Raw genomic sequence first — 69,996 nt, 5'->3', positions numbered from 1 at the left:
TGTTCCTAACGATACGATGCTATAAAAGAAAGGGTGTTTCTCTACAGCTACTAGTACATATCTACTACTCCTAAGTCCTTACCTTACCGTACGAAACCTCAAAACATGCCGACCGACATTGTATATATACTAGGCGCTATACTAGGAAGGGTAACAACGAGACGACAGTCGAAACAGTCTAGTATACGAGCGAGATTACGATAACGTCGAGAGGAGGTCGCATACTTACCTTCGAGCCTATCGAGTCCTAGACTACGATTAGGGCTAGATTCATCCTCTCCGAATCCTAGTAGTAGGAATTCATTATAGGGTACTACTACCTAGTCCTTACCTTTACGGAGTCTAAGTAGAAGGTTGTTCGGAGATATAAGAACATCGAGTATTAACCCGGAAATCTTCGAAAAGGCTAGCTAGGCGTATCTTTAGAAACCCGAGTATATAGAGCAGTTCAATCAATAGGTCTATAAGATATAGTTCCCTTTATACTTACGTTCGAAGGAGTGTAAACTCCGGAAGTACTCGATACGATAGGGGAGTAAGGAGCGAACGGACACATTCTAGAAGTTCTTTATAGAGGGGGCATTGTACCGTTATACGACTTCTCGACTTAAAGGTTAACTAGTAATTGTCTGCAACTTCTACGGTTTAATCTTAAAATACCCGAAACTAGGGGATAGGAACTTATCGCTTACGAACTATCTCTATTCTAAACGGTGTCGGGAATCTTAAGGAGAGAGGAGAGTTAATATAGATACAGCGTTCTAGAAAGAGGTATGTCTTCTAAAATGCCGGCTATAGCTGCCGGCTATAGCTACCGGCTATAGATTCCGGCTACCTAAATCAACCGTAGAGATCTAGCTAATTATTATAGGCTACGCTTAAGGAAGCTCTAGGATTAAAGGCTACCGATTTCTCCCCCGAAGACTTTAAGCAACTAGCAAACGAAATGCTAGCTATAAACGGTCTTCCGGAAGACTTCTACGAAAGGGAGTCTATATAGAAGATATACCTATATCTTATAAACTACCCTCCCCTATTTCTCGGCGCGACAACCTAGCGTATTATATTCGAAAAGAACAAAGAGGCTGCATTAGACGATATTCGGGAGATCCTCCGTAATACTCGCCGAGTAGCTATTGCTATCGATAGCTAGTTAAGCCGGACTATAAGAGCCTCCTTCCTCTCGATTATGCTATACTTTATCAATTCGGATTAGAAACTCTAGGAACTAATAATCGGATTCCCTAAAATTCTAGGTTCCTATACTAGTAAGGATATAGCGAAGCTTGTCTATACGGCAATAGACAGGGTTAGCGTAATAACGAAACTAATCTCGATTACTACGGACAACGCTAGTAATAATCGAACATTGTATAAGGCGTTGTATATATAATTCACTCGCATATGTCTTTAAAATTACTAATTGTATCGATAGGGTCGAGTACGTAGAGGAGATTACAAGGTCTACAATCTAGCTTAATCTTCCGAATGTTAAGCTCGCTACGATTCCGGATACGTACGATAATACGTATAATAATAACGATAAAGAGGAGCCTATTAATAGCCCTAGCCCTATTAAATCGGAGCCGACGTCGTTGCTAGTTACATCCCTATAGAAGTTTCCCTACCTCGCTTATATAGTTCAAATCGCGATCCGAGCCCTCTTTAAGACGCTTAAAATTGCACTATTAAACGACGACTAATAGAAGATCCTAGATGAGGATAAAGCAAAGTCGAAAGTCGAGAAACTTATTATAGTAATGAGACGGGATAAGGCAGAGAGCCTCGCTCTCGTTTTATATAAGGTATAACTTTTGTCCGTAGCCGGCACCTATAGCCGGCAACCTAGTATAGTTCTAACTCTTTTTCTCTAGCTTCGTCGTCTAGCAATATATACGAACTCGAGCTTATAGAGATATAACCGATTCGAGGCTATTTAAAAGAACCTAATCGAGCGCCCTAAAACCGATGCCTAGAATATCGCATAGAATAAGCGATAGCAAAAGCGGCCTCCTTAGCGCCTACTCCGTTTTACCTAAGACGTTAAGACCCGGTTCGATTCGACTTTCTATATAGTTACGAGGGGATATACTTTACGTACCGCTCTCGAGATCTATTAGAGTTCCGAGGGTATTAAGTAGCTCGGCCTTACCGCCGCCGAATAGCGCTAAGTAGAGTATCTCGTCGATATTAGTAAGCATTACGCGAAGGTTACTGCTACGATTAGAAGAACCCGAGGACCGACGATCTACCTTGTCTTTGCGTACTACAACTAGCTCTTTAACGAGCTCGAGGAAACCGTAGCTAAGCTAGCTAGGAAGAGCGTTCCCTAGAAAGTAGCTATAACGAAAGCTATAGACACCTCCTATACTAAGTTGCATAAATATTACAGTGCTACCTTTAACTCGTTCGGGGATATCTATAGCGTTGCGTACTTGCTTAACCCGGTAGAAAAGGATATATACTAGTAGAGGCCGGAATAGAAGGCGGACGAGGTATAGCCGAAGCATTACTAGACTATTCTAGAAAAGATGTTCTACGAGCGTCGGAAAGAAACTAGTCTAAATGTAGCTCCTATAAAGAAAAAGAAGGTTTAGAAGGCTCCGACATTATACCTATTTCGTAGGTAGGAAGTAGAGGCAGAAGAGGAAGCAACTACTAAAGTAAATAAAGAAGAGTTCGATCTCTATCGGCGCGCGAGTAAGTATAAACCCGTAGGCTCGGAAAGAGGGCTAATAATCTCTAGATCTTACCGGTCTTCTAGACGAATTCGGAGACGATATTCTCGCTATATAGCAGCGGTTAGAGCCTAAGTTTCTAACGATAGCGTCGGTCGCTCGGGACGTCCTCGCTATCCCGAGCGTAGGCATAGGCTATAAGAGGTCTTTCAGTATCGCTCGTTACTAGGGCCGCTTTAATCGAATATACTCGCCTACTACCTTCGAATCTATTATAGTATTCCGATACTATCTCCTCTACTAGAATCGCTAAGGTAGGTTACTAAAGATTATACTAAAGGAGTTAATCGAGGAATTAGAAAACCTTAAGATCGAAGAAACCTAAGAGCGCGAAGAGAATGCGAAATTTAGTCTAAGCGAAACCCTAATTAGCGATAACGAAGAGGAGGAGGGCGGAGGTAGAAGGCGATACCGGGTCGAGAAGCGGAAACGTATATAGGCTTAGAGCAGCTTTAAGGAGACGAAGCGTTTACGTATAAGGTAATATAGCCGGCGTATATAGCCGGCATATGTCCGAAATGTGTTTCGAATTCCTAGGACCCAAACAGACTAGTTGCTATAGTAACCGACCCCGCTTACCTGCGGACTATTTCTAATTCTCTATTCGCTCTTCCTCTCCTTCTTCCCTTTCCCTATATTCTTAAAGACAAACATGCCTTAAGGATTCGGCTCTTCGGGCCTTCCTAAGCCGGCTGCCTCCCCTTCCTTAAGCTACTATCCTTTATTCGAATCTAACGATAACCTAATAAGGCGGTTTAATAGAAGACTATTTGTTCTAGAAGGTAAGAAGCATTAATGTCTCCTTACGATTATATACTTATTAATTTTCTAGGTCCTACCGATATACCCTCGTCGCCTAAACGCGTAGATAAATATCTTTAGAGGCTAAAGGGCAAGGGTAAAGCAAGCTAAGCATAGGGAGACCGTAGCGAGAACGAGATATCGGAAGAGCAAGGCTCTCCGTAGTATATACGAAGGAAGGGGGTTCCTCGGAAAACAGTACCGAAAAACAAGAAGGCTATAGGTAGATAGGAGAAGGCTAAAAAGAGTAGGCGGACGAAGACTGTTGCGAAGAAAAGTTATCTTTCTATTAAAAGAAAGGGAACAAGGCAGGACTCGACGACAAAGAAGCGGCGCTTTAAACTAGGTACTATTGCCCTTCGCTAGATCCGGCTTTTCTAAAACAAAAGAGGGACCGAGCTTTTAATCCCTAAGACTCCCTTCTAGCGACTCGTCCGAGAAATTATATTAGATTTTCGGTCTAGTATACGATTTACGGCTAAGGCGATTAGTACTCTTTAGGAAGCTACGGAGGCATTTCTCGTAACCGAGCTTAAGCTTTTAAACCTCCTTGCTATCTATACGAAGCGGGTTACTCTTTAAAATAAAGATATATAGCTTCTAGCTAAAATTCGGCGTCGGTTTATAGCGGATTAGTTAGAAATTGTATTTAGTCGTTAGATTAACCTAGGAGGAGGCCCATTTTCGCATCCTTTTGCCGGCTATAGGTACCGGCTACATTTCTAATTTTATCTCCGCGCCGTCCCTAAATCTAAGGTACGAAGTAGAAATATAGCGCTCTATATTCACCCGGCTCTTATAGAGACGAGCTACATTTAGATTAGTTTCTTCGTATATCGCGACCTAGCGAGTAGTAAGCGAAAGGGCGATAGAACGTTTATAATACGTCTCTATTTAGACCCAAAACATAAAGGTCCTAAGGAGCCCTAGCATCCTAACTACAAGGAGATTCTTTAGCATTAGCACTTTGATCCTCTGTACTACGAGGCAGATAGCAAGCCTACGAGAGAGAAACTTCAACGAGAAATTCTCTATAATACGTAGCGCTATTGCATAGCTACAGATACGCACTAAGTCCGGCAACTCGAAGAAGAATTAAGACAGCGTATTAGCGACCGAGGAGGAGATCGATAGTATACTAGTAGAGTCGAGGTCTTATAAGCGAAGCACAAGATAATATAGGCTCTTAGTCGTATAGAGTAACGTACTATATAAATAACTAGGCGTGCTACTCTTATTCACTTACGACCTATATCCTAGGATGCTCTTATCGTACTTTTTATACTCTTTTCTAATACCTTACCTATAATCGCTCCGCGACAACCGAGTGAATATAAGCTATAGGATTTCCGCTCGGTACCTTAGCCTTCGAGATACGGCGGAGTTGATTCTCTATAATACGTAGCGCTATTGCATAGCTACAGATACGCACTAAGTCCGGCAACTCGAAGAAGATTTGAGACAGCGACCGAGCAGGAGAATAACAGTATATTAGTAGAGTCGAGGTCTTATAAGCGAAGCACGAGATAATATAGGCTCTTAGTCGTATAGAGTAACGTACTATATAAATAACTAGGCGTGCTACTCTTATTCACTTACGACCTATATCCTAGGATACTCTTCTCGTACTTTTTATACTCTTTTCTAATACCTTACCTATAAGCGCTCCGCGACAACCGAGTGAATATAAGCTGTAGGGTTTCCGCTCGGTACCTTAGCCTTTAAGATAGGGCGGAGTTGAATTTAGAGCGATAGCCGGCACTCGTAGCCGGCACTCGTAGCCGGCATATAGAGACGGTAGTAGGCCTTTTCCTACTAAATAACTAGCTTGTTTAGTATAGCCTACCTAATATTTCTTATATTTACTAGCAATAGGCCTAGGTTACTTATAAGATTACTATAGCTAGTAAAGGCATTACTAAAGAATATCTATACTATAGTAGGATACTATTATTACGCCGGCTATTTATTAAAAGGAGGCTTTCGCCTATTACTATGCCGGCTATATATGCCGGCTATATTTCAAAGTCTGCCGTACCTGCCTTTTTTAGCCGTGCCTGCCTTTTTTAGCCGTGCCTGCCTTCTTTCCTTGCTCTAACGTTACTATAATATAGGCTTACGCGAAGCTTACTCTGTTGCCTAGCGACACCGCGACACTACCGCTATATTCAACCTTCGTATCGATACCTACACCTCTACGCTCTACATCTACTACCTCCGCAATACCCTCGCTCCGCGCGCGCCTTCGTATACCTTCGTAACGCACTTTTTTCCTTAATTCGACGACTTTTACAATAGCGAGTCTACTTAACTAAGTTACAACGCCTCGCAAGAAGGGACCTAGTGCTTCTACGGGTCGCAACAAGATCGGAAATAATAGAACGAGCATAGTACATTAACGTAAGATAGCTGCTACTACTACCGCTAGCTCCGGTGCTAGAAAGGGCGTCGCGAGCAAGGCTCCGCGCAAGACAACGGCGGGCAAGGCTCCGCGTAAGACAACGGCGGGTAAGGCTCTACGCAAGACGACAACTAGCGCTTCTACTACTAGTAGCAATCGTGCGAAGCGTCGATAGCGCCTAGGAAGTAAGTCCTATTTATAGCCGGCAGCGTAGCCGGCAGCGTAGCCGGCATTCTTACTGTCTTTTTACTAATCCTTCTTTAGCCGTAGCCCTCCGTAAGATTCGGCAGTATTAGAAGAGTTCTAAGCTCCTAATCCGCAAAACTCCTTTCTAACGACTTATTCGCGAAATTGCCTAGGATTATAGAATAGACCTTCGCTTCTAAGCCTCCGCGATAGGCGCCCTTTAAGAGGCTATAGAAGCCTACCTAGTTCGTATCTTCAAATGTATGTTTCTCTTCTACCTCTTTTCGGACTATACTAATACTATTTTAGCGGTTAACCTTATAGCTATTTACGCGAAGCGTATAACGATTATAGACAAGGATTTCAAAGCACTCGATTAGATTCTAAAAGGCTAGAATGTCTACATTCGAGATAGTACTAGATAGGATAGATGTACTAGTAGGAAGGATATTCGTAGTATCGTCTACAAGCTTTTCTATATACGAAATGAGCCGCTGTTATACGGCGCTATATACCGCGCTCTGAATACTCTCTAAGTATATATATATAGTACAGTATGCTTTATTGGCCGTACGGAATAGAAGTCTCCCAAAATCCCGTTAGTACTAAGGAGTAAAAAGGCCGGCTACGCTGCCGGCTACGCTGCCGGCTACGCTACTAGCTACGCTACTAGGTTTTTCAAAGAACTAAAAGAAGATAGACATTCCGGTTAATTTGTATTAGTTTAGATTTTTATAAAAAGAAAACAGGGAAAAATAAGGAAGGTTGAAGAGCCTAATAGTTATAGTTATAGGCACTATCCCTGTTTTCTAGAGCATATTATATATCTGCCTTCGCAACTCTACCTAATACTCCCTCTAAATATCCTTATACTCTACCTACTAGAAATTCAACTGGGTACCTAGACCTGCAGCTACCTCTATATCTTTTACTATCTTCTATAGGTTGAAGGCCTCTTCTATAGCAGCCTCTACCTCCTTATACAATACGAAGTTACTACCTGCCCCACCCTTTATATCTCCTAAATAACTAAGAGTTCTAAGGAACGAACTAGCATTCGGCCTTAGTATAGCGAGTGACTAGTGGAACGTTCTATAGAGCTGCCTTATAGCTCTTTTATATACTATACCGATACCGAGGGAGGAGCTATCCTAGTACTTAATATTGTCGAATAGTTCGGTAGGAAAGTATATAAACTTCTCAAGGAGGAGGACTTCTAGGGAAATCGATAAGTTCTACCTAGATCTAGATAAAGACATTCTACTAAGCAGTTAGGGAATTGAACCGTAAACGAAAGGATGAAATTTATACCTAAGGAGTACAGTTTCCGAACTGAACTATAATGCCTTGTATGTGTGTATACTTTTGATTAGTTAGTGCCCTTAGCTGATTGTCTATGGATTTGAGGTTATATAAGTACCTTTATACAACTATGTAGCCTAAGTAGGATTCGAAAATTCTATAAGTACTAAGGACTAAAAATGCTAGCTACGCTGCCGGCTATACTACTAAGTCTTACAAAGGGCTTGCTTGAAGCTACGTATACATTCGTACACTTCTTAAAAACCGATAAATTATATAGTTCGAACTAGCTACTTATATAGTTGCTTAGCAAACCAACCTAAACTAAACTAGAGTTTCGGCTTAGTAAACCAAACCAAACCAACCCGAACTACTACGGGGTCTAGCGAAGGCGATAAAGCGCCTACTAAGTTAGAAGAAGTCTTAGCTAATAGCGAAGAACTATAGTCTATAGAACGTATCCTAAACTTTCGGACTAAGCAAGGCAAGAAGGAGTACCTCCTAAGATAGTAAGGCTATTTACCTAAATAGGACTCGTAGGAAGCTAAAGACTCTTTTAAAGATATAACTAAGTTGTTAGATAAGTATTAGACTAGTATAAAGAATAAGAAGAAGGCTAAGGGCTATAATGTCGCCTAAGAATAATGCTATCCCTAGGGTGCTATTAGCTAACTAATTAGAAGTAAGCAATTGTTAGCAACGAAGGATAATAAGACTATACTACTATAGTAAACGCGTACCGAGTACTAACAAGCGCGCTATAACGCGTCAACTAATCGCATACTCTTTTAAGGGCTCTACCTCTTTACTAATGCGCCCTATAGGGCCTTCCCCTAGTATTAGGTCTCCCTCTTATTCCTTTATCCTATCGAGGATAATAGTGTCGCGCTACGAGCTAGCAGTGTGCCGGCGGCCGGCGTAGCTATATTAGTAACGGTATTGCGGAGTGTATTGCTATTTAAGAAAGGAAGGATATAGCTATATTAGTAACGGTATTACCGAGTTATTATTAGTTAAAGAAGGAAATTAGAAGAAGGTAAAGTTAGCGCTAAGACGACTAGCGCTACTATTGTTAATATTACTTACTATTGTCGCTACGCCTATAGATATAACCTTACCTACACTACGAGCCTAAGGTACCTTTAATTAAAACTTTTATTAAAAGCTTTAAGCCTATTAAAGGTTTAATCAAAACTTTAAGGCCAAGTCAAAACTTTAACTAAGTTAAAAGATTGAGCGACTAATAGACTAACTAAGGGCAAAAACTATAGAGCTAAGCTAGCTAGGGTCGATCTTACGGACAATAGGTTACTCCTCGATCTTTCCGACCCTTTAAGCGAGGCAAACCTTAACTATTGCACTTATAATAGCCTTTACCTATAGAAACTAGAAGAACTAAGTTTTTAAAAAGATATAATTAGTTAACACTTAAAGGCTACTAAACCTAACTAATTTAGGCTAGTAAAACTACGATAGTAAATAATAGTCCTCGTAATAATAAGAACAACCCTCGGAAGCGGACAAACCCTCGGAGCGGACATTTCTAGGTCTTTTAAGAGTAGACGTAAAGAACTCGGACAACCTTACTTAGAACGGGGGCAGTGCTACAATACCCCGTATACCTACCTATTATAGCAGGGAAGATGCGCTCGTATTGTAATTAGTTACTAGCCTTTAATTTATATAGCTATATAATACCTTATTATTACTATAGTAGCAATAATAGCGCAGTTAGAAGTTGGACATTGTATTAGAAGGTAAGGTTTAACATAGTTACATAATCGGTAGTTATACGTTTAATTTAGCGCGGACTAAGCGGCTTATTAGACCTACTAAGTTAGTAGCAATAGAGGTTGAAACTAGAACAAAGACCGGCTACGAGGGCGCGGCCTTTAGAAGGGAAGCGTATATTAGGACTAAAGAGGTTATACGTAATTGGTATATAACCGGACTCGAGTAAAGCTAGGGTCTCGATGCCTTAGGTAGGGCTTAGCGCTTAGTAGTAGGCTAACTTGCCTACCTTCCTCCCTCTCCTCCTAGCTCCTTATCGAATACTACTCGTACCTACTACTACCCTATCTACCTACTAATATACCCTTCTCACACCTTATATACTATATCTAGAGACTCTAGTACTAGTATAGTAGTATTATTATCCGAGTACGCTACTATTTATACTACTATAGTTGTCGCTATTATAGCCGCTATAATCTAGTCTATTTCTACTACCTATTCTCCTTAAGAATCTATACTTTATCGACCTATATACGTATTTAGCTTATAGACTAACGACTGCTTCTATTTACTTATAATCGGCTTAGTAGTCGTCGTAATAGTTATAACCGGCGGCTAGTCTTACTAAGTAGTCTTTATAATATAATAGAAGAGATATCTAATAAAAAAATACCTTAAAATAAATATAAAGATCTAGTTAAAGGCAAGATAGTAGAGTAGATAGCAGATACTAAACTCCTTGTTCTTCGAGTCCTTATCTAGTACTCTTATAGCTTCTATTATAAGCCGCTTAGTAGTTTCGTTAATAGGTATAAGATAGAGATAGAATAGACCGCTAAGCGAGACTTATTATTAGTAATAAAGTATCTAAAGAACCTAAAGCGTACTATCTTTAGTAAAGGTAAGGTAAAGGGCTAGATTAGTAAGAGGTTAGCTAACCTATTAAGGACTATATCCGAGGATAAGAATCCGAGTACTATAGATATTAAGTTAGATAAGTTAATAGCTATAATAGAAGCTAAGAAGAAGGATAAGGAAGCTAGTAAGTAGACTATAGCTAAAGAAGAATAGGTAGATAGGAAGAAGGAGGCCTTATTCGAAATAGTAATAGGGCGCTTAGCGAGTACTAGACCTTCGATAACGAGTCGCTTTTAGAGCGAGTTTATTACTAAAAAGTAAATAGGGCTAATAGGCGGAGATAGAAGATAATCTAGAAGCCGCCGCTAAGGATAATAATAGCTATAATTAGAAGGTATAGGCTCGAGTTATAAGCGAAGGTCTCTTACCTAATCGTATAAGTAGTAAGTCGCTACGATAGTGTTACGGCAGGGACGGTACGCTAGCTAAGCCCGGTATATACTTTCCGTAGAACCGTAGATACTTACCCTAATACTATACTATTGCCTGACTACTAATCGTCCCTCGCGTGATAATTAGTAGCTTCGCTTTAGTTAGATCCAGATCCGTTTAAATAGTACCCGAGTACTAGACGAACGGGCACCTTAAAAAACTAAAAAAACGCGACCGCGAGGTCCCGTACTAGCGGCACCGACCTACCTACCCAACTACAACAACTACCTACGCTCGATATAGATACAATTACGACAGTCCTCTAAATTCCGCATATCATCTTCCGCATATACATAGCTATACACCGATAGCCCTCTAATCGATAGCGCCCTATAGCCCTCTAATCGCTAGACTAGGCAGCCCGCCTTCCTTATCTAGGTTTGTTTACTCTATACTAGCACCTACCGAAGCGGGCACCGGTCGAGGCAAGAGCCTATAAGCACCCTAACAGTTTCCCGACTTTAGTCTAGTTCCTTAACTCTATACTTATCCTACATTTTTACAAGATTACCGAGCCTACGCTTATTCTATAAATACGCTAGCTTCTATACGCCCCGATTTAGACGCCTACTCGTTGAACATCGCTTTTTGCTTTAAGGAGTTCTTAGCTAACGCCGGTTACGCTAAGTTAGTACACTAGAAGCAAAGAGACCCGCTTACCGCAATCGTTACGAAAATTACTACGTATTATTAGCCCCTAGAAGAATATATACTACGAAAGCTCTCGGATACTAGAGGCGGTACTATCCTCGGTTTCCCTTAGGATTAGGCAGTTAACCGCTCTTTAGTTACGGCAGTAGCGAAGACGCTGCTTGCTCTCCGTAACGAACTTGCAGTTTTAGACACGATAGGACCTAACGACTTAGCGGCTCCTACTCCGGAACTAGCACTACCCTTACTAGACACAGTAGTGCCTACAAGTCCAAGTCCGGACACTAGCCTATAGCTACGTCGCCGTCGGACCATTTTAGCAGCTAGTACACGACGAGTTACGTATATACGTTATAGGTCCTTACCGATTGTATTCCCCCTAGGCCTGCGAGAACTTAGTGCCTTAGAGCTATCGGTCCCGAGCAGTCCTAATCTGTCCTCGCCGGTTTTAGTCGGCCCTAAGCAGCAGAGTCCTAAACAGCAGGGTCCTAAGTAACACGGTCCTAAGCCCGAGCACTAGGATATAGAGCAGCAGAGTCCTAATTAGTAAGCTCCGGAGCAATAGAGCCCTAAGCCCGAGTAGTAGGAGCTTCCGGCTACGAGCAGTCTAGAGTCCCTTTTATTAGGTACTAAGCCTTACTAAGAGTCCTCTCTATTAGGTCCTAAGCTTCAGCATCGAGGTCCCGAGATATAGCAGCAAGGACCCCGACAATAAGAGCCGTTAATCCTACCCGCTTCTACTAAAGATACAGCCGACATGTCCTAAAATATAGACCTAGAATTCTAGCGTACGGACTTAGTACACGTAGAACCTAGTGTCGAGCGAGACCTACCTTCTCGACAGTAGACATAGCGCCGTAATAGGTTAGTCGACGCTTTCCTAGGTACGGAGGCTAGGCGTCTAGTCGCGGACCGCTAGCGTATACGCAATGCTAGCGCGGGACTATCCTCCTAAAACTAGCGAAACGGCAAGCAGCTAGCTTACGACAATCCCTAGCCTTAACGCCTACGAGAAGGCGCGCTACGTAAAGTTCTAGCACGCGAGAACTAGAACGCCGCTAGCGCTAACGCGGCCGCTAAAGACGCTAACGGCGAAATCCTAAACGCCGCTAACCTAGCCGTTCTACGCAATAAGATACGCTAGCTGTTTAGACAACTATTAAATTAACAAGTTATATAGACCTAATAGCTTAGGGACGAGATCCGGGATAAGATCGACCAATTACGCTAGAGCATCCCTTCGAGCTTAGTATAAGACAGGCTAGACACTAGGAGAGCTAAGCGCCTCGCGCGTGCAGGTTTGAATAAACAGGTTCCGTATAAACAAGTTCTATTAGCCCTACTACCTAACCTAGTCGAGGCCTAGCCTTATTAGTTACGCCGTAACGTAATACGCAACGCCGAGGCTAGACAACGCCGCTATAGCCAAGGCGGTGTAGCTAGCGGAGGGCCTCTAAGCCCGAGCCTAGGTAATTCTAGTACCTAAGGCGGGAACTATAGCCCCCGAGGTTACAACTTTAACCCGCACTATGTCGACAACTTTTAGTTTAGCCGCTTACCCTATTATAGCCCGTAGCGTTCTTAGCGCTTAGAGAGGTTTAACCTAATAGATATCGGATACTTCTACCCCGACGCCCTATACGCGGACTTAGATAGCTAGGATATCTATACGTACGGCAACAAGGTTATATTTACCTTAGTACACCTGTTCTTAGACGCAGCTTGTAATTACGCGGCGGTTAATTACGCCCGCATAGTGCGTACTTAGCTTATAAAGTGCCTCCGTAGGGCTGTATAATAATAGTTTATTTACGAGCTTACAAGCAATAATCGTAATACGATTCGCGGTAGAGAGGGCATCGAGCGCTAGTACAAGGCACTAAGGGACAAGTTTAGCAGATCTATCGTCGAGGCCTAGGATAAGCTATACGCCGAATCTTATATAGTATAGGATGTACGTAACCGTAGAGCACCCTAGCAGTTTATTATAAACTATATCCGCTACGTACGCGAGGCAGGTCTCGAGACAGACCCTAATAGGCCGTACGCTCTTCTCTACTAGGCGTAGTTGCGATTCGAGCCTCGCCTATAAGACAAGCTCGATAAGCCTTTGCTAAGTAATACAATTCATACTTTTACGCGAGCCGTAGAAGACAAGTATAAAGTATAGTGCCGTAGATATACACAGTCCGATAGCTACGGTATAGTACGAGGCCGCAATAGATACAACAGTAAGTTATAATACCGAAACGCTCGCAATAGCGACCGGTACGCTAATTCTTCGGGCGCGTATCGCGATACTTCTAGTCGCGGTTACGCCGGTAGATTCGACGATCGGTACGCCGTAGCAGTACGCGGATATCGCGACAATTTAGGTCGCGGTTACGCCGGCGGCTACGGCAATAAGCGCCCTAGAAATAGTAGCTATGCTAATTAAAACTAGTATTAGCGCCGGAATTAAGGAAACGATAGGCAAGCCCTAGCGGGGGAGGGACGCTAAAAAGAGTACGTTTCTAACTGTAACAATCGGGTAGAGCTACGCAATAATAATCGGGGCTACGAAGCACGCGGTAGCAAGAACGCTAATCGTAGACGACGACAAGATAGGGGTACGCGAAACGACGTACGCGATACCTAGGGTTAGCAAGAACGCGGCCGCTAAGGCAATAAGGCCCCGCGCAACTATTACGCTAATAAGTAGGCACCGGAGCCTCTAGTCGAAGAGCCTGCATCTACCCTATAGCCGCGCTTACACTTACGCCTACGATCTAGCTTACGCTACTCGGCGAGGCTAGTAAGCCCGTACTCCGTACCGGCGTACTTTAACGACTAGGTAGACATCTACTATAGATTAGACGACGTAGATAATAACGCCTCTTCTTAGGACTCCGTATTAGTATACTATAGCGAAGTTCCGCTACTATCGCCCTTTTCCCTATACGTCGGCAAGCACCTTCCTCTAGCTATAGAACCCTTCGCTACGATACGGCCTTTAAAGTTCTTATACTTAAATTACAGCGCGAAGTTCGATAGTAACAATCTCTTATAGGACTATAGGCGTACTAAGCACGCTACGGAGCTAACGCCTAAGAAGGACAGCGTAGAGGAGGACGCTAGGCTTATTAAGTCCGCTATATTGCTAAAGGTTAAAGGGGGATACGCGTTTCGAAGCTATTATTATCTGCGTATAGTCGTGCGCCTATAGAAGGACGGTACGGAATACGCGGTTTGCCTAGATACTAGCGCTACCGTATTACTTATCGACGAAGCCTTCCTACGCTAGACGCGCCTAGACATCGAGCGTAAGCGTCTAGTAGCCCTACTTAAGGTTAAAGGCGTAGGATTAACGGATATTACTAAGTACGTAGACCTCGATTTTTAGGTACCGGGAATCGTTAAGGGCTCTAAGGTTATCGCCTATATACGGCATAAGGTATACGTCGTTAAGGAGCTTGGCGCTAAGTTCCTTATAGCGATAGACATTATCGGCCCGGAGGGCATTAAAATTGATGTGCTATACCGTACCGCGACGATTAATTCTTGTAAAAAAGCGAAGATTCCCCTACTAGTAGGCCGCAAAGATTACGTTAAGTTCCGTACGGTTATATACTCCGGCGATAAGAACGTCGTTCTAGCACCGTAGACTATAACCTTAGTGCCTATCTAGTTTAGAATAGACCTTCTAGTAGATCGAGACGTAGCCTTCTACCCGCAAAACTAGGAGCTTAAGAACAAAGCCCTAACTATCTATACCGCCGTCGTAGACGCCGTAGTAAATTTCGTATAGGTCCGCAACGATATAGATTAGCTATAGACTCTACTGCGATATACAAAGATAGGGTATATACGCGAATGCGACTACTATAGCTGCTACTATATAGCGCCCGAAGAGTACGCCGTAGCCGGCCTTCCGCTACCGGACCTACCGAACCCTACGAAGGAGAGGCAGCTTTTTAATAGAGTAATAGCGTATAGTACTAAGGAGCAGGTATAACGTATCGAGGCCGTAGTAAAGAAGCACGAGGACCTATAGAGGGATAAGGGCACTACCGTAGACATCCCTAAGTCCGATTTCCTAGAGGTTACGCTAAAGCTAGGCTACGAAAATAACAAAGTCCCTACGGTAGCGTACCTACTCTACGGCCCCGACGAAGAGGTCGTAAATAAGACCTTCGACCCTCTATACGCATAAGGAAAGATGTCCTTTACTACTAAGCCTACTTAGTTCGGGTTCCTAGTTTTCGTAGTCTAGAAGACGACTATAGTAGATAGCAAGCTAGTCCGTAAGAGACGTGCGGTCGTAGACATTAGAGGCCTAAACAAAATCACAGTTAAGGATTCTTACCCGCTCCCTAGATAAGAGGACATTATTAAGGCACTACGCGGCTCGACTTATATTACAACGGTAGACGTAGTATCGTTTTTCTATTAATAGGCAGTAGCCGAGAAGGACTATAGCAAATTTGCGATTAACAGCTACCGCGGCTAGGAATAGATGCATATAGCTATTATAGGTTTCTCGAATAGCGTACAATATGTCTAGCGCTAGCTTAACAAGATACTTAAGCAATACAAATCCTACTGCCGCGCGTATATCGACGATATTGTTATCTACTCCCGTACCTTCGAAGAGTACCTATAGTATCTAAACGCGGTGTTCGAGTGCCTAGCAGGCAAGAACATTAGTATCGTACCGTATAAGTCGTTCCTCGCGTATCTATCTACGAAGCTTTTAGGCTAACGAGTATTAGGACTAGGATACACTACTTATAAGGAAAAGGTCTAGGCCGTCCTAGACTTGAAATTCCCTACGACCCTAAAGGATATCGAATTTTACTTAGGGCTTACTAGATAGCAACGACAGCATATTCTATACTACTCTACGATTACGATGCTATTCGAGAACCGCAAGAAAGAGCTCTTACGCTTCAGCCTAGCTAATAAGGGCAATAAGCGAAAGCGCTACGTAGCTAGGACCCTAGCCTTCGACGTAGACGAGGCACTAGAAACCGAGCACAAGGCCTTTAATATCCTAAGGCAGATATACCGCGATATCAAGTTCTCCTATTACGCGGACCCTAATCGCCCTATATATATCGACCTAGACGCCTATATAGGAGGATTCGCAGTAGTAGTCTACTATATTAAGGGAGATCTAGAGCCGACTATCGAGAATAGTAAGGCCGTACGCTTCCCGGCAGATTAGGTATAAGTTATTATATACCTTAGTAAAGCCCTTACAGACGTAGAAAAGCGGTACCTAGCTACCGAGCTTAAGGTTAGCGGACTAGTCTAGATAGTACGCAAGGCACGAATAATCCTATAGGCGGTACGTAAGCCGGTATATATGTTTTCCGACTATATTGCGGCCCTAGGCATTACTACGGCAGCGAGCCTAGCGACGACTACGTCTACGGATAAGCTCAACCTCCGTCTAGTACGTGCCGGTTAGTACCTCTCTTAGTACCCTAAGCTTAAGGTGCACTACCGCCTAGGACGCCTATATAGAATACCGGACGCCTTAAGCAGGCTCGTAGCGGATCTTAACCGAGTAGTAGATTAAGCATACGACATACTAGATCCCCTAGTATACGACGATCCGGCGCCCGCGAATAATATAATCGACGCGTACTATATATACCTATACGAAAGCGAGGGTGCGATTTGCTTTTACGCTACTATAATCGACGAGCACTCTAGCCGAACGTATACCTCTAACGAGCCTATAGTTTTCTACTCCGTACTCGTAGAACTCGCTACCGAATTTAAGGACGACTTAAAGGCGGGATATACTAAGGACCCCTATTAGTCCGCAATCCTAGCTTAGCTAAACGCTATAGAAGAACGCCGCCTACGAGCCGCCGCTAAGAGGACCTTAGACGCTAACGACAACCCTAATTATAAGGAAGCGGACGTTATAGGCGAGGCCGAGTCGAGCCTATTAGGACTTTGTTTTTTCTTACGCGATAACCTTATCTATTTTAAGGACGACACCGACGGCAGAGAGAGACTATACATCCCCCGCTCCCTATATAAGGAAGTCTTCTAAATAGCCTATAATTACTATTACTACGCAGGGTATTACCGCACTTACGCTCGCCTATACGCTAGTTTCTATATACGCCGGCTCGGACGCGAGGTCTCTAAGTATATCGCTTATTGCTCCGAATGCATCCTAAACTAGACGCTCCGCTATCCTCTATACGGTAAATTGCAGCCGATCAAATATTAGCCTATTCTATAGTACGCTGTTACCGCGGACTAGGTTTACGGCCTACTACCCGACAAGGATAGCTACGATAGTTTCCTTACTAAGACGTATAAGTACTCTAAGCGCGTTATGCTACGTAAGTGCAAATTAACGTAGACGGCGTAGCAGTACGGCAGCGATTAGATCTAAGGATATATCGAAATAGAGCGCAACCTTCTAGCTATTATAATCGGCGACCGGGACCCTATTTAGCTTAGTAACTTTATAAAAGCAGCCTTTAAGAAGTTAGGTACGAGGTTCTTCGCAACGACGGCGTACTACCCTTAGTCGGACGGCTAGTCGGAGCGAACTAATTAGACCGTAGAAATCGTACTACGATTCTTTACCTCTAATTATCCGGACGCTAATTAGACGGACGCACTTCCGTATATCTAGGCCGAGCTTAACAACGCTAGAAACGCCTCGACTAGAGAGGTACCTAATATCCTAATTCAAGGATTCAAGACTAACTTAGACGCGCTAAACCCCCTTACCGAGCTCCCTACTAAGGACTACTTAGTATTAAGATAGGAGGCACGCGATTAGGCTACGGACTCTCTTACGTAGACGGCAGCAATAATAAAGGACCGATACGACCGTAAGCATCGCCCTATTTCCTTTAAAACAGGCTAGAAGGTACTACTTAAGCTATATAAGGGATACCGCCTATTAGGGAACCCTAATCGCAAGCTCTCCGTATAGCGTACTAGTCTATTTAAGGTGCTACGCCTAGTTAGCAACCTCGCGTACGAGCTCGATCTCCCCCTAGTAATGCGCATCTACCCTATAATCTTAGTTTCGCAGCTAGAACTATACCCTAAGGGCCGTAACCTATACGACCGAGAGATACTAGAGCCGGGCCTAGTAGATAAAGCACCCTTCGATAACGACTATCTATACCTAAAAGCGCTATATTACGAGATTGAAAAGCTCCTCGGACGTAGAGTCTCTAGAGGCAAGACGCAGTATCTAGTTAAGTAGCGTAGCTACGGTTACGCGTATAACGTTTAGTACGATATCGATAACCTCCGCGACTTAGCGGAACTTGTCTAGGAATACGATCGCCTCTACCTACAACAAGCACGATAGCAAGCGTTACGTTAGCAAGCGCTATAATAGCAGGCACCGACAGCGCCGTCCCTAAGCGCGCCGCAGTTAATAGTAGGAGAACTGCAGGCTCGGCCTTCTCGGAGGCCTAGCTTACGCAACTCCTAAAGAACGGCTACATAGAAGGTTAACTAAGCAGCACTATACGCAACAATAGGCATCTCTATCGCAGTACGCTACGTTATAGCATTATTATCTATAATTGAATCGTACCCTACTTTACCTTATTTTAAATCGCACCTTACTTTACTTTATTTTTGAAACGCAAATAGTCTACTTTATTGTCTTTCCCCTATTATTACTCTAATCCGACGGGCCGTACTGTATATATAAACGGCGTAGCACAGGCGAGGTAAAGTTTGCGTTATAATAAAGCGGAACGCCCTAGTAACGCCCTAAAAATTTTCAGCTACTACGTATATATTAAACTTAATACGACACTAACCTCCCCCTACTCTAGCGAATCTACGACTGCGTACGCCCTCTAGTAATACAACGCTACCCCGTCGGCAACCCTATTATATCGAGCGACGCTAGTACGCCCGGCGACATTACCGCGATAGTACGCTACCGCCCTTAGAATAACAACTACAGCCCGCCGCCTACCGCCTTATATACATACCGCTAGGACGAATTATCCGACCCTAGCTAGACCTAGCTAAAGGAACGCCGCTATAAGTCCCTACTGTTCTTCGCCTCCTAAGAGCCTAAATTCGAGCTATACGACGACTACGCTACTACGCCGATAGAAGTAGCGTAGAGACTTAATTACGGTATTCTAGTAGAGTAGGTACTAGCACTAGTATACTACGAACTAGACTAGCCGCTACGCGACTACGTCGGCGAGTTTATAAGCGCTAAGATCTAAACGCGAATCTATAAGACGCCGATCCTACGAGCTCTCCTTCGCGGGCGCGCTACTAAGATCTACCTAATTACGATCGCGGATTTTTTCCTATATAAGCACGGCTCCTATCGCGCCTTTATTACGCGCATCCGCGCGTAGGACTATATAGAAGCTACGGACTTCGCCTTGCTACTACTCGACCCGGAGCCTAGCGTAACGGACCGTAACTTATTACGACGTATTAAGATTATACTCTAGGAAAATGCGAGCCTTCGTAGGTACGATAAGGACGACCGCTCCGAGTAGGCCCGTTTCTTTAGCGTACTAGAATTCTGCTAGTTCCTCGACTAGGCGCCCGACGTATCTAACGCTAGCGACGAAGGCGCGGTCGTTACGCTCCCTAACCCCTAGTATACGAAGCTTTTCTACGACCTAGACGACATCCCTATGCGCGTACGGAACTACGACATCTATTACGCTATCCGAACGCTATTACGACTTAATATCGGCATAACTAATTACTAGGAGATAGGAGCGCTATATAGCGGAAACTACGTCTAGGCGACGGCGCCGCTATTCTGCGTACTAGTAAAGTACGGTTTCTATTCTAACGCAATTAGCACTCTATACGAGGTACTTAAAGATATGCCTAGATAGGACGACACTAACGTTAACCTTGTCGCAGTCTACGACTAGATCGCTTAGGTCGCGGGCCGCGACGAGATAGAGTAGCACCTAAATCGCGACGACCTACTAGGTTAGTATCCCTTAGACTAGACACTTACGGCCGAGCGGATGCGTAACTAGCAAACGGTAGCGATATATATAAAGGCACAAGAAAAGATTCTAGCCGCGGAGCTAGTAGACCCTATTACCGGCGAAACAACCGCGCTACTATAATATCCTACGTAGATTACGTCGACGGTAGACTTCTAAACTAAATGCCGGTACTAGCCCGAGCGTACGCTTACGGTCGTCTACGACTAAGACACTATCGTATAGAAGCGCAAGACGATTAGAGAGTAGAAGGATTATTATAATACGCTACGTAGCTACTAGGGCGACGAAGGCTTAAATCTAAATAAGAAGGCCCTACGATACAAGCAGGGCGCCGAGCTAAGCGAGACTATAGCAAATAACAAGCAAGACGCGCTAGGCATAATCGCGGCGCAAGACAAGTAAGACGCTATCGAGCCGCAGCCTATAACGTCTAGTACGACGATCCTAATAAAGGACACTAAGAAGCAGGACGTTATAGCGAATACCGAAGCTAATCTACCGCTACCTAAGGGCCGTTACCTTAAGGACTCCCTACGGAAGTACTAGCCGACGTTAATCTAGGCGGTACTCGCGAATGTTTTCTTACGAAAGATAACGCTCGACGCTATCTATAAGGACGTCTAGATCCTCCTTAGACATACGATAATAGCGCGTTCCGTCGATAAGGAGCTCGGTAGGTAGGCAGAAGACGAGAATAGTATAGTAATTATAGTAGACGGCGAATAGGTGCTTACCTTATACGGCTAAGTAGTATATAAAAAGGCGGTAGGCGAGCTTCCCTAGGCGGATGCTAAGCTATTACGAGATCGCGTATACTAGCTAAAGACTATTAACGAGCGGCAACCGCAAAAGACTACCGAGTAGCTACGACTACTAAAGAACGTCGGCAACGCAGAGGACGCCGCTACTAACAAGTCGCTAAAGGATATACCTAAGGACGCCGACTATAAGGAGGAGACAGGTCTAGTCGCTATATTGTCGACCGTAGTAGTAGGCAAGGCTCTAGGACAGGACACTAAGATACAGGACCCTATAGAGGTATAAGAACGCAATAAAGAGCTCTAGGAGGTAGCAATAGAGGCAATTTTAGTCTACGTAATAGAGCCTATAACGGTAGTATAGCTAACCGAGGCTGTCTCTATCGCGTTCCTAAACATAAAGACTGTACTAGACGCTAAGTTCGCGTAGGAGTTACTAGAAGCCAACGTCGGTATAAGCCTTACCGAAGTAGGCGACGCGTTTATCCTAACCTCGAAAGGTAGGTTAGAGGCGAGGATTCGCGTAATAGAAACTACCTACTTTAATAACGAGTACAATCTAGGATAGTACGTCGTAGCGAACGACCCTAAGGCGGAAACGCTCGTATAAACGTACGACGAAGAGACCGAGTATAACGATGCCCTAGCCCCTATCGACTATAACTCCCTAGTACGCGAGAACCCTAATAGCGGCGACGACTCTCTAGTACGCGACGACGCTTACGACGACGGCGACTCTCTAGCACGCTAAAACGCTAACGATAGCGACGACTTATAGTACAGCGATTAGAATAACGGCGAGCGACCGTAATACCCGATCCTAGACGGCGTCGATATAAATAGAGATATTCGAGACGCTATAAAGGCATTAGGCGCCCGCTAGCGTACCGCCGCCCTCTCCTATATAACGACGGTAAACGCCGTTAAGGTCGCTATAAAGGAGGATAACAACATTATCGAGCGTGTTATAATAATAGACAAGTTAGCCCGTATAGGACAAATTACGCTCTAACTAGTATACGAATACTAATTCCTTAGCTCGGCATATAAGACTGCTTATATAAACGAGTACTTTAAAGAATTTATTAGCGACTTTTACCCTACTCCGGCACCTAGTACAGACCTGCGTAGTAGGCTCTAAGCTATATTCGACTGCGTCTAGGGATACTATAGAGGCCCGCTAGTCTTAGGACCGACCCTATTACTCTATACGCTACTATAGACGCGTACGGTAGCAGAGCACGACGCTAACCCCCTAGCCGCCGACTATAAAAACGAGATATTAGACGAGCCTACCGATTATACCGAGCCTACCGACGACGCCGATCCTACTGTCTATAATAAGCCTACTAACGATACCGAGGACAATTAGGACGCTATACAAGCCGATACTAAGGACGCTAACGTTTAGAACCTTATATAAGCCGAGGACTACGTCGATAACGCTAGCGACGGATCTGCTATCGACGACGAGATAAATATACCTAAAGGATAAGAGGAGGACGACGATAAGGAGGATGCCTTAAGGGACGTAGAGGAGAACAAGCAGCGCCGTAGAGCGGCTAGAGCAGCTAAGAAGGATAAGAGTAAGGCAGACAAGGACGACGATTAGGAAGACGGAGTAGTAGACAAGAAGAAGGTACGCCGTAGAGTAGTTAATATAGATAAGGACAAGAACTTCTAGCGCTCTAGCATATAGTATACCGGTATAGAAGACTAGTTAGAGTCGTAGTATTAAGCTAATATAGTAGTACTAATATATAACGCGCTAGGATTTGAGATAATAGACTATATACTACTAATAGGTACCCGCTTGTCCGACTTTAAACTCGGAATAATATACCGCAAGGTCGACGATACTACTATCGGCTTAAAGGATCTCGGAAAGTAGTATACGTGCTCCGTCGAGGTATAGGGATATCCGCGCTCTAAGCGTAAGCTAATTAGCCCGCCGTACCTATACTATAAGTAGCATCCTAACGGAACGCACAAGATTACCGCTATTACCTATCGTACTATACTTATAGGCAGCGGCACCTTCCGCTATAAGGCCCTAGATTAGGTTACCTAGACGCATATCGATAACGTAAGTAACTAGGCGATAATTACGACCGTAATGCCGCTAGATATCGAGGGCGAAACCGAGCTAGTTACCTCTTTACGCTAATAGCAGGCGCGCTAGCGGAAGTACTATAAGGACTTAAACTACGACCTATATAAGAAGTGGCTCTAAATTATTTCCCCGTCCTACCTTACCTTTAAGGCCGCTATAGTAAAGTAGCTAACAGAGATCGATGTTAAGGCAATCCTAGACTACGCCCTTATAAATATACAGGCCTATAATACGACTAACGAAGACGGTATACTAACGGATATCGCGCTCGACTATTTCCTACGTATAGTATATCTCTAGCTACAATTAGGCCGTATACCGAGCGTAGACCGCAATTGGGTTGCTATCCGCAATAAGAAGGGCCTACTACTAAAAGACATTAAGTACGATTACGCTACGGAGGACGCAGATCCGGTAAAGTTGTGCCGCAGACTAGGGCGTATAGGTATTATAGGACGATACTAGTCGCTTACCGACGAGTAACGCGCCGACCTATACCTCTACCTACCGGACGAGCTCGCTATAGCTATTAAGTCTAAGACGCTCGTTAGCACCGTAGCTACTAACGAAGAAGCGCTAGCTACGCCGCAACTATCGGAGAAGCGTAAGACTAAGTCGCGGTACGGCGCCGCCGACGCCGGTACCCTTACCCTAGCCTCTAAGGGCAAAGGTAAGGCCTTCCTCCTACTAAAAGGCAAGGATAAGAACTAGAAGCGCTAACCCTTCGATCGCGCCTTATCCCTACTAGCCTCGGCACCCGCCTCGATACCCGTACCCGAAACGCTAAAGCAAGTCTAGTACGTCGGCGTACGTAAGATATAAGATAAGAGCAGCGGAACAAAGCGCAAGCGAGCTAGTACTAGCACCGGCGAGACATCTAACTAAAAGAGACGACGCTAATACGCAAACTTTATAACTAGCTCCGACACTAAGGCTACGCTAAAGTCGGCTACTAAGAAGACGCGCGCTAAACTAGTAGACTTAGACTAAGGAGAGGAGAATATACTAAGAACGCATAATACGAACGTATAATACAAATACGAGCAGTAAGGAAAACGAGCAAAAGCGGAAGGAGTATATAAGAAGGGGTTTAGCTAATATAGTACGCTAGCCTTCGTTCTGTCGGACGGGGGTACTATTACGGCAGGGACGGTACGCTAGCCAAGCCCGGTATATACTTTCCGTAGAACCGTAGATACTTACCCTAATACTATACTATTGCCTAACTACTAATCGTCCCTCGCGATAGGCTAGTATTACTAAGAGGAATCTAATTAGCGAGTATACTATAGCCTCTAATAATATTACTAATCTTACTAAGAAGGATATAAAGCAATCTAAGCGATAGTTTAATAGTATAATAGACCTAGAGCGAGAGGCTAACTCTTTTAAAAAGCGGAAAATCGAGTTACTTAGTAGTACTATCTATCCGGATAGGCTATTCTTTAATAGACTATATATAGCGCTTACTACGGCTCTACTTTATAACTTAAAGAGCGGAAACGTAGTAGCTATTCTTTAATAGACTATATATAGCGCTTACTATAGCTCTACTTTATAGCTTAAAAGGCGGAAACGTAGCATTTCTATATCTAATAATAGCTTAAATAACTTAATAAGCTATACTTAGGCAAAGCGTATACTCTAGTAGAAGCCTTATCGTCTATCTAGTCTAAGTACTACTAGAAATACGTAGACCTAAAGAATATACGAGTTTCTCGCCTTTCTATATAATACTATATAATATAGTATAGGAAGTCGTATCTATAGCCTTTAAGATCTAAGACCCTATATAGAAGTCGTTTTCTATATTTCTAAAATATCCTTTAACAAATAGTAAGAAAGAGGCCTTTGCCTAATACTAAAGTAGTAATCTATACTTATATATTTGCCTATACTATACTAGCTTACGTGCTAGCTACAAGTCGCTAGATATTACTAAGACAGTCTAACTTCCGACTATACGATCTAGATATCCCTTGCTATATCTAATTTTAGATACTTCCGGCGATAACCGTATCTGGCCAGAAAGAGACGATAGGGAACGAAAATGGCGCACTCGCCTGGCAGGTGCCTGAGACTGTGCCTGCTCCATCCAACTCGTCCTTCCCTCATTTCCCAGCACCACTGGTCATGCCTGCATCTTCACACTTCACCCAGGCACGCATGCACGCACACGTCGGGCTTACTTCGATCAGCACCACGATTGTCTTCTTTCCATAATTCTATGCGTGTCACCGACCGCACCTCTTCGGTCGAGCGAAGCAAAATGCTCGGCGACGCGACATGTACCGGCAGTCAGTCGTGTAAGAAGCAAAGACAATCCCTGTGTCCTCCACTCAAGCACGGAGGCTCAAGCACGCTGCGTACCGTCCCGTACCATGAACGTGGGTCGGCACCTAGGGTCATCGTTGCTACACTAGAATAGCTGCTACTTGCGTTTAAATAAGTACCCCTCCCTCTTGACAATCTTAACATGGCCTCCTAGAAAGCTTCGACTACTTCGTCTTCCAATCTCTTCTTCTTCCCTTGCACCTCTTGTGGCTTGTCATTCTTCTTACTGACCGACAATGCACGTCCTGCTGTTGATCCTCCTGGCAGCCTTCGAGCTCGCAGCAGCAGCTCCTGGTCTTGACCCTCTGCAGTATGTTGACCAGCTCATTGGGTCAAGCGCTGGAGGTCAGCACGCGCCCCATTTGCCGGAGACATGACGGGGCTGACAATCGATAGGCAATGTCTTTCCCGGCGCATCTTTGCCATACGGCATGGCCAAGGCAGTCGCCGACACAGACAGCCAGTCGAATCAAGGAGGCTTCACCACCGATGGCGCCAATATCACTGGCTTCTCGGGAATGCACGATTCTGGCACCGGGTATGTGAATTCGATCGTTTTGCACTACTCACTGAATGCCTTGGACTAATCTTCTTTTAGAGGCGCCCCGTCCCTGGGACTATTTCCGCTGTTTGCATACTCCAGCTGCAAGGACGACACCGTGGATGGCTGCAACTTCCCAAAGCGAACGCGAACCACTCCATACAAGAAGGAGTCTCTGCGCGCCAGCCCGGGATACTTTGAGCTCGAATTGGTGAGCGGCGTCAAGGCTCAGATGACGACCGCATTTCACACGGCTCTGTTCAAGTTCTCCTTTCCCAGCGACGGCAGTGGCAGTCCTGTGGTATTCATTGATCTCACCGATCTATCAAATTCGCGCCAGGATAATGCAAGTATCTCGGTGGAAGACAATGGACGAGTAACTGGCAATGCTCGCTTCACGCCATCTTTCGGCCAAGATAAGTATGTGGCATATTTCTGTGCCGACTTCCAAGGATCGATTCGAGATAGCGGCATATACGCCGACAGTCGTGGCAGCACATCGGTCAAGGACTTGAAGATCTCCAGAAGTATCAACGGCTATCCTCTACCAGGCGGAGCATTCCTTCGCTTCAAGGACAAGAGTCCAGTGACTGTAAGGATGGCCTACAGCTTCGTCAGTAGCGAACAAGCTTGCAAACTTGCCGAGACTGAGATTGCAAACTTCGACTTCGCCGGCACACAGGAGAAAGCAACCGCAGCTTGGAAGGAGAAGATGAGCGCAATCCAGGTCGAGACAGGGGGTGTGAATTCGTCTGCCTTGACGAACTTCTACTCAGGTAACTTTCGTGCTTTCTTGGGGGCTTGCAAAGACTGACAGCGTTGAATAGGCGTCTATCGAACATTTCTCAATCCACAGAACTACACCGGAGTCCAATCTGTCGTCAGTCCGAGCACATTATACTTTGACAGCTTCTATTGGTGCGTCGTATCCAACAGCTTCCCAAACGGAATCGCGAGCTGATCTTCAACAGTATTTGGGATCACTTTCGATCTCAATTCCCTTTCCTCTTGGTTATCGACCCTACAGCGATGGAGCAAATGATTCAAGGACTCCTGACACTATACGATGTCCAAGGCTGGCTGCCGGACTGCCACATGTCTCTCAGCAAGGGCTACACACAGGGTGGGAGTAATGCAGATGTTGTGATAGCGGATGCCTACGTGAAGCTCAAATCAAAAACCATTGATTGGAAGAAGGCATACGAAGCCGTGGTGAAAGACGCAGAAGAGGAACCGTATGGTCAGTATGCGAAACATGTGAAACACCAGAATCCAGCTAATCAAACTACAGATTGGTGCTGTCAAGGTCGAGGAGGTCTCGACAGCTGGAAGGCTCTCAACTACATTCCTGTCTCGGACTTTGACTACAAGGGCTTCGGCATAGTGACCCGATCGATCTCACGAACACTGGAATATAGCTACAACGACTACTGCATCTCGCAGATTGCAGCCGGTGAGGGCAAGCAGGCTGACGCTGAGAAGTATCAGAAAGTTTCAGGAAACTGGATCAATCTCTTCAAGGCAGACCAGACTTCGAATCGCTTCAACTCATCCACAAGCACTGGCTTTACAGGCTTCTTCCAACCACGACATCTGAACCAGACTTGGGGTTTCCAAGACCCTCTGTATTGCTCAAATGTTGACACCAGCCCAACGAGGAGTTGCTCGCTCCAAAATAACGCCGGCGAGACGTACGAAAGCTCAATCTGGGAGTACTCCTTTTACGTACCGCACGATATGGCCAAGCTCATTACTGCACTGGGCGGGCCGCAGACGTTTGTAAAGCGTCTCGAGTACCTTCACGATCAGAACATCACTTATATCGGCAACGAACCTTCATTCCTTACAGTCTACCAATATCATTACGCCGGACGTCCGGCTCTGAGCGCAAAGCGAGCGCATTACTACGTCCCAGCCTTCTTCTCGCCAACCCACGACGGCCTCCCCGGTAACGACGACTCAGGCACCATGGGCGCATTCCTTGCCTTCACGATGATGGGCCTCTTCCCCAACCCCGGCCAAAACATGTACTTCATCATCCCTCCCTTCTTCGAAAGCGTCAAAATCACAAACCCCGTCACGAAAAAAACTGCCACGATCAGGAATCTCAATTTCGATGCGAGCTACAATGCGATTTATATCCAGAGTGCGACTTTGGATGGAAAGCCTTATACGAAGAATTGGATCGATCATTCGTTTTTTACGGAGGGGAAGGAGTTGGTGCTTACGCTTGGGAGGAATGAGAGTGATTGGGGGACTAAAATTGCGGATTTGCCGCCTAGTTTGAGTGAGTATAAGTTTTAGGGTGAATAATAGATGGATCTTCATGTATGTGACAGTAATGTATGGACCATGTGACGGCCTGCGTTGGGATGCTAACAAAAAGAGGCAAGGCAAGTCGCGAAATATGATCTGATCTATGAACGTGGTACGATGTCAACGCGTGCACGCATTTTAGAATAAGCTTCGCCTTGTGCCATCGATACCACGTTGCGTACGACCGTTCTCCAGCCACTTGCTCTGAATATCTGGTTGATGAACGAAACACGTTTGTCAGTCGCGACCAGACAATCCTTTGGGACGACGCGACGTGGACTTCTGAATGTAATCAATTTACTGATGAGATTATGATGCGCTGCGCACATCGGGACAGCAATTTGCGCAATCTTTGTTTGCTTGTTGTAGGAGAGTATGCGATGATCGGGGTTTGCTGAAAACCCGACTCTGCCAATTTTACTTTTACCTGGAAAAGCCACCGGCCGCTGACGTGCACACTTTCTTCTTCCGACCATCGACTACCGTTATTTGTTTATTCTCCATCTCAAGTTTGCTGGGTGCGATAGGAAGATATATGTACGACAGTTGGCATGACCCAAGGTCCGCTCATTAACTACGATACCAGCCGAACCGCTCCTACAGTAGAATAATGATGGCTGTCGTCATGTAGAATATGTTTCCATTTCGAGCAAATGAGGCTTGAAGCTTCCTGCATACCAAGATCCCAAGGCGCAGTAGGATTGGCTGATCTGCATGAGTGGTTCGTGAACGGGTCTCCTCAGTATTGGATCTTATATTATGTACAGGTGTGGCTGCCCTGCTGCTGTGAATACCTGAAACTTGACAGTCTCTCTACTATGCTGTGACGAGGTTGTTTGCTGTTGGCTTTGCTATGGGAATGAGTGCGACGGACGAATATTCGACATTTCACCCTCTCGCGCCTTGAGGCATACGATAGAATAAATTGCTTTTTCGGGAGTAGAGAAGGAGAAAAAAAAGACGGGATACGGTACTCCTATGGTGAAGACTGGACAGCAACCTTCTCTGAAAGAAACACCTTCTCCACGCGGTCAAGATATCCATCATGATCCCGGCACATGGACCTGGACCTTTTCCTCCCCAGCATCAGGGCTTGGGAGGCAGCCCTTCGATATATCCTGATGTCTGGATCAATCTGGTCTTCCTGCCACTTTTCACGATTTTGGGAATTTTACACTTCTCGCTGTTTCTGTATAACAAGAACAAGCGCCGAGTGTTGTTTCCTTTCAATGCGGCGACGATGGGTAAGTGGAACGAAAAGAGAAAAAAAAGTGATGAATATTGATATGAGCTTCTTCATCCAGGTTTCTGCGCCACCCGCACAATCGCAACCTCCCTCCGCATCGCCTGGGCCCATCAACCCCGGAACATCCACCTCGCAATGACAGCCCAAATCTTCGTCTACGCCGGCGTCATCATCCTCATCATCTCCAACCTCTGGTGGACCGTACGCATCGTGCGAGCCCAAAATCCTCGCCTCGGCTGGTCAAAACCCATCACAGCACTCATCCCCCTCCCCATCATCCTCAGCGTCGCCATGATCCTCTGCCTCATCGTCAGCGTCTGCATAATTTTCTACCTCCCGGACCCATTCCACCAACTCGTCGGTCGAACAATCCAGCAAACCGGTGCCGCACTCTTCGCCTTATGGTCCCTCCTCCCTTTCCCCATCCTCCTCATCTCCATCTGCCTCGCCAGACCGAACTCCCACACCGATAACTTCGGCGACGCGACAGCCGGTCTCGGCCTCAAAAACACAATCCCAACCAAAATTTTCGTCTGCATCACCTCCGCCCTCCTCCTCGCCTCCGGAGCCACTTTCCGCGCCATAACCAATTTCGCCCCTCAAATCCCCCTCGAAGCAGAACCTCCCTGGTACTTTTCCAAACCGTGTTTCTACGTTTTCAACTTCACCCTCGAAATTTCCGTCGTGGCTTTCTGGCTCGTGATCCGGGCGGACAAAATTTTCCATACGCCGAACGGCGCGAAAGGGCCGGGGTCGTATGGGACACAGCATCTAGGGGAAGTCGAGACGACGCCGAGGAGCTTTTCTCAGCATTCTCGTTCGGGGCTTTTTCAAGAAGAGGGGAGGAGGAGGAGGAGTGTGGGTCGAGATTCTATGACGAGTACGATTCCTGTCATGAGATCTCGGAGGAGTAGTCTCCATTCGTCATTCATCAGAGCTCCCGAAGATGTTTTCACTCCTCACGCTCGCAATCTCTCTTGCGATACCGGCACCACTGTCGTCGCACGAGACTCGCGCGATGGTGGAGGAGGTAGACAACGAGTGAATTTCCCCCGAACTTTGGGCGCGGAGAATTGTCTGCATACGCTTTCTTTGCTGCCTCTTCCTCCTCCTCCTCCTCCTAAAATTCGATCCGTGTCTGGACCGGCTTCGTGGAGTGGGATTGGAGACGAGAACGACAAGGTGCATGATATGCATTTTGCGCCGCGGATGGGGTTTGATGCTGCGAGTGGGAGGTGGGTGGTGATTAAAAAACATCAGTATCAGAGTACGCCGACGTTGAGGCGTGCTAGTGGTTATGAGGAAGGGATCCTGAGACCGTGGAGTTCTCAGACGTTTGTGACTGCTGATGAGGAGAAGAGGGTGAGTAGATAACGTTCTGGGATTTTTTTTTTACTTTGTGGAGGTTTGGATTTTTCGAACGAAGATATACCCTGGGTTAGCGATGGCGTTTGGGGGAGGGTTTGGTTTAAGAAGAAGTCTCCTTTGAGGTCAAGACAATTTCGTAGTGATCAAATTCACACCGAGTTCTAATGCTTTGATATTTTTTTTTTGGAGGGACGGATGAGGAGACAAGTGGCAGCTTGAGAGTGAGAAACAGTGGATATGGGCTTACAGTGAGTGAGTGGTAAGTTATTTCTTTTCGCGGCTTTCTACAAGTGCCATGCGCGGCTTTGGTGGACGCTCACTCCGTCCGTCAAAGACCACCCAATTATGCACTCGCGCGCATGCGTCTGTCGTTGCAGAATTTCATCACCTCGTGATCGTCATTGTGCTCATTCCGGTCATCTCTTTCTTAGATGAAGTCGCCATCGCCAAAACCTCCGAAGGGATTTGGCGGGCGACCACCCATGCCGGCGCCGCGAGGATGTCCTCCTTGGCCAGGGCCAAATGGTGGATCGAATCTAGCACCTGGCGGTGCTTGAGGATCAAATTCAGGACCTCTCCGACCTTGACCTGCAAAGAGAGGGTCGTCGAATGTCGGATGCATGCCACCACCACCGCCCATGCCGCCGAGACCTGGGCCAACTCCACCGCGGAGTGGATCGTTCGGTCCTAGACCCTGGGGATATAGATCGCGGTCGCCGTAGCGAGGAAAGCCGCCAGGTTGCATGCCGCGTGGTGGACGTGGTCGTTGAATTTCAAATTCGTCTTCAAAGCCCGGAATCGGTTCCGGAAGTGGTGCTCTTGGTCTGCCAGGCTGAGCGAGAGGGTCGTGAAGAGGGTATGGGCGCGCCGGTTCGGGGTCGCGATCCTCTCGCAGTGGATTACGCTGCGGTCTGTTGTCTTCGCGGCCAGGTGCTGGCTCTCGTGTTGTGTTCGTCGATTGTCCTTCTCGCGTCTCCTCATACCCCTCTTTCTGCAATGAAGGTGCCAGCTTCTGTATGAGTTTGACGCGCATCAAGCTGCCGAAATCACTGAGTCTGCCAACATTGATGAATGCATCTACCACCTTCCGCGCTTTCTCTTCCTCCCCTCCTTCCTCTTCTGATAGCTCGAGTGGTAGGTTGCCCGCGGACACATACTCATCTACCTTGAGCTCGAATTGATGTATACGATCATCGCCAAGTCCCATCCCCACGATGTTCGCTTTGTTGCCCATCCTCGTGACCTTGACCAGAAACTCCATACTGCTCTGTCCATGCTTGTATCTGAACGCGTAGCTTCCGCTCTGTGCGTTCCACTCTGACGGTATCGGTTCGGGTTCGTCTGGGCTTGACTGCGCTTCGATTCGATGCTCCTCGCCGAGCCCTACGAGTCGAAATCCTACTGCCAGCATGGAGGCGTGTGCGGCAAGAGCGATCGCGTCGTATGCATTTCGTAGCTGTGGAGTAGCATCCTTTGGAAACGAAGCGACCATGAAGCGACTGATTGACTGCCCGGAGAGGGCGTGCAGTGGTGGTGTGTCGGCCATTTTGGCTATGATAGGGTCGGGTTGTGGGTTTCGAGTTTGGAGATGTGGAAGGGTAGAGGTTATTCCTACATTTTGAATTGTTGTATGCGATAATAGCTCTTGTTTGGACATGACGCTTGCGAAGCTGCCTGCCTGCCTGAGACAGCTTGTGGGGCTGGAGCGGGACGTGGCGGGGCGGGGCGGGGCGGGGCGGCCAAGCGAAAGTCGAAGGTAGTCTAGAGAAAGGTTGTCTTGCATGTCAGGAAATTTAGCGTACCACTGTTGTAAACAGTGGTTTACTTCCGGAGGGCGTTATCTATTGACTCGGTATAGTTTGCCTAGTATTTAACGGTGCTTTTCCTCTTCTAGTACTATAATAACCTTCTCGGTTATACTTCTAGTTCTAACCTTATCTCTATAGCTCTTTCTTATATATAGATCTAGCTCTTTCTATAATAGCGCAAATAGCACCTTCTTATTGCTATTATTCTTATCGCTATACTACCTATCTTGTCTAAACTAGTGCCGCCGTTTAGGCCGGATCGTATACTATATAATATAATCGATATTCGAGAATAGCTGTTTAATATACTAGAGCATAGATTAACGTACGATCCGGACCGTTTCGAGGTGTTAAAGGCCTACGTAAGCAACGTATATAAGGAGTTAAGGTCGGCGAGAACGAAGGATAGCTTAGAGTAGCGGTCGTACTAGTATTGTCGTTATAGGCGCGATTAGTAGCGAAACAGGGTACTTCTAGATAGTATTCGCAAGGCTAAATATAATAAAGAGCCTTATAATGCCGTAGTAGTCGTTGTATCGCATTATCGGAAGGGGGCCTCTAAACTATACGAAATTAGTGTTCGCTGCTATCGAGTCGACCCTTCTACGGTTAGTAAGGACCTATATTACTATAACCTAAGATACATAGATATTAGGTCGTTAAGCAACGCTCTAAGGGTGTTTCTCGAGGAGCTAATAGAATAGCGCAAATTTAATATAGCCGAGGTGCTAGATTTCGTTAGAAATAGTCCTTCGAAGGACGAGTTTAGCAAGATAGGTAGGCAGTATATAAAGGCAGGCACTATTACGTAGTCGAAGGTTAGGCCTGATTTAAGGAAGGTACGTAGTAACGACCGTAGAAATGCGAGTATCTAGCTAGACGACCTTCCTATCGCCCTCTAAGGCCTCTATAACGACCTAGATAGCAGGCCGCTCTAGTATTAGATAATAGAGAAGAAAATAAAGGGCAAGGTAGAGCGTAGCATTGTCTTCTAGACTAAGTAGTAGCGACAGTTATTAAATACCGAGGTAGGGGATGTAAGTATAGGTATTATTGTTGTTATTACTATAGAAGGCGCATAACTAAGCTTCTAAGGCTTGCGTTCTACAGTTCCTATAACTAACTTTAAAAATTCAAAACATTACTAACTTATATACTATATAGTTATTCTTACTAGACGCAACTTATAAGACTACCGACCTTAGCTAGAACCTTTGTACGATCTATGTTCGTAACTAGTTAGGGTATTAGTTGCTAGTAGGACACTTATTGCTAGAATCTTAGAAAGCTAAGCTAGTAGAAGCCGGTCTTCGAGTTATTAAGAATTGGTTACTATACTAGAATGCTATAGCCGCTATAATCGACGACTCGGCCTCTAAGCAGGCGGCAATTAACCTATCCTAGAAGGAGAAACAGGTGCTTATTTACCTCTACTAGCGGCACGTTAAAGAGACCTTCCTTCGCTTATTTCTAGAGGCCTAATTTCTAGAGATTGTTAAGCGCTTTTACTACTCGATCTACTACGCTCGAAGCTCCGCCGACGTCGGTAACGATATAGTATAGATATAGGACTAGTTGAAAGAGAATAAGCCTACAGACTAGCAAAGCAAGGTAGAATATATACGGCACAATTAGGCTAGTTACACGTTACGGAAATAGGCTACTTAGGCAAGGCTTTATAGCCTATTATTAATGCAAATAAGGACCACTTCGCCTCTCGAGGGTTATTACTACGCTATCAAGTTTAAGCGTAAGCGTAGCCTCGTACGCTACAACCTCTATAGCACTATCCTCGAGGTTCTTAAGGTAGACGATAGGCAGGCTTACAAGGCACAACTAGCTAGCTATAGGATCGGCAAACGTACACAATATTAGTACAAAAAGGGACTTCTAGGCTTCGAGAGTCTGCAGCTACTAGCGGCTTAAGATCGCCTTCGAGAATAGATAGATATTGCTATTAAGATAGAGGCTAAGGCGGCACCTATATACAAGGGCATACTATACAGTTATAACGGTATAACACCTTCTCGTTGTAACTGCCTCGCCTAGTTTTAAACACGCCTTCCTTGCTACTACATTCTTCGTAACTACCTATTTAATAGACTGGAAATTAGTAATATATAATAGCGACAATATATCTAGCTATTTGCAGGCCTTAACGTTGTCTTAGCTTACGAATACTAGCGCGCTCTCGATACTTAATAACTCGTTATCGAAGGCTATTAAGAAGACGCTGTTACCTTAGTATAAACACTATAATTAAGAGACCTTCGAGGCCACTTTAAGGAAGCGGTAGAAACACTAAATTTAAAGTATTAGCGGATAGTAGATAATCCTTCTATTAACCCTTCTATTAAGGACTCATTCTATACCTTCTACGTACAGAAGGTTAAGGACTTCTCGGACAGTTGTTACGCACTAAATATTGACTATTTTATCGCTAATCTATAGGAGGTCTAATTTATAGGCGAGACTGAGCGCTAATAGACGACTTAACTACCTTCTAAACCTACTATACTAACTCGATTGCTACCGCTAGGCACGCCGGAAACTTATTACGTCTATGCTAATATAACCCTCCGACCGTTACTATTAAAACGGCGCGTTCAATCGTTACCTATTCGCTAACCTGTGTTCTTATTACCTCCGCCGCTAGGTAACCTTACTTCGAGGCCAATTCCGCGCCTTCTACGCCGCGAGATAGTACTAGAAATATAGTCCTTATAACCGCTTAATTTAGATAATATAGAAGAGGTAGATTTGATAGGAGATACAATACCGCTAGTACGAGGTCTACCTGCGCCGCTAGGTACTTACTATTTAACTAACTACTAGTATTAGGGTAAGCTATTATAGGTCTTTATATACGGTATTCGCGAGATTAACGGCATTGCTATAGACGACCGTTACTTTACCGATTCCGGCCTCTCGTCCTTTAAAGAGCTTCTTATCTTCTGTAACGTAGACTAGGACACTATAGATACGATAATAAGCTATATAAGAGACGAGGATTACGAACGAGCGGCTAGGCGACTAACTAGCTAGATAATAGACGACTTAGAAGACGACGCCGTTAATAACTTGCCTAGTAACGAGCGAATTGGACGAGAATTAAGAGGCGTAAGGACATATAGTAACCGCTAGTTAACTGCTAGTAGTAGTAAGTTAATAACAACTCGTAGACTACGTACTAAGTAATAATAATAACGAGGTCGAAGAGATAGTAATTAGCGAGGGCAAGCCTTCCGCTATAGTCGTAGAAGGCGGTAATTCTATAGCAATTCTATAATAACAACTCTTAGTCTATATAATAGTCTCTTCTACTACAAAATTGCCGCTTTTATAATAGTTAAATTGCCGCTTCTACGATAGTTAACCGATAGGCTCGAGAGAGGCGCCCTTCTTAACCCAAATCGTTACTACGCCGAGTGGTTCTAAACGCCACTAAACCAGAGGGCTGCGGGTGGCTTATTGCCTAGTAATCACTAGTAAAAGGCTGTGTCTATGACTCCGCTTTAGGTTCAGCTAAAACACCTGACATCCAGGATAAATCGAGGAGAACCAAATTCTGTGTTGCTACCTCCTAGCCTTCACCGACAATGCACAGTACGTCTACAGATACAGATGGAGCGTCATATCAAGAGCAGAGAATTCGAGGCTCCATCATCACATCGCCAAGCCAATGCCCAGCACCAGTCACCAGCATGCACCTCGACGACGGTATGCATCAATCATCTCTTCATCAACGATCCTTGTTCATCTCACAGGCCGTCGATGACATACATGGCCAAGCAAATCTACTTCTCCTTTCTCAAAAAAATCTCTTTCCAATCCTTCAGAGCCCCATCACCTAACCTCTCATACCTCTGACGAGTAAAATTATGCATGGCTTGAAAATCCCGACACACATGAGGTTGTGCCGCATCCGAATATTGTATCTTAACCGTCGGACGCCACAAAGACGGAATGATTGTCGCGACACTGGAGCATTGTAACACTTGCCGAAGATGGTTGATACAGTGATAATCGTGAACTGGACCGTGGAAGCCATCTGGGGGATAGAATTCTGGATAGAAACGTTTTCGGAGCTCGTTGAGGCAGTGCAGGGAATGGAATGTGTCGAAACTAGAGAAAGATATGGTTAGCATTTGATGGGAAGGTTGGAGGTATGCACATGCCCTCCTGCTATCATATCCCAATCTCCATGATATTTATTCCGGAAGTAGGCTTTGTATTCGTCTTTGCCTCTCCAGAGATTTTGTCCTTCGGTCGTGGAGATGGGGAAATAGCGACCTTTCAACAAATATTCCCAGTTCTCGTCCATGAGTGGTGATGGTGAGTCACTACTACTACTGGGGACGTATTTTGGTGCCCGTGGGTCGACTGTGATGATTTCTGTTCCGTTGGGGAGGAAGATTGGGTTTCCGGAGACGAAGGTCCGCATGCTGAGGGTGAGGGCTTGGGGTGGGACTGTGCAATATGTTGGTTTCAACTAATGTTTGTCATTTTTGTCTTTTGAGAATTTGTGGGCACGTACGTAAGTTTTCTGTTGTGTAACCGGTCGCAGAGGAACCCATGCCGTTGTTGTAAGAGGGCTTGGTATACTGCTCTAGGAAAGCACCGAGAATTGTGCCTATGGCGAAGAAGAGGGTGGCAAGAATGATGGAGAGTGTACGGCAATTTCCAACATGGAGAATGCGCGTGCTCCGCGTAGTACTTGAATTGAAGAGTAGTTGTTTTTCTGCTCCTGGGTCTTGTTCTGCTTCTTCTTCATGACCAAGAGCAGTATACTTGTGCTTCATTTTGACTGGACATTTCTTCATTCTAGAAGGAAAGCACAAGTGGGAAAAGCGACTTCCTGAGCAAATCTTGACTTCGAACCAACAGGTCGCAATTGATTTGCCGACGACCGCGTGGAACAACTCCGCACAGTTGTTTATACAGTCTAGGTCCTTAGTCTATATTGTGTCTTACATGAAGTGCTATTCTGTACCATGCAGCCTGACTCCAAAGATCCTCGTCTCGAGGACAGTGTCCTGCAAAGCCCCATTCCCTGTTTCAATATACCAATACCCATACAGCATTTAGCGCCCTGTCTGAAACCTTGCCAAGTCACCATGTATCAAAAGTCGTGTGACATGTTCCCTTACGACCCTCAGGCTACATATCCTAGTCCTAGTCCTATCTCCGGTTCAGCCCCTTCCTGGTTGAATGCAAGTAGCAGAGGCAAGCACAGCACACACCTTCCACCATCGGGGCCGAGGCTTTGGCTAACTGTGGTTCGATGAAGGCTTCTTTAGCTCCTAATCCAGATCGAGTACAAAGTGACAGGAGATTATGGAAGGGTAGAAGGTACATACAAGGAAGCAGACGACCGCCAAGAAATCGTTTATCTCGGCAACTACTATAATCATACAAACCGTGCTCTACAGTAGTTGCTTGAAACGACACATAAAGCTCTCAAATACGATCCGCTTGCAGCAGAGACAATCACCTTTCGAAGAATCAAAATAAAATCAATTGCTCTGCAACTCTACCAAACACTACTCTGATCATGAAGTTTCACATCCCTCTCCTCGTAGCATCGCTCACTGCAGTCGTTACCTGCGGTCCAGTTGGCGGATCAGAAACAAATAGCGGGCAAGTCGTGCTCCCTTTAAGACCCAACTTTGTACTCATCCAAGTTACAGAGCGTGAAAATGAGGATGTAACCTGGGGGCCACCAGTTTTCCCGGACAGGAAAGTAAAAGGTAAGTGGTGTCTTTGATATTTGCATCCATAAGCTTACTACTGCAGAGCGTGACAATGAGGATTCATCCTATGAGAACTACGGCTGGGCGTTCTCTGATAAGAAAGTGAAAGGTAAGTTATATCTTTGATATCTGAAACCGTGAGCTTACTACTGCAGAGCGTGACAACGAGGATGTAACTTGGGGGCCACCAGTTTTCCCAGACAGGAAAGTGAAAGGTAAGTGGTCTCTTTGATATTTGCAACTATAAGCTTACTACTGCAGAGCGTGACAATGAGGATTCATCCTATGAGAACTACGGCTGGGCGTTCTCTGATAAGAAAGTGAAAGGTAAGTGACATCTTTAATAATATTTGAAACCGTGAGCTTACCACTGCAGAGCGTGACAATGAGGATTCATCCTATGAGAACTACGGCTGGTCGTTCTCTGACAAGAAAGTGAAAGGTAAGTGACATCTATGATGATATTTGAAACCGTGAGCTTACTACTGCAGAGCGTGACAATGAGGATTCATCCTATGAGAACTACGGCTGGTCGTTCTCTGACAAGAAGTGAAGGGGAGCGTCGATGGCCACTTGAACGAATCGGTTGATCGAAAGGCATCTTGGGAGATATTGATCTTCAACAGATTATATCATTAGTCCCTTATTGTTGCTAGAACGGCACATCAATCACAAAAATTGGAAATGTTTCTTTTCAAATCTCTCCAGCTCATTCCGTGAAGTTGTTTCCCTTTGATGAATTTTCTCTCCAGTCCAATGCTAGATGATTGATTATTCTCTTGATCTTGACAAGGCGTTGTTGACGGTTGTCCGTTACAACACGCCATCGCTATTGGTGGAAAATTGGCGATTCAGTCCGCCCAGGACTCCAATGATCGTCTGCGTCCGAACAAGAAGGCACGTTTCGCTGCTCTTCACAATGCAATGCTGAAAAGAAACTTGTTCAACGCAAGGCTGAGCCGACTTGATAACTACGATGGAATCTTGATCATTGGACACCAACAGCAACTACATACTACACATGATGGGGTGACTTTGAATCTCAAAACCCTCTCCAAAGTTCTCTCATCGAGTGTACGGGCTTCTTCGTAACGGTTATAACTTCTTCAAAATGATGATGATCATCAAGATAAAAATTCGCGTCACCTGCTCTCCATTGATGATTGGCAAGCCAACTTCGTACTGCTTCGAAATTTCTACACTTCTTCGGTCTCGCCCAATCATTCCTATGAGGACCGGGTCCGGAACGTACAAACGGTACCAGCTCGATCTCGGCCTCGCAAATAATCTTTTGACTAGAGGAGAAGAAAGATGTCAGCCATCGTACTTAAACACGATGAAACAGCAGCCCGAATTTGGCTTACCGGAAAATGTCTACGCAGTGCCCAATATGCCGCACCAGCTCATGTTCGCCAAGATGCCAGGGTTTTCCGTGAATGCTTCGATAATACTGGTGATTGTAGTAGGCAGCTTGACGCAAGAAGTTCAGGCAGTGCAACTTGTGCATGACTTCGATGGAAGCTGGGTAGCCTGCGTACGGGACCTTTCCGGGGCCAAAGGCGCCGTCGTCTGGTCTTACAATGGCATGCTTCTCGGGATCGAAGTTGAAGTCGTTCCCATACTCGAGCGGAACAAGCACAGGTGTGGCTATGTGAGCATCAGCTCTACTCGTATCAACATCAAGAAGGAAATGGCTCACTATATGCACCAAGGTCCAGCCACCAATCCTCGATGGCATCGCCTCCGACCTCGACGGATACGGTGAAGTTGTTCCATGATTCATTCCCCGTGTCATTGCCAGCTGCTTCTGGAAATGCAGCATTGCCTATTTCCGCATGAAAACTTCGATCGATACTCGACATGAATGGTGAAATCTGTTCTCCCGGGCAGAAACATGTAGGGTGCCGTCGCTGCGTAACGATATAAACCAAGCCAGCAGTGAACACATGGGAAAGCAGATAGAAGATCCAAGGCCAGCGACGAGGAGGACCCGTTTTGCCGGTGCTCAATTGATCCAAGGGAAGCAGCAGCCCTTTTTCATTGTCGTTGGTGCTGTCGAAATCATTCAAGACACTACCATCGCTGGAGGACTCTGAGCCTATCCCGTACTTGACATCTGGATCCATAGTGGCTGACGAAGTTTTCAAAAGAGGACGAGCCAGCTCCGAACGTGACGAGTGACGGTGGATACGTGACGGTCGCGAGCAACAAACAAGACCACACTCCTCCGGCGTGATCCAAGGAGCTGTGATCTGGGAGCTAGTTCTACCGAGGAGCCCAAGAACCGAACGGGAGAGGTTCCGATGAAGTGGCAACTACCGAATACGACACTGGTCTGGGAACTGGACAGCACTGGACCATATGACCACAATACCTCGTTCCCAGAGCTGAAGCGAGGACGAGGACCGACGAACTGGTGGGAGAAATCGACGGTTCTCGTCGAACTTCTCGATCATCGGACCATGGCACCAGTGCCTCGCAAGCAGAGCCGAAGCTGAAGCGATGACTGGACGGGCAGGAAGGCAGGTATGAAGGGTTGTACTGCGGAGTGCAGAATCGAGCAGGGCGGCAGATGACGAGATGCCCCGTTGAGTTTGCCGACTGATGGTGCCACAGCATGGAGCGGCCAGCCAGAAGAGTAGCGAAACACTTGTATTACCATTTGCCGGCTCGTGTTGGTCGACGACAGTGTTGTTGTTGTGGATCGTTCAGCCTGATGCTGGACGAGTAGGGAGGCCCATACATACCAGATTGTCAATGGAGGTTCTTACCGCCTCTACTAACCTACCTCTACGACCAACTTTCTATATTTGCCCTCGCACTATACTCGCTATTGACTCGCAAAATGCCTCTACGTATCGATCTCTCGCTATAGAGGGCTTAGATAACCTTACAGGTTAATAGCGGCACTATATAAGGCGAAATCCTATAGCACCTTATATAAGAGACTAGTTACTAGATAGCTCTTTCTACGCTTTGTCGGAGGCTTAAGGAATAGGGGGTTAATTATAGCTATTACGCTTACTATAACCGAGTTAATAATATCGAGGTACTAAAGATCCGAGTTATATATATCTTCTCCGCTTTACGCTTAACTAATAAAGAAGCGGTTAAAGTACTAAAGATAGATAGATTTAATATTAGCTAGCGGAGATATTAACGGATACGTTAAGAGCTTAGATTAAAGAAGGTATTATCGCGAGATAGATAGATAGAAGCGGAAAAGGAGATAGTAGAGGTCTTATAGGAAGAGCTCGAGAAGTCTACGGTAGAGTCTTTCGGCCGACGGCACCTATATACCTATATTAGGTCTAAATACAATATTATTAGTAGAGATCGGCTATATCGTATAGCTTGCTTACTAAATCCTAAAGGGTTACGAGTCCGCCGCGAGCGGGCGCGAGAGTACTATAGAGCGATTGTTATACTAGGCCCTAGCTACGCAATATTAATAGATACTTACTATAAATTCGAGTATTAGGGGATATAGATCTACGTAGCTATTAATGTCTACTCGCGTTATATTATCTAGGTCTACGTAGGGATTACTAGCCGTATAGCTATATCTGTACTCGCTTAATATATTGCAACGATTAAGAATAGTAGTATAATACTATAGATTATCCGATTAGACCGTAGGGCGGAAACGATTCTAGCCGCGGACGCTTACTATACGACTCGCCTTACGACTCGTAGTAATCTAGAACCGGAACTAGAACTAGAACTACTAGCTTTCGAAGACTGCTTTAAATACGGTACGAGTAAGATAAACTAGCGGATCGAGATATAGTAGCGCTAGTAAGCACCCGTATTAAATAGCTAGAGGGGCTATTTTCACGAGTTGCTACGCGAGTTACTATACGATACTAAATTGCTAGCCGATCGGATTGCCTTCCTTATAGTCTATATACTAATTATACGCTATAAAGTCCTCGAATTTATTTACCTCTAGAATAGCTATCGGATTAGGAAGCAGGCTAATCGACTATACGTTGTACTAGGTATTCCGTATATTCTATACTATTATCTAGAGCTAAGCGGGCATTCTTATTAAGGTATTCCTATACCTAATAGCGTACTTAATAATATAGAGCAAGACCTTTAAGGATTCGGTATATATTAGATTCTATAGTACTCGCTATAGACTCGCTATAGACTCGCTAATAGACTCGCTAATTCCTAGATCTTAAAGCCTACCTGCCCGAGGCTACGCTTACTTAGTGTTAGATAGCATTATAGACTCGCGGCTTCTCGTATCTAGTTAGTAGTAGCGAGAATAATAGCGATAGAGAGCGAGTTTACCGCTAGGTATACTTACTTCTTCGATAGCTAATTACCGAGTATATAGCTATAGGGTTAGGGCCTAAACTAATAGAGTTAGACAAGCTATTAGTAGCTCGTAATTGGACGTTAGGTAGGGCGAATACCGGGGCTAGATTGATTAAGTTTGCAAATAATATATACTAATCTAAAATAAGGGATTTGCGAGCCGGCCGCGAGCCGGCCGCGAGTCGCTTATTTTAGTTCTATTTCCTTCTTAATCTTTCAATTCCTATCTTGTTCTACCTCTATACTACTGCTATAGTTCTACCTTAGTTCTACTACTAATAATGCCTGTCTAGGGTACCTTTTATACTATTACCGGCGCTAACTATATAATACTATTAAAAGCATACGTATTCTGTAACTAATGTAGTCTTAAGAACCCTAATCTACTAACCGAGCGATTTATACGCGAGCCGTTAGTAGTAGCCGCAGCTGCTACCGCTACTGCTACGAGTTTAACTACGAGTATAGTACGAGGCTTCAATACGTTCCCTTCTCTACTTAAGGCGGCGAATACTGTACGCAATGCTGCTATTTAGTAGTATAAGCTAACTTCTCGACTAAATGCTAGATCTCGGAGCCTCTCGCAACGTCTACTAATACCTATATAACTATTAAAGGAGCTAATAAAGGTATTATTTACCTACCGCTATTTAGTTTTTAGCTAGCGAGTAGAGGTTTCTCGTAGGGGTAGAGTCGACCTATAGGAATATAATTAGCTAGTCCTATAGACTTCTATTACTAATATCTAGTCTAATAAAGACTTCGAAGAAGCTAATATATTACTTATAGACTAGGTTCTTAGTCGGATTAACGCTAAGGACCTACCGTAAGGTAGCGTCTATTAGGTCGACGACTATACGGACTACTTCTTCTATACTAATTTCGATAATAAGCGCCTATTACTAGATAAAGTCGCTTCTAAAGCACTCGGCCTAAGACTAGTTAAAGAGGCTCTTATACTCTTTAAACCGCAAATAGGAGGGAAAGCAACAAAGCAGCTACTAATTATTACCTTAAAATCTATATCTAATAATAGTAGAAGCTATAGCAATAAAGGCAACTAAAGCGGAAGCACTAGCTAAGTACTCCTACTACGAGTAGTAGCGCGAGTACTATAGCGAGTTAGGACGGGGTTGTTCTATCTATAGAGATTAAGTAAGAGAAGCTATAGAAGGAGAAGGTAATCGATACAAAAAAGCCGCCTAAGCCTACTAACCTAAGCGGCGAGGATACTGCGAGGCTACCGCGAGTTACGCCTATTCTAAAAGAGTCGAGCGAAGCTAAGGACTAGCAAGATAGTTAGTAAGATAGTTAGCAAGATAGCTAGTAAGAAGGCTAGTAAGGCTAGTAAGGCTAGTAAGGTTAGTAAGGTTAGTAAGGTTAGTAAGGTTAGTAAGATAGCTAGCAAGATAGCTAGTAAGATAGTTAGTAAGATAGTTAGAGCGGATAGAAGAGTTAGAAGCTAAAGCGTACTTAGAAGCTAGTTAATCTATTATCTATAGAGATATAATCGAAGAAGAAAGGAAATTAAAATATAGACTCGCTATAGACTCGCTATAGACTCGCTCTTTAAACATTATCTACTAGCAGCTCGCGATCGCTATTTAGCTACAGCTCCTTCTATATCGTATATACATCCTTAGACTTAATAATAGCCTTATTCTTAAGCTATTTAAACTACGAGAGGCAATATCCTTCTAACTTATCGAACCTAGCTTCTAATACCTTAATCTTTGCCTCTAGTTTAGTATTCTTTGCCTCTACGGCCTCGACTCGCGCCTATATCGCGGCTAGCTCGCTATTTCTATCGTCTTCTTTAACCTCTTCTATACTAGCCGTATAGCTAGACTTGCCCTTATACTTATAATAAGCGTAGATACGCTCGCCCTTAGTATTAAGTATACGATACTTAAAGTTATTAGAGCGTATATAGTAGTAGTATAGCGCTAGTATAAGCTTACTAGAGTCCGTTTCTATAATAATTCTAGTAGCCTTATATTTCCGTAGTCTATTTAATACCGCCTTCTTCTTATCTAGTATCGCTATCTAATCGAGTAGCTCTTACTATATCTACGCGCTATAGTACTAGAAATCGTAGGTATTTATAGTCGTAGGGCGTCGAAGTCTAGAGCGAGTTAGTAGCGAGTCTATAGCGATACGCCTCGCGACTTACGATAAATATTCTCCTCCTCCTACTAGTAAGTACGCTACTAGTAAGTACGCTACCAAAGTTGAAGCTAAAGCTACTAAAGCTGCGCTAAGAATAAGGTCTCGCGGAATACTAGTTATAGCGGCTACTACTATCGGTATCGGTATCGCTATCGCTATCGGTATTATCGATAGAAGAAGAACATTACGAGGCAAGGTACGAAAGTATAGCGAGTCTAAGTAAGGTTTGTCGCGACAATAGGTATAGTAAGGTTAGTAAGGAAGGCGCAACAGGACAATAGACTGAAGTGAAGCTAACCCTCCATTGACAATCTGGTATGTATAGAGCTCCGTCGACGAGCAGATGCGCTTGGCACGGCGAGGCAATGGTGATTGGTGCACCTAGTAAATGCCCCGGGACGAGGCGCCGAACGATGCTCGCTTTGCGTTGGCGTATGCAAGGATTTCCAGTACAGTGCAGTACAGTACAGTGCAGTGCAGTGCAGTACATCGGCTGGGGTTAATAGCATTCCATCTTGTCCATTGCAGTCCGTTCGCTCGTTTTCCGCTCTCGCTCTTGCGAGTCTCTGCTCGTGGTCGTGCAGAACTAGAATATCAGTCAGCATGGCCAAGTGGCAAGACATAGAATATAATAGAACACGCCCGCCACGCTTTCTCCCCGTCCTCTTTCTTCCTTGGAATACGCAATCAGACCCCCAATCAGTTTCGTGTTCGGTTTCATCAGTTCAGAACGCTCGTGTCGTGCGATGGCGGGTGTCGCAGGGTGTCTGAAGATCGAGGCTCTATTGCAAGGCTGGAATGGCGCTAGTAAGGCTCCCAACCTAATACCTAACGATGAGGTACATTGGGCTGAATTCAACTGAGCCTTGCCTCGTCTTCTCCGCATTCAGAAGCTCTAGATCTGGGTCTACGAAGTCGGCATTCCACTAACTTGTCTCCCTCTAGTTGCCCAATGCAAGGCAGGACTCACGCCTTCATGTAATCACGCCATCAACTAGTTGATCGAGCCACCGGCACATGCTCCGCCCAGCGCGAGCGTCGTATCTCAGAAATCGAGCTTCAACAACTCTCCTTGCGACTACCCGTCCTGGAAACTGCCCTTGCTCGTATACTCTATAGCGAGCTCCTTTTTCACTGCGACGATCCATAGCACACTCAACGCTCATATGCCATTTTTCCAAAAGCTATGCTTCCCCACGTCATGGAAGGCAGTTACCGTAAAATGCAACAAGAACCTGCACGAAGAACGTCTCTCCTCACGTTGATGCCACTGCTTGCACTCGCCATTGGCATTTATTTCGGGCATACGGCGTCTCAAGTGTACCGCTCAACGGTATCCACAAAAGGCATTGCGCATGAACTCGGGACCTTGGAGCACGGATTCGTGACTGAGAAAATACGTACGTGTTGAGAAAATTCCCGCTTTGCACTGGGGGGTTTGTGCTCAGCGTAGGCGTACAGTGCCCCCACATCTGTATGAGATCGAACAGCGACGCTTCACCGGCAGCGTGGGCTTCCTACCCGACGGAACGAAAACTTTGGTGTTCGATCCGGCCGAGCCAGTGTATGTTGGTGACCCAAGCCCGGAAATTGACCGGAACTGGGACGAACTCGTCGAAGATAGATATTGGTCTATTTCGGAGGATGAGGCCAAGATGCTTTGGGGCGTTGGACATGAGCGATATCGCGATCATGCCAAAGGAGGGTATACGGGAGGGTGAGTCTGTTGTGTATTCTGAGGACTTGAATGTGCTCAGAGCGATCGATGTGCTGATCTCTGCTTCCCAGATTCGATGTTTTCCACATGTTGCACTGTTTGGTATGCACCAGCTGCCAAACGACTTTCACCTGCTAACTGAAGAATTCAGAACATGTTAAGGAAAAACCTCCGCCCAGATTACTATCCAGGAGACCATGTCCTTTTCGGTGGAATCGAACACAACAGTAAGTCAGCTTCCTTCCGCATTTGAGCTTTGTGGATTTATCATGATATAAGAGGATGATGCTGAAAATATGAGAAAAGTGCATTGCATCGATCAAATCCGGCAACGCATTCAATGCTCTGCTGACGGCACCATCACACCGCTGAGGTATCAACCTGCGATCGATTATATGTATGTAGACTCCAACCAGGTGCATACGTGTCGGAAGTTTCAGAATTTGTGGGATTATACGAGGCAGAGGGTTAATGGGAGTTTGGCGGTGCCTAGGATTCAGTGGTAGAGATTCAGATGGAATGGAACATTTTTGAGAGTCCAGATAGTGTGACACTGACACAGAGCAGGATTGAGATATCACGATACCTACGAAAGAAAGTACCTACTGCTTCCCATTTGTTAGTCACTTGACTGCGATTTATACAAAGGATTGAAGAACTAAAGCTTTGCATGTACATGCAGCAAGATGATGCGTGGGCGTGATGTAGAGAGGCGAATGCAGAACATTTGCCGTACCTATGAGCGTGCTTGCCACCGATGCCTTTCGTTGCGACTCGTTCCGTCGAGATTCGTGCGAGTGCTGTAGTTCTATCGATCTTGATGTGCTTCAGAGCAGCTTGTTCCTTGGCGCTGTAGTGCTTTCATATTTGTGCTGGAGGTCTAATGTCCTTGGGCTTGGGACCTGTGCATTGTGTTACGTTCCGTCTTGATACAAATCACGATGCTGCCACGTAGGAGTCGGTGGTGTTTGTAAAGGCTTGAAAAAGAAAATCAAAAAAAAAGACTTAGAAAGCCCTTCTGAATGTCTGTGTCCGACACCGCCCAGTGCATGTTGGTTTTCAGAGAGCAAAGCTTACCGTGTTCGCATTTTCCTGCAGCGCTGTTTCTAATGATTTTTCTTTTTTTGAATATTTGGCTCTTGGACCGTCGGGTGTACTGTATCAATGCGTTTGAATGCAGGTTCTGTGCTCTCAAGGTACGTCTGAATGGCATGATGGGTTTTGTATGTTACAGAGTCGACTCAATCTGCATCGCTTCCTCGAGGAAGAGGTAGGTTGTTGATGGTGCCTGCTTGCGGGCGGCGAATCGTGAATATGTACCCGTCGGTTTCTGAAGGACGGGAAGTGGTGTTGCGTTCTGCAGATTTGTATAGGAAGTCTTGTAGCGAGTGATGGGGTAGGTAGGTCTTGGAGCGTAGAAGTTGCGTTCTCGGGATCGGATCGGAAAACACCGGACACACGATGTGATCTTTTGCGTCGCGGTCGATAGCTCTGACTCCTGCCATAGGCTCACCACGAGTATAGTGTCCACCGGGAGGAAAGTTCTTTCTCAGGATTACTCATAGTGAAGCTGTCTGTCACAGGCGCGAAGCTGTGCCATTCTGCCAAAAACTGGACGATCGAGTTTAGCCATAGCGAGGTCCATATTTATCCAGGCTTTCCGGTCCTTCGAAGATTCCGGACGCGTTGTAAGTCATCAAGAATTCGTCTTTGATGTTCCGCGTTCTGCAAAATGCGAGAAAAATTTTGTCGAGGTGAAGTTTCAACATGTTAGCGTGACCCATGCCCCGTCCAGTTCCAAGTTCAGACTGATGAATGCAAATTGGCTAAACAGACGTCCCTTAGAGATGGCAGATCACGGTTCCGCATCTACGCTCTAACTCCTCATTTTAACTAGGGATAATTAAACAACGGCATTATATATTATAACATGTTATTTATTTATAACGTAATATACAACTAACTATAGGAAATATAACTAGGCATTCTAAATTCTAATCTCTCTACGCGTCTATAGCTACTAATATAACGCGACTATGTATACTTCTCTATACGTAATCTACTCTATTATTTTGTATTTTCCTCCCTTATATACAGACGCCCCGGAAACCTCGATATTTTAATCTATTTTAAGTACTAGAAGCCTCCTTAGGGTCCCTAAAATATCGCCTTTATATATTTACTTATAGTAGCTACTATTATAATTTATAGGACTTCCTATAGGTATATAAAATATCGGGATTAGGCTTAGCTTAAATAACTATCATTTATTAGTATTAACCCTAATTTCAACCTATCTACTATACGCTAGGCGAGAGATATAAGCTATTTCTATTTAGGCCTATAGTTATAAAGAATTAAGTTACGTAAATAGAGATAGAGATTATACTACGACTAAGTGTACGTAACAGATTAGCAATTAGGGCTAGCTTCTAAACTTACTAATAACTAATTATAAGTACTCTATCTAGTTCTTCGCCTATAAGCCTAGAAATAAACTAGGCTAGAATAGCCTATAGAATATAGCTATTTGTCCTTCGAGGGGAATCGAGGCTATAACTTAACCTCTCTATAATAGTATAATAGTATAGAGATATCGAGGCCCTTTTTAACGCCTTATATAAGGATCTCTATATAATAGGGGTTATATTAGTAGGTAGATAGGGTAGTAGTAGATATAGTAGTATTCGATAAGGATCTAGGAGGAGAGGGAGGAAGGTAGGTAAGTTAGTCTAACGCTAAGCGCTAAGCCCTACCTAAGGCATCGAGACCCTAGCTTTACTCGGCCTAGTTATATACTAATTACGTATAGCCTCTTTAGCTCTAATACTCTAGGTCTAAGATATTATATAATAAAGCGTTATTATCGCGTTCTAACTACTATAAAGAAGATAGACTACGATAAAAGTCTTAGCGTTTATCTTCGAGGATAAGATACTTATAGTACTAACTAGTATATTCTAAGACTTATATACTTAGAGGTCCGAGAGATAGGCCGTTAGAACTTAGAAGGGGCCTAGAGCTATAGATATATATAGACTCGTATTATTATAATCTTCTAGCCTTCGAGCCGCGGGAAATCTAGGATTTCTTATAGATTATATAAATAACTAACCTTTATATATAATAGACTAAGCCTATAGGTTACGGACTAGCGAGTACTTTATATAGGGATATATTTTCTTCTTATTAAGGTATAGGACCCCTTTTTTCAGTTTATCGTCGTAGTATATAGGTATTATTCTATATCTATAAATATACTAAAATCTTATAGATAGTTATATAGAGGACGCCGAGTTTTACTTTAGACGCTTCGCTATAGGCTTAGTAGGAACCGCTAACTAGATATATCCTAGTATAGAAGACAATATAAGAATAGAATAGGTAGAAGGTAGAAGGTAGAAGGCAGAAGGTAGAAGGTCTATAGAAGGCAGAAGGTAGAAGGTCTATACAGGCCTACAAAGCGGGGCGCCTAAATAGAGGTGGGGTACGAGACGATCGCTGTCTGCCGAGCGTCGCCGAACATTTGTCACTTGCCCCGGGAGATTGATATCCCACGGCGAAGTTTAAGCATTGATAGAGGAACAATTGCGAGGCTGTCGCGAGAGTTCATTCAGGTTGGAAGAGATTGCGTGATTTCATTCACATAAGGTTGTTCCGCCATTGCATCCGATTGACTGCGCTGCTGGGCTATGTGGTGGTTGCCAAGCTTGGGAACTGCTAGTAAACTCTGCGGGTGCCTAGCATGGTGCTCACCGATCTCGCCACGCCATCACAGTCCACGTTTATCGTTGTCACATGCTTGTCTGGACGGCCTTGTGTGGGCGGGTGTCTCGACCAATCGATGCTGGCAGCTGGCAGGACTTCCAAAGGGCGATTATTGTCAGCCAAGTGAAAATACAATAATACATAGCATCGATCTTTACTGAGAAGCTAGACCGACCGGCGGAACACACCCACACCCACACCCTGGGAAAGTCTGACAGCTCAAGTGAAAGTGAGCCGCGCGGCGCGGCTGTCGGCGGCTAACAGCCGCCGGGCCTTATTTTCGCGGCTAATTTGACCTCCGAAACACAAACGGGAGTGAGACATGTGCTTGCTCCTCTGCATCCTGCACGTCTTCACAACATGCGTCGCCGTCGCACAGCGCCAGCCTTACCCGCCATTGAGGGCTCCGAGTCCTTCGACAGCCTTGTGAAGAAGCTATCCGTGTAAGCAAATTCACGACCCGGCGGTGTGGATGACGCGCTCGCCTGCAAGCTGACCAGTATCCGGCACACAGTTATTTCGTGCACGCCATCGAGACGCCGCATGATTGGGAAGAGCTTCGACGAGATGTGTATGCCACATCCCTGCGGCCTCTGGTGCGCTATCTCGTTGACGAGGTCCAGCATCAGGCCATCGTCAGTGCACTCTTGTAAGCAAGATGACCATTAGTGCGAGTGCTAGCCGCTGAGATGACTGTAGAGCGCTCAAATGGCATTTCGATGAGCTGGAAGAGGGCGACGACAGAGGCATTAATGCCACGAGAGGTCTCTCGTGCGAACTTGTGGCATGGTGAGCAAGCGTGGCAATCAGTTGTGCATAGACAAGACTGACCCCGCAGGCGATTCATCACCCATCTCACTCATCGTGAGACTATTGAGTACTTGTGCACCGATCTACCTGGGACTGGGCTTGATAGCGCGCAGACCAATGGTGACATTGAGGCGGCCGACGATGAATTTCTCGAAGAAGCTGAAAACGAGCGAGCACCCTTGCTGGACACACCTTCCCCCCGGCTAGAGGACTCCTTCTACGATGAGTCACCTCGACTGCCGACCGACACATTCCAATCTGATTTCTCCTCCACCTTTGCTGGTTTAAATGCTCTGGAGATTGCAGCCGTGTCAGATGCGAAGAAGTTCCTGCGACAGAAGACCATTCAACACATCATTGACGGGATCTGGAAAGGCGACATTGTATTCTGGGAGACGTTGAGCACGCATTCATGCAAGGAAGCAAAGGTGTACCGGCCCAAGGTAGCAGATCCTTACTGCCGCCTGCGTGTACCGCTTTACTTGAAGGTCTTCGAAGTCTTGTTCTTCGCAGGCTTCTTGACATTCTACTATGTCGTGCTGGTGCAGAAGCACACGTCGGATGTGACTGCAGCAGAAGTCATGCTGTATATATGGCTTGCTTCGTTCACCTATAACGGTATACAGTGCTTGAGCTTCTTCGAGTGCTTTGCTGACGCCGAGTGCAGAGTTCGTGGAGTATTGCGATGCTGGCTCGACATTCTACGCGACCGATTTCTGGTCTCTATGGGACCTTGGAATCATCTTCGTCGGCGTGGCCTTTTTCGTCGCTAGGATGATCGGCTTGCAAGGACATCCACACGCGACCGATGTTGCATTCGACATTCTGTCGCTCGAGGCTCTTTTCCTGATACCCAGGTAAGCTCCAACAAAGTGCACCTCTACTGACCAGACGTCTAGACTGACCACTGCTTCTGCGACAGGATATGCTCACTGCTCAGTCTCCACCCGTACTTTGGCATGCTGCTTCCAGTGTTGAAAGCGATGGCCAGTGTCATCCTCATAACCTCTAGGATACCCCACAGACAATGCTGACGATGACAGACCATCGACTTCGTGAAATTCCTGTCGCTCGTTGCGATACTCTACGTTGGTACGAGGTAGGCCCTCGCTGGCACAGGAGTACGAGGACTAACACCCAACAGGATTCTCCACCTGCTTCTCATTCCTGGCGCGAGGCCAATACACTTTCGGCCACATCAATTGGATACTGATCAAGGTCTTCTTTGGTTCAAGCTACCTCGGCTTCGTAAGTTAGGATGGCAACACCCTGTGTCATGCATACTGATCCCAAGCTGCGCAGGACACTGCAGAACAGGTTGGTCATCGTTGGAGAGCGCGGCATCAGACTTTCACTAACAAGAACAGATCAGTCCTGTGTTGGGCGTCGCTATAATGTTAGTGTTCTGTGCTCTCACTAGTTTCTTGCTGCAAGGTGCTATGATATCGATCCTGAGTAACACGTTGGACCGCGTGAGTTATCCAACCCCTGTCCGACGCAAGCGCCCATCACTTGGACCATTGGCTGACACCCTTCCGTTGCACAAGGTCATGGAGCATGCCAAAGACGAATATCTCTACACTGTAAGTTGGCTGCGCCATTGTTATGTGGCTATACCGAGCTGAGCTGATGGCGAAGCACAGTACAGTGTCTACGTGCTCGAGGTAGTTACACCAGGCTCCAGTCGACCCATTCCCCACACTAATCTGGGCAGGCCTCGACGTCCAACCGGTTGACATATTTCTACCCTGTGCTGGTAAGTTCGTCACCTTCCTGTAATGGCGCCGCCAGAATAGCAGTGGCCCGTCCCTGCACTGCTGTGGCGCAAACCGCTCGTGCATCGCCGTGGAGCATGTGAGGCCTGGGCCACACGCCACGATGGAAAGACACGACGGCCAACACTCTGCAGTGAGCGAATGATCTCCAGTGTTTGCGTGCTCAGGTGTTGGTGCTCCGCAGGCCAACAGCGGGACCTCGATAGCTCGACTAGTAGTCGGAGGCCGGCTGCTGCACTTGCATTCGAAAGCTAATCATTCATCCCAACAGAATCTCCTACCCTTGATGCTTCGACCACTCCGGTTGGTGTTCTCTGCACAACACGTGCGGAAAATGCGGATAGTGCTGCTCAAGGCGACACATGCACCTCTTGTGGCCTGCATACTTGGGTATGAACGGGCGCTTAGGATCCTTGATCGCCGTGGCGCCGGCTCCTTTCGCATTTCAAACAGGCTAAGCCTCCAGTCGTCAACCTCATTGCGCCGGCCGCTGTGCAGGAAGAGGCTACCGGCGGAGAGACGTCTTCCATTCGACAGAGAAGCGCGTGAGACAAGGGGGGTGCTCGCGCCGAAGCAGCAGCCGGCATCGGAGTCTCCGGAAGGATTGAAGGCTGCCATCGCTAATCTCCAAGCGCAGGTCGAGATCTGGTCTGATTTGCTTGAGGATGGCACGCCTGCAGAGCGTGCGTGAGGTGATGCTCGAAAGCACGTTGCGGGCGGCATGCGGCATGCGGCATGCGGCATCACGTGTGGTGGAGATGAGAGGGCCCCCGGCACGCCCCACAAAATCGACCGTCTCCCTCCGCGCTTAAGACACATGTTAAGCGCGGCGCGGCCCCTCGGGGAAGCAAGGATCGAGGCAGATGCAAGTTCCGTCCGTCTTTAGTCTTTGCAGGACTTTGAGTTGTGCCGACGTCTGAGTTTCTCGCTTCACGATCCCGCGACCAGGATTGCCCTGTACATTCGCGGGACGGAGTGTGATTCGGCCCGCGTTTGCGATCGCACCTGCCACCCCACCCCGGCCTCGTTCTGGCGGTTTGCGCCAAGGCTGACGATGCAGCAAGCGAAGCCTCTCGCCGGCTCCTACGCAGACGCAGTTCCCCATGCATGCGAACTCTCTTCATCCTGACAGCCACAACCGCCCACATAGCCTCCATGAACCTGGCAAACGCAAACGCATTCCCCTGCTCTGCTCGCAACTTCGCCATCTTATGCCGCTCGTGCCCAGAGACAATGTTGTCCGTTCAATTCGGCGACTGTCATGTCTTAACCGCTCGCTGGTAGCAACACTGCCTCTGATGCATTTTTGGCAACCACTCGTCGATGCACCAGTGCCTCATGACGTCCATTGCGAGCCGGTATATCTTTGCTCGTTCGGCCCCCAGCTGGATCGAACGCAAATCCTCCACGAATCCCTCCGACGTGCTTCAACATGAGCTGGTATCCCCCCCAAGAACGATCAAGGCAAACGATGCAGGACTGGCAGGACTACAATCTCTGCCAGCCCACCACACCTGACCCAACTACATCGCATGACTCTCACGAGCAAAACAACCTCAGCAGTGAACGATGGTCTGCCGCCGAATCTTCGATTCAAGACCCCTACACGATTTCGCAATCCATGCCATGGCCTTCGGAACCTGCACGACGGTTAGGTCTTGAGTCTCTCCCCAACCCAGCACAACCCATCTTCGATTCTCGTTATTCCGTTTCCAACGAACTGGCCGCATCGGTGTCGTGGCCTTGTTCGAATGCCTCGCTGCTCTCACCTGTCGCCCACCAAGACAATTCGCAGTATTCTTCGGCGCTCGATCAATGGTACTCCTCTTCGACTCCGATGAATACCTCGACAGCTTTCGGGGCAGTATCAGGCTATACGACACCTTTCAACCCCCCGGCTTGCGAAGCCTCTTCCAGAAACTCAAATTACACCATCAGCTCTGCTTCCTCAGTTGTCGCATCTTCGCCTTGCGCGCATTCTGATGGTTGCGTGCAGCCCGTGAGTCCACCAAGTATCAAGCAGGAAGAAGCGGCGGATCGCAGCAAAGACCGTTTATACTCCGTTCCTGGCCTCGCGCCATACACAACACCCTCACACGTCAATCCTGGCGACATCTACACAACACCTCCTCTGAGTGCTGCGGAACAAGCCTCATTCGCAGCCATCTTCGCTCAAACCAAGGTTGAAGCAGACCATACGAAGCCGATGACGGATCCCGCATCGCGCTCACCGCGTAGAGCACTATCTTCAGAAGACGCACGCAGTCCTGGCGGCGATGGGCGAGTGAAGCGCGGATACACTACAAATGCCAACTCAACCTGCGAGTGTGACAAGTGCGGCAAACTGTTCCAGCGCAGCTACAACCTGAAAGCCCACATGGAGACACACGACCCTGAGCGAGAGCAACCTCATGCGTGTCCGTACCCTGACTGCAAGAGGCGCTTTGTTAGACGGACTGACCTCATGCGGCACGAGCAAAGCGTAAGTGTCGCGCAACCTGGACTACCTTGACTTTGAAAGCAAGTGCTAATAAAGATACCCAGGTCCATCTGAAGACACGAAACTTTCACTGCCCACTATGCTTCAGCGCCTTCGCACGAAAAGACACGCTTCGCCGTCACGTCGATGATGGCTGCCCTCGTCGCGAACAAGTCAGGAAACGCGGAGACAGATTCAGTCCTTCTACTTCTTCCGCTGCACCGCATGACACAAGTCCTCATCAATTCTTTTCTCACCATCAACAAACACCTTCCGCCTTCATGATACCCAGGACCGAACCTTTTTAACGCACAATGCGATGAATCACGAATTTATGCCACTTATCATACATACCACGAGGCCGATAGCTTGAAGGATCAAAGGCAAGGAACCCCCAAAAATCCTCCCCTGATGATCGTCGTCGGCGCTGCGTGCTCCAACATGCCACGAAAGCCGGCATGATGCAGGATTCTTGATTCTCGATCTTCGCTACTGACGACTCGTGTGCTTTCGGAGGCATTACTGTAGAGAGCTACATACATATCCATACGAGGTGGCTACCTATTTCAGAACCGCACCTAGACGTTGATCTGCGATAGACTTGAAATTTAACAAAGCTAGCTATCTAGCTAGTAGAGAAGCATATAGGGAGGTTTTAAATCTTTGTTTAAATTGCATAGCGATAGCGTCTAGAATAGAGAGATAGAATAACAGTTACTAGCTAGCATTTATTATATTGCTAGTATCTTATTATAACGTACTACTACCTACTAATAGAAAGCCGTATAAATAGAAGAACGACCGCCGCTATAGAGAAGAAGAAGAAGAAGATAATATTATCTTTTTTTTATTAGATATATTACCGCTCTAGTTATAATATAGCTTCGAATTATTAGGAATCCTATAGCTAAGTCTTTCTATACTCTTTCTATACTACTATTACTATACTATATACTAATCTCCTCTTCCTTTTTAGAAAAGAAAACTCGTTATATACTACTATATATATTAGGATTTGTTTTTTTTATTATTATATTATAGACGGTCGGAGTAAAAGTAGGGGGTTTTCTAAAGCTTTACTTCTTACTATCTTCTATTACGATAAACTTTTTTTCCGATTACGACGATCTTATTAATAAGATTGCTAAGGATCGTTAGGATTGTTAGAATTATATATTAAAAATCTTATCTAATAGGATTACGATCTATTACAAGCGATCTCTAGAATAGGTAGTCCCGAAATTTAAGGGAGTAAGAGGCTAAGAAATATCCGAAATTCCTAGGAACGTAAAGGACGCGGGACTTAGAGCCTAACTATACTATACTACTTACTACTATAAGGTATTCTAGAGTATTACGTACTTATATATATTAAATTTAGCGGTTTTATAGGCTTTTTTTAATAGATAATTTTTTATCGTATAGGTTTCGCTAAATATATAGCCGAGATTACGTTAAGGTTTTTTTTTGTTTAAAAGCCGACGCTTAATAAGCAGAACTTTGCAAAAAAGTATACTCGAGATACTCGAGATTCTTTTCTAGATTCTAAGATAACTACTAGGTCTTAAAAGTTAAAAATCTATAATAGTCTTATTAGTAATTAGAGCTTTAAGTTCTACGTGTAAGATTTCTAAAAAATAGTAAAGTATAGGGTAGAAAAAGCTAAAATACTATATTACTTTTTTTTTCTTTTTCCTAGCTTTAGTTTCTTAGGAAATCTCGAAATTTTATATATATATATATTTTTTTATAATAATATAGTAAAAACAGAGAGTACTTTTCTGCTATATTACTAAGCCGTGAACCTACTAGAAAAAAAATCAAACTAGTAAGTAGAATTTCTAGAAAAGCGATTTTTCTTTTCTTTATACTATCTTTTTTTATCTAGAAGGTTTACGGCTTAGTAATATAAGATAAAAATTGGTCTACTTTTAGTATAGTATAATATAATGATTTTTATTATCAAGTCGATTTAATCCTATCGCTAGGATCGCTCGCGATCGATAGGATCGTCGCGATTATCGCGATTAGGCCTAGGAAAAATGGTTTTATAACGTCGGTAGTAGAATCCGCTCGAGTTAGTTAGGCTCTATACTATTAGGTAGTTCCTCTTCTTATAGGAGGTTAGTAGTTAGGTTAGTAGCTATAGATTACTAATAGGTTAGACCCTAGTATTATTAGAATACTCGCTAGGATTAATATAGTTAATATTTTTCTTTCTAGCTATTCTAAAGTTCTCTTAGGGTCGCTATTAATATATTATATAGCGTAGACGGCTAAGGCGTATTTAGTTAATAGCGCTTTTAGTGCATTACGCTAGTTAAGCTTATAGTTACAGATATAGTCGTTATACTACCTCCTATTAGAGCTATTAAATATAGTATAATCCTTAAGTTTAGTATCCTTCCTTAGTACTAGCTCTTCTACTATAGGCGCGCTAAGCTTAGCCGTAAGGCGTTAGATAGCTACGAAGTTTTTATAGAATTCCTTCTCTCGCTATAAGGTATAGACTTTATTACGCAAATAGGTCCTTAGGGGCCTAAGGTTAGGTAGTCTAAATAGTAGGTAGCTATTCCGTTAGCCTATAATAAAGCCCTAGCTTGTAATATTGTTATAGTTATCTATTTTAGTCCGTACTCGATTAACTTAGTCGAATAGGCCGTATAGAAGGCCTAAGTTAGTAATTAGTATAGTCGAATTAGCAGTTTCTTAATATATAGTTTTTGTTTTAGTAGGAGGCTAGTTTTAGTGCGAATTTTAAGCCGTATTCTTAGATTAATTAACTATCTAGGAATAGCCCCTAAAGGATAGACCGAAAAATATATAATAAGGTATTAAGGGTTAGGTAAGTAGGTAGATAGTATAGTTAAGAGCGTATAGTATTTAATAAGGTCTATAAAGAAGAAAGAGGAAGGTTAGGAAGTTAGGCTAACGCTAAGCGCTAAGCGCTACCTAAGGTACTAAGACCCTAGCTTTACTTAGCCGATTATATACCTTTTACTTATCCTCTAATACTCGCTATATTCGAAAATCTAGATATGCTAGTTTTTATATTAGTACCTTATAGGGTTAGTAAGATATAGGAAAAGTATACGAGAGATAGGAGTATATACTAGATAGGGTCCTAGGAAGACTTCTAGTCTAATATACGCTCGTATAGGACGGGACTAGAATTTGTTTAAAGGTAGTTACCGACTAGTTAATATATACTTCTAAGCGCCCTTTCCGAGTATAGGATTAGATAGGATAGTTTATAATAGATACTACTATAGTTATATAAGTCTAGGGTAGGACTTAGCGGGCGGCGTTAGTTATATAGCTAGCTTATCCTCTAATCCTAGCTTAGCTTTTAGTCGTACTAGTAAGAGATAGGATAGGAAAGGTTAAGTTGCTTTTGCTATTTTATAGTATATATAGATCGAAGGATAGCGGAAGGATGCCGGATATACTTCTTCTTCTTCTTTTTTTGTTCTCGTATCTTAGAGCTAATAATAACGTGTGTTAGACTACCGCTCGGGACCGAATCTAAAGGAGCGGTTTTGTTAGTAGTAGAGGTTGTAGGTGTTAGTTGATCTCTGTAGGCATTCGGCGGCCTTTGGAAGGAAGGACGACAGTATGTATCTTCCTTCGACAACAGGTCCCGCTATTGGTTATTCGATTCTGCAGCGTCTCCGGCCAATTCGAGACTTCGTAGCCTGGTCTAGACGTTAGCATGATCGACGTGCCGTGCTAATGAGGAGCTTGAGATGTGCTGTGCCCAGTCGCCGCTCGGAGCTTCCTTCGATCTCTTGATCTGCGTGCTGCTATGATACGCGTGATGATAAAGGAGGACGTGTATAGCCAGCCTCACATGGATCAAGGGGCGAGAACAATGACCATGTCGAAAGTCAAACTCCGGCACACATCCTGGCCGACGGAGTGTGCTCCACGCGAAAGTCTCGGGGCGTTGTGGTTCTTTTGGACAAGGGTGTCTTGTTTGTTGCACCCGAGAAGATCGGTACACGAAAGAGCCTGGCCTGGCGGATCGCACGAGCGGCTGCGCTGCGATGACCTTGACGCCGAACACTTGCGCTTGGACGTACGTGTCCTTGTCCTTGTTGTGCTTTTCATAGAATATCTACTCGCATGCTTCTCCGATTGCTATTCTAGCATCTGGACAACGCCGGCAACACTACCAGAGACCTGCGTGCGAGAGTGATCGCAGGGACTTGAACATGAACACGAGCATATACGGCCAGCATTGGAGCCTCATGAGTGCCCATGGACTTCATCATTAACTTAGACATTGTGGGCCGTCGCTCGGGCGCAGAGAGAGAAAGGGAAAAGGCTGCTCAGCTGATAGTGCCAGCATGTCTCAGTACACGAGTAGTCCTGTTATGCCGCCGCTGGAATTCTTTCGGTCGGGCTGCATGCGATCGAGCTAATATTCTATGGGTGTAGTGCGATTAACGTCTTAGTTACTTCCCCGAGCCCTAGCTGGCTGCCCGAGCCCTAGTAGATTAAGACCTAGCACTAATATAGAATCGCCTTGTTGTCGATTACGTACTATTTCTACCTATTTTTAAATATAGCTATTCTTAGCTAGTATTATTAATAGTCGCGCCTAGGCACGCGTACTAAATATTATATTTCTATTATTTCTATTAGAATACGGGTTTCTATTAGATTTCTATTAGAAGTTTATTATCTTTTTTAATATAATAGCTTAATCTCTATTATATAAGGCCTATATCGACGATTTCCTCGCTAAAGATAATATTAGCGGCGTAGCGGAGGTAGAAGGGATAGTAGTAGATATTAAGTCGTAGAAAGAAGTCGAATTAGTCTTAGAAACGCATATTCGAGGGCGTAGTCGCTTACTTAATCTACCTCGAGAGCGTATATCTAACTAAATATCGATTAGTATTACCGCGCTTTTAGAAGTATACGTTTACTACGAAACTACTAGAAGAAGCGCCCTCGCTACTACGAGGTCTAATGCCGCGGGAGTCGACGTTTCTATCTATACGAGCCCTTAAGCGCTATATCTAGGAATTTAGTATATTAGAGGGATACGAGTTTAAGGAGTAGAAGCTAAAAAAGAATAAGAATAGCGTTAAATACCGCTATTTATATATATATATATATAGCGACTATAGTTATATTAGGGCTAAAGGGGCTATACGTAATTAGTATATAACTAGGCTAAGTAAAGCTAGGGTCTTAGTGCCTTAGGCTAGGCTTAGCGCTTAGTATTAGGCTAACTAGCCTACCTTCCTCCCTCTCCTCCTAGCTCTCTATCGAATACTACCTATACCTACTACTACCCTATCTACCTACTAATATAACCCTTCTTATATAGTATTCGATCTACCCTTTAAAGGCAGTAGCTATATAGTCCTTATTTTAAGCTTTTAGCGGTATAGCTACGAAAACTATCGATTTAACTATATTATACCCGAAGAATAGGACCTATACGTACTATTCTACTAAAAACAACCGTACCAATTATTAAGCAAGGCCTTCTATACGGCCTATTATACTAAGTTAAGCACACTAGGCCGATACCTACTAATTCCGCTATATCTATACTATAAGGGGCTATAATATATTATTAGTCCTACCCCTTATTATAATAGCTAGCTTATTATAAAGCAACAATAACCGCGGCGCTACTAGTAGCGCTAGCAATAATAATACTAGTAGTATAGAGCCTGCTAAAGTGCCTGCTAAAGGGCCTACTAAAGAACCTATAGTTCTAGGTAACGATCTAGAATTGCCTATTAACGACATTCTTAATAACATTGTTAATCGATAATATAGCTAACTAGCCTTTAGGCCCTAACTAGTAGGGAGACTATAGGAAGCTACTTAAAATAGGCTTACTGCCCTACGTTAAGAATAGTAGCTAAAGGATAACCTCCTCGAGCTCCGTCGCCTTTAGGAAGCTCTAATAACTACTACTAAACTAATAGTAGGACCTTCCTCGCTATTAGCCTAGAAGAAAGATACTAAGCTTAAGGACTATACCGTATTTAACGGCTCTAGTTGCAAGCAATATAATAACTATATTCGTAACTGCGAGCTTAACTAGCGCAATATACCGAGAGCGCTACTAGATAACTATTCCTTAGTTGTTTACGCTATATAGTATATTAATAGCGACCTAAAACGCACCTAGGATAATGTTAGGACTAAAGAGGTTACACGTAATTGGCATGTAACTAGGCTCGAGTAAAGCTAGGGTCTTAATGCCTTAGGCAGGGCTTGGCGCTTAGCGTTAGGCTAACTAGCCTACCTTCCTCCCTCTCCTCTTAGATCTCTATCGAATACTATACTAATTCACTACTACCCTATCTACCTGCTAACATAACCCTTCTTATATAGTATTCGATCTACCCTTTAAGGGTAGTAGCTAGATAGTTCTTATTTCAAGCTTTTAGCGGTATAGCTACGAACAAGACTAATCTAACTATATTACGCCCGAAGAACGGGACCTATACGTACTATTCTATCGAAACAACCGTACTAATCATTAAGCAAGGCCTTCTATACGGCCTATTACACTAAGTTAAGCACTAGACCGATATCTACTAACTCCGCTACATCCGTATCTTAGGGGCTAACAATACATTATTAGTGCTACCCCTTATTACAATAGCCGGCTTATTACGAAACAACAATCGCGGCGCCGCTAGCAGCGCTAGCAACGACAATGCTAGTAGCACAGTGCCTGCTAAAGTGCCTACTAAAGTGCCTACTAGAGCACCTACTAAAGTGCCTCCTACTAAGGAGCCTGCTACTAGGCCTGCCGAAGAACCTGTAATTCTAGGTAACGACCTAGAGTTGCCTGTTAACGATATTCTTAGCAATATTGTTAACCGTCGATATAGCTAACTAGCCTTTAGCCCTTAACTATTAGGGAGACTTTAAGAAGCCACTTAAAACAGGCTTACTGCCCTACGTTAAGAATAACAGCTAAAGGATAATCTCCTCGAGCTCCGTCGCCTTTAGGAAGCCCCGATAGCAAAACCAATAGCGGGACCTTCTTTACTACCTATCTAAAAGAAGGATGCTAAACTTAAGGACTGTACCGTGTTTAATAGCTCTAGTCGAAAGCAGTATAACGACTACATTCGTAACTGTGAACTCAACTAGCGCAATGCACTAAGAGCGCTACTAGACGACTATTCCTTAGTCGTACACGCTATGCAGTACATTAATGGCGACCCAAAGCGTATATAGGATAACTATTTCGACTCCCTTAATAACTAGACTGCTATTTAGTAGCAAACCTACAAAACCATTATGCTAGACACCCTTAGAAACCCTATACTAAGGCAACAATATACTTAGGACCTGTATCTTCGAGCTAAACAGAAGACTAATTAATCGGCTCGCTTATTTGAAGCCTATTTAAAAACCCTTAAAGACGACCTTCCGCCTAAGACTAATTCTATATAGATCTCGGAAATACGCCCTAAGCTTAGGTAGGAGCTTATTCTCGAATTGGACCGCCGTCGTATGTTCGAACAGGCTAACCTAATACGTATTCAATTTATAGTTGAAGTAGAAACAGCTAAACGAGCTATCTAGCTTTAGTAACGACTAGAATTAAGGATCCGACTAGCTAGTACTAACCGTAGCAACCGTAGTAGCCGCGGAGGAAACTAAGGTTCCTATTAGGACAACAATGCTAATAATAGGAACAGTAACGATCGTAGAAGAGGCCGTAGCCGGCGGCTATATAGAGGAGGCCGCGATAGGGGCCGCGGAAGGGGCTCGTATCCCTATAATGCTAACCGCTCGGCTAACAATAGCAACAACAGCTACGGTAGTCTACTAACCGGGTTGAAGTGCTTCAATTGTAACAGTACTAGCTATCTACTAGGCTAATACGACAAACCTAAGGACTAGGCCCGAATTGACCGTACTTCCGCTAAACACCGAAAGCACCTCTTAGCGGCTAACGCTACCTCTATAGGCCAACCTTCGAAAAAAGAGTAAGCGCCGCACTAACTGTTAGCCTCGTACGGCGTAAGACTATCGACATTGTGCTAGCTATAACACGCTCCTGCCTTGTATAGGACACGAAGGGCACTACCTATTAAACTAAGGTTATACTAGATCTAGGAAATTTAGTTAGTGCCCTTATTAGCTATCGCCTAGCTAAGCAATTAGACCTTCGACAACTGCCGAAGACTGACCTACCAACCCTTGCTTGGTTTAATAACGCTCGGCACTTAACCTATAGGGCCTACTATATTCCTATAGCTCTAAAGGACGACCTCGGAAATGAACGCCTACTAGACTTTACTGCCTATATAGTAGATATAGACAACCTGCATAGGGGAGCTACTATTGTTATTAGCAACCCTGTTCTTAAGTACTACGCTGTGGCTATAGACCTAGGCCTCTAGAAGTAGCGATTTAGAATCGCTAGGAAAGAGGATATTAAACACATTAATGTTAGCGAGTGTCCTAATAATATTAGGGTCCTGTTTATTAGCAACCTGACACCTGCCTTAGCTAATCCGACTGCCGACCTACTCGGTAGTAATAACGATAAACTAGTGCCCCCTAATAGCATAGATCCTAAACAACTTAGGCGTATACTAGAACCTATTTAAGAGACCTACATTAATATGTTTAAACACTACTTAGCATCGACATTGCCTATATTCAAAGAGACGGATTATAAGATTAATATTATAGAGGGTAAAGAGGTTCCTTTTAGCCCCCTCTACAACCTTAGTAAGCGAGAGCTTGCTATACTGCGTAAGTACCTAGAGGAAAACCTAGCTAATAGTCGCATTCGGTATAGTAACAGCCCTGCTAGTACACCAATCCTGTTTGTTCTAAAGAAGGATAGTAGCCTGCGGTTATACGTTAATTACCGTAGACTCAATGCTGTTACTATTAAAGACCGCTATCTACTTCCGCTTATTAATAAGACCCTCGATCGCCTTTCTAGTGCCTACTGCTACACTATATTAGACATTAAGGACGCCTATTACCGCATCCGTATTCGTAAGGGCGATAAATAGAAGACAGCCTTCCGCACTCGCTATAGCTATTTCGAGTACTTAGTTATACTATTCGGGCTAGCTAATGCCCCTACAACATTCTAGTCCTATATTAATCGAGCCCTTTTAGGCCTATTAGACTATCTCTATATAGTTTACCTAGATAACATCCTAGTTTATACACATTTACCTAATATTGCAGAATACTAGGCCGTAGTACGTAAGGTCCTCGACCGCCTACGAGCCTATAGCCTATATTGCAAACCTTCTAAATACACCTTTACTGCTAAAGAGGTGTTATTCCTTAGCTTCCTCGTGTCAACTAAGGGTATTAAGGCTAATCCTAATCGGATCAAAACTATTACTAAATAGCCTGTTCCTACGTCTATTAAGGAACTTTAATCGTTCCTCGGCTTCGCTAATTTCTACCGCCGCTTTATTAAGGGCTATTTACGGCATGTAATGCCCCTAACTAAACTTACTAAAACTAAGGCTAACCCGTCTAGAGAGTTCAAATAGACTAACAAGACATAAGCCGCTTTTAACGGTCTAAAGCAACGCTTTACTAAAGTGCCCCTATTGTACTATTTCGTACTAAGTAAGCAGATCCGAATTAAGACTAACGCTTTACAGTTCGCTATATCGGCTATTATGTTATAGCAATCAGATAATAACTATTACTAGTACCCGATTGCCTTCTTTTTACGAAAGATAATCGATATAGAACGTCGATATAAGACTTACGAGCAAGAGCTCTTAGCAATCGTAGAAGCCTTCAAGCATTAGCGCTACTATCTCGATAGTGCTTAGTACACAATTTAGGTCTATACAGACTATAACAACCTCCGTAGTATTACTAAGGTTACTAGGGTTATAGGTCGACAGGCTAGATAGGCCGTCTACCTCGCCGGGTTTGATTTTAATGTATTATATCGGCTAGGCGTAAGCAACCCTGCTAATAGCCTATCGAGGCGACCTAATTACAATAGCGAGACCTAATATATCAATTCTTTGTTTCTAACCCTGTAGTATAAGATTGCTATAGCCCGTATTATTAATAAGCAAGCGTAGGATAAGCGGACTTCCGGACCCCGCGGCGGCAACAAATACTATAGCGGAGTTGTCGTTCTTCTAGTGCGCGTTAGAAAGGACGTAGATCGCTCGAGCTATAATAACTCGATTAAAGACATTGCTATCTATAGTAATAGCCTATATAGCGACAGTACTATAGAAGAGGTTGCAGTAGTTCCGGCTACTAGTGCTATTAGATATATATAATGCGTACCTCGTTCGATAGTACGGGTGCTATTAAATGACCTTGCAAATAGGGATAGTTAATCGTTTATAGATAAGCTATTGCGTACTTAGCAGAGGGACGCCTTTGCTGTCGAGCGCATTAATAAGCTTATAAGTAGGCGGGCGACTCGATCTAGTAAGAGTAACAACAATTAGTCGATCGACGACAAAGGTTACTTAAAGTTTAAGGGCAGATACTATGTCCCCGCTAAACAATCGATTAGATAAGAGCTTTTAAAGAGGCACTATAATAGTAAGCTCGCTAGTTACTATAGTATAGAGAGGTCGCACGAGTTACTATCGCGTATATACTACTAGCTAAATAGTAAGCGGTATATAAAGGAGTATATACAGACCTATATAGTATACTAGCGAGTTAAAGCACCGAAGCACTTACCGTTCGGCGAGTTGTCCTCGCTCCCTGTTCTAAAGAAGCTATTTGCTAAGCTAACAATAGACTTTATTATAGGCCTTCTACCTGCTAGGCGTAGGGGCAGCAAGGACGTATATAATACTATCCTTATTATAGTAGATCGATTTACTAAAGGCGCTCGATACATCCCGGCGCGCAAGGATTGGACTGCTATTAATATAGCAGAGGCGCTATAGACTAACATCTTCTATACCTATTAGGGAACCCCTAAGGGGATAGTCTCCGATAGGGGCACGACATTCACATCGCACTATTAGAGCGAAATATGCCTATAGCTAAGACTGAAGCATCGGCTATTAATAGCCTTCTATCTATAGACTAACGGTTAAATAGAGAGGCAGAATGCCACCCTATAGCAGTACCTGCGCAGTTACATTAACGAGAATCCTAAGGATTGGGTTAATCTCCTATAGCCTGCAGAATTCGTGTATAATAACAGTATATACTTATTAACTAAGGTTTTACTATATATAGCTATAATAGGTTAAAACGCCGCGTTGCTATAAGATCCTTTTACCTCGCTCGAGGCCGAGCGCAAGGAAAGGGAAGCGCGTCAAGTACTAGAGACACTAGCGGCAATAGAACGTGTCTAGAAGATGCGAGAAATCTATGCCAAGATAGCTGAGAAGTTAACAAAGGCTTAAGAATACTAAAAGGCCTACTACGATAAGCGTTATATACTAATAACCTTCAAACAAGGCGATATAGTTATGCTTAGCACTAAGAACCTCCGCATCCGTAAACACCTATTACCTGATAGTAAAACAAGGCCCAAACTTGCACTAAGATATATTAGCCCATTTCGCATCCGAGAACCGAAGGGCAATAGCTAGGCCTACTAGTTATAGCTTCTACCCTATTATACTATCTATAATACCTTCTATATCTCCCTCCTTAAACTATACTACTAGCGCGAAGGCGATAAAGCGCCTGCTAAGTTAGAAGAAGTCTTAGCTAATAGTAAAGAGCTGTAGTCTATAGAACGTATCCTATAGCATCGCACTAAGTAAGGCAAGAAGGAGTACCTACTAAGATAGTAAGGCTATTTACCTAAATGGGACTCGTAGGAAGCTAAAGACTCTTTTAAAGATATAACTAAGTTGTTAGATAAGTATTAGACTAGTGTAAAGAATAAGAAGAAGACTAAAAGCTTATAATGTTACTATTAAGGCCTAGGATTAATGCTACCCCCGGGGTGCTATTAGCTAACTAATTAGCTGCAAGCAATTATTAGCAACAAGAGACAATAAGACTATAATACTATAGTAAACGCGTACCGAGTGTTAACAAGCGCGCTACGACGCGTTAACTAATCGCACGCTCTTTTAAGGGCTCTACCTCTTTACTAATGCGCCCTGCAAGGCCTTCTCCTAGCACTTAGGTCCCCCTCTTGTTCCTTTATTCTATCGAGGCCTCGAGGCCTAGGCAATCGGCAAGGACGGCGCGGCCGGCGCGGCTATATTAGTAACAGTGTTGCGGAGTATGTTAATGTTTAGGAAAGGAAGGACACCGCTATGTTAGTAACGGTGTTACCGAGTTGTTGTTAGTTAAAGAAGGAAATTAGAAGAAGGTAAAGTTAGCGCTAAGACGACTAGCGTCGCTATTGTTAATATTACTTACTATTATCGACCTTACCTATACTAAAACTCTAAGGCACCTTTAATTAAAACTTTGATCAAACTTTAAGGCTAAGTTAAAACTTTAAGCCGCTTAAAAGATTAAGTAGACTAATAGACTAACTAACTAAGGGCAAAACTATAGAGCTAAGCTAGCCGGGGTCGATCTTGCGGACAATAGGTTACTCCTCGATCTATCTAACCCTTTAAGCGAGGCGAACCTCTACTACTGCACTTATAATAGCCTTTACTTATAGAAACTAGAAGAACTGAGTTTTTTGAAAAGATATAATTGGTTAACACTTAAAGGCTGCTAAACCTAGCTAATTAGGGCTAGCGAAACTACGAATAATAAGAACAATAACCCTCGGAACGGATAAACCCTCGGAAGCGGACATTGCTAGGTCTTTTAAGAGTAGACGTAAAGAACTCGATACGACATTACTTAGAACAGAGGCAGTGCTACAATACCTCGTACGTCTACCTATTGCAGTAGGGAAGACGCGCTCGTATTATAATTAGTCGATAGTCCTTAATTCTTATAGTTATATATTACTTTATTATATACAGGGATGGCGCAGTTAGAGTTAGATATTGTGTTGTATTAGAGGTAAGGTTTGATATAGTTATATAATCGGTAATTGCGTATTCAATTTAGCGTAGACTAAGAAGCTTGCTAGACCTGCTAAGTTAGTAGCGATAGAGGTTGAGAATAGGATATAGACCGGCTACGAGGGCGCGGCCTTTAGAAGGGAAGCGTGTGTTAGGACTAAAGAGGTTACATGTAATTAGCATATAACTAGGCTCGAGTAAAGCTAGGGTCTTGATGCCTTAGGCAGGGCTTGGCGCTTAGCGTTAGGCTAACTAGCCTGCCTTCCTCCCTCTCCTCTTAGATCTCTATCGAATACTATACTAATTCACTACTACCCTATCTACCTACTAACATAACCCTTCTTATAGATAACTATTTTAACTCCCTCGATAATTAGACCGCTATTTAGTAGCAAACCTATAAAACTATTATACTAGACACCCTTAGAAACCCTATACTAAGGCAATAATATACTTAGGACTAGTACCTTCGAGCTAAGCAAAAGACTAATTAATCGGCTTGCTTATTCGAGGCCTATTTAAAGACCCTTAAAGACGACCTTCCGGCTAAGACTAATTCTATATAGATCTCGGAAATACGCCTAAAGCTTAGATAGGAGCTTATCCTCGAATTAGACCGTCGCCGTATATTTAAATAGGCTAACCTAATACGTATTTAATTTATAGTCGAGGTAGAAATAGCTAAACGAGCTATCTAGCTCTAATAACGACTAGAATCGAGGATCCGACTAGCTAATACTAACCGTAGCAACCGTAGTACCTACGGAGGAAACTAAGGTACCTACTAGAACAATAATACTAACAATAGGAATAGTAACAACGACCGTAGAAGAGGCCGTAGCCGACGGCCGTATAGAGGAGGCCGTAATAGGGGCCGTAGAAGGGGCTCGTATCCTTATAACGCTAACCGCTCGACTAATAATAGTAATAATAACGGTTATAGCAACCCCCTAACCGGATTAAAGTGCTTCAACTATAATAGTACTAGCTATCTATTAGGCTAATACGACAAACTAAGGGATTAGACCCGGATTAACCGCGCTTCTACTAAATATAGGAAACACCTTTTAGCGGCTAACGCTACCCCTATAGGCTAACCTTCGAAAAAAGAGTAAGCGCCGTACTAACTGTTAGCCTCGTACGGCGTAAAACTATCGATATTATACTAGCTATTATACGTACCTGTCTTATATAGGACACGTATAGAACTAACTATAAAACTAAGGTTATACTAGATCTAGGAAATTCAGTTAGTGCCCTTATTAACTACCGCCTAGCTAAGTAATTAGACCTTCGACAATTGCCTAGAACTAATATACTAACCCTTGCTTAGTTTAATAACGCTCGGCACTTAACCTATAGGGCTTACTATATCCCTATAGTTCTAAGAGACGACCTCGGCAACGAGCGCTTACTAGATTTTACTACCTACGTAGTAGATATAGACAACCTTCTATCCGATATTGTTATTAGTAACCCTATCCTTAAGTACTACGCCGTAGCTATAGACCTAGGCAGCTAATAGTAGCGATTTAGAATCGCTAGGAAAGAGGACATTAAATACATTAATACTAGCGAGTGCCCTAATAATATTAGGGTCCTT

At 44.5% G+C, this 69,996-nt stretch overlaps 12 protein-coding genes across 12 annotated transcripts; 6 read left to right on the top strand and 6 right to left on the bottom strand.

Moving 5' to 3' along the window:
• Positions 1–25,588: 25,588 nt before the first annotated feature.
• MYCFIDRAFT_144702 (glycoside hydrolase family 92 protein) lies at positions 25,589–28,197 on the top strand (the record flags this gene model as incomplete). Its single annotated transcript, XM_007932478.1, has 6 exons — positions 25,589–25,697; positions 25,749–25,890; positions 25,951–26,669; positions 26,721–26,811; positions 26,865–27,133; positions 27,185–28,197. The coding sequence occupies 6 exons, from the start codon at positions 25,589–25,591 to the stop codon at positions 28,195–28,197; spliced, it is 2,343 nt and encodes a 780-aa protein (XP_007930669.1).
• Positions 28,198–29,275: 1,078 nt separating this feature from the next.
• On the top strand, positions 29,276–30,214 carry MYCFIDRAFT_120468 (uncharacterized protein; the record flags this gene model as incomplete). The annotated part of the gene is made up of 2 exons (XM_007932477.1): positions 29,276–29,453; positions 29,514–30,214. Coding segments are annotated over 2 exons (879 nt in total), but the record flags the coding sequence as incomplete, so codon positions are not given.
• Positions 30,215–30,286: 72 nt separating this feature from the next.
• Positions 30,287–30,990, bottom strand: MYCFIDRAFT_212340 (uncharacterized protein). The gene has a single exon (XM_007932476.1). The coding sequence runs from the start codon at positions 30,710–30,712 to the stop codon at positions 30,380–30,382; it is 333 nt and encodes a 110-aa protein (XP_007930667.1). The 5' UTR covers positions 30,713–30,990; the 3' UTR covers positions 30,287–30,379.
• A 50-nt stretch (positions 30,991–31,040) lies between these two features.
• On the bottom strand, positions 31,041–32,439 carry MYCFIDRAFT_212339 (uncharacterized protein). Its single transcript, XM_007932475.1, has one exon. The coding sequence runs from the start codon at positions 32,367–32,369 to the stop codon at positions 31,251–31,253; it is 1,119 nt and encodes a 372-aa protein (XP_007930666.1). The 5' UTR covers positions 32,370–32,439; the 3' UTR covers positions 31,041–31,250.
• Positions 32,440–36,183: 3,744 nt separating this feature from the next.
• Positions 36,184–37,400, bottom strand: MYCFIDRAFT_157089 (uncharacterized protein). Its single transcript, XM_007932474.1, has 3 exons — positions 37,169–37,400; positions 36,810–37,101; positions 36,184–36,756 (listed from the first exon to the last, which is right to left on the bottom strand). Exons 1-3 carry the CDS (start codon positions 37,206–37,208, stop codon positions 36,429–36,431), a joined length of 660 nt encoding a protein of 219 aa, XP_007930665.1. The 5' UTR covers positions 37,209–37,400; the 3' UTR covers positions 36,184–36,428.
• A 515-nt stretch (positions 37,401–37,915) lies between these two features.
• MYCFIDRAFT_183842 (uncharacterized protein) lies at positions 37,916–38,937 on the top strand (the record flags this gene model as incomplete). Its single annotated transcript, XM_007932473.1, has 6 exons — positions 37,916–37,921; positions 38,192–38,374; positions 38,430–38,493; positions 38,646–38,711; positions 38,761–38,826; positions 38,876–38,937. 6 exons carry the CDS (start codon positions 37,916–37,918, stop codon positions 38,935–38,937), a joined length of 447 nt encoding a protein of 148 aa, XP_007930664.1.
• Positions 38,938–39,197: 260 nt separating this feature from the next.
• MYCFIDRAFT_199506 (uncharacterized protein) lies at positions 39,198–40,246 on the bottom strand (the record flags this gene model as incomplete). The annotated part of the gene is made up of 4 exons (XM_007932472.1): positions 39,198–39,263; positions 39,637–39,679; positions 39,749–40,031; positions 40,084–40,246. 4 exons carry the CDS (start codon positions 40,244–40,246, stop codon positions 39,198–39,200), a joined length of 555 nt encoding a protein of 184 aa, XP_007930663.1.
• Positions 40,247–46,146: 5,900 nt separating this feature from the next.
• Positions 46,147–47,105, top strand: MYCFIDRAFT_144082 (uncharacterized protein; the record flags this gene model as incomplete). Its single annotated transcript, XM_007932471.1, has 5 exons — positions 46,147–46,288; positions 46,344–46,599; positions 46,671–46,701; positions 46,751–46,826; positions 46,906–47,105. 5 exons carry the CDS (start codon positions 46,147–46,149, stop codon positions 47,103–47,105), a joined length of 705 nt encoding a protein of 234 aa, XP_007930662.1.
• A 43-nt stretch (positions 47,106–47,148) lies between these two features.
• MYCFIDRAFT_208916 (uncharacterized protein) lies at positions 47,149–48,199 on the bottom strand (the record flags this gene model as incomplete). Its single annotated transcript, XM_007932470.1, has 6 exons — positions 47,149–47,576; positions 47,639–47,801; positions 47,832–48,027; positions 48,060–48,107; positions 48,131–48,157; positions 48,181–48,199. The coding sequence occupies 6 exons, from the start codon at positions 48,197–48,199 to the stop codon at positions 47,514–47,516; spliced, it is 516 nt and encodes a 171-aa protein (XP_007930661.1). The 3' UTR covers positions 47,149–47,513.
• Positions 48,200–48,224: 25 nt separating this feature from the next.
• Positions 48,225–48,468, bottom strand: MYCFIDRAFT_178417 (uncharacterized protein; the record flags this gene model as incomplete). The annotated part of the gene is made up of 2 exons (XM_007932469.1): positions 48,225–48,407; positions 48,436–48,468. The coding sequence occupies 2 exons, from the start codon at positions 48,466–48,468 to the stop codon at positions 48,225–48,227; spliced, it is 216 nt and encodes a 71-aa protein (XP_007930660.1).
• Positions 48,469–50,727: 2,259 nt separating this feature from the next.
• Positions 50,728–53,866, top strand: MYCFIDRAFT_58413 (uncharacterized protein; the record flags this gene model as incomplete). Its single annotated transcript, XM_007932408.1, has 14 exons — positions 50,728–50,810; positions 50,882–51,016; positions 51,067–51,156; positions 51,206–51,795; positions 51,845–52,034; positions 52,100–52,169; positions 52,221–52,269; positions 52,322–52,425; positions 52,480–52,489; positions 52,540–52,649; positions 52,725–52,760; positions 52,821–52,841; positions 52,892–52,933; positions 53,224–53,866. The coding sequence occupies 14 exons, from the start codon at positions 50,728–50,730 to the stop codon at positions 53,641–53,643; spliced, it is 1,950 nt and encodes a 649-aa protein (XP_007930599.1). The 3' UTR covers positions 53,644–53,866.
• A 664-nt stretch (positions 53,867–54,530) lies between these two features.
• Positions 54,531–55,994, top strand: MYCFIDRAFT_51582 (uncharacterized protein). The gene is made up of 2 exons (XM_007932383.1): positions 54,531–55,434; positions 55,497–55,994. The coding sequence occupies exons 1-2, from the start codon at positions 54,574–54,576 to the stop codon at positions 55,737–55,739; spliced, it is 1,104 nt and encodes a 367-aa protein (XP_007930574.1). The 5' UTR covers positions 54,531–54,573; the 3' UTR covers positions 55,740–55,994.
• Positions 55,995–69,996: the final 14,002 nt, after the last annotated feature.

The sequence above is a fragment of the Pseudocercospora fijiensis genome (assembly GCF_000340215.1).
Source record: "Pseudocercospora fijiensis CIRAD86 unplaced genomic scaffold MYCFIscaffold_9, whole genome shotgun sequence".
Taxonomy (NCBI): Eukaryota; Fungi; Ascomycota; class Dothideomycetes; order Mycosphaerellales; family Mycosphaerellaceae; genus Pseudocercospora; species Pseudocercospora fijiensis.
Note: the sequence above shows the minus strand (reverse complement) of the source record. Positions and strands in the feature narration are given on the sequence as shown.

Coding starts and splice junctions, on each gene's coding strand:
- MYCFIDRAFT_212340 (XM_007932476.1), bottom strand. CDS start 30,712: ATGTTTTTTAATCACCACCCACCTCCCACTCGCAGCATCAAACCCCAT.
- MYCFIDRAFT_212339 (XM_007932475.1), bottom strand. CDS start 32,369: ATGGCCGACACACCACCACTGCACGCCCTCTCCGGGCAGTCAATCAGT.
- MYCFIDRAFT_157089 (XM_007932474.1), bottom strand. CDS start 37,208: ATGGGTTCCTCTGCGACCGGTTACACAACAGAAAACTTAC. Junction 37,102..37,168: donor TTACACAACAGAAAACTTAC/GTACGTGCCCAC, acceptor CATATTGCACAG/TCCCACCCCAAGCCCTCACC. Junction 36,757..36,809: donor TGGGATATGATAGCAGGAGG/GCATGTGCATAC, acceptor ATCTTTCTCTAG/TTTCGACACATTCCATTCCC.
- MYCFIDRAFT_51582 (XM_007932383.1), top strand. CDS start 54,574: ATGCCATGGCCTTCGGAACCTGCACGACGGTTAGGTCTTGAGTCTCTC. Junction 55,435..55,496: donor TCATGCGGCACGAGCAAAGC/GTAAGTGTCGCG, acceptor AAAGATACCCAG/GTCCATCTGAAGACACGAAA.